The sequence below is a fragment of the Pongo abelii genome, chromosome 15, assembly GCF_028885655.2.
Source record: "Pongo abelii isolate AG06213 chromosome 15, NHGRI_mPonAbe1-v2.0_pri, whole genome shotgun sequence".
Taxonomy (NCBI): Eukaryota; Metazoa; Chordata; class Mammalia; order Primates; family Hominidae; genus Pongo; species Pongo abelii.
This window is the reverse complement of record NC_072000.2, coordinates 29,891,255-29,963,343: the sequence shown is the minus strand read 5'-3', so window position 1 is coordinate 29,963,343 and position 72,089 is coordinate 29,891,255. Positions and strand designations below refer to the sequence as shown.

Sequence of the window (72,089 nt, the reverse complement as noted above, 5' to 3'; positions counted from 1 at the left end):
CACACAGACATAAACAATTTAGGATTCATATGATAGAGGCTATAACTATTATAATTCTGTTTCACTGATGTTGACTTTTTTTTTTTTAATTTGCTTTCTTTCTCAAATAAAAGATAGAGGAATGCTTCCTCTAACCTCCTGGGCTTTTACTTTCTCAAATATCAGTTGTATTTTGGTTGTTTTTTGTTTGGTGTTTTTGTTTTTTTAAGAGACCAAGTCTCATTGTCACCCAGGCTGGAGTGCAGTGGCAGGATCACTGCTCACTGAGCCTCAACTTCCCGGACTCAAGCGGTTCTCCTACCTCAGCCTCCTGAGTAGCTGGGACCACAAGAGTGTGCCACCAAGCTCAGCTAATTTTATTTTTTTCATTTTTTGTAGAGACAGGGTCTCACTATTTTGCCCAGGCTAGTTTTGAACTCCTGAGCTCAAGCAATTCTCTCATCTCAGCCTCCCAAAGTGCTGGGATTACAGGCATGAGCCACTGTGCCTGGCTTGGCTGTTTGAATAGGAACAAATACATCTGAATGAGCCCTATCTTATCTGATGTTGACTTTAAAGTACTAAGCATTATTGTCATCATAGTAATTATCATCACCATCATCACTGTTGTCATTACTCTCTGCAAATCTCACTTTATTTTCCACGATGTTTAGAAAGCTATTGTGCAAATTAGAGAAAGTGAGGGCTTTTTTTTCTCGAAACATAATTCTGTTTTGGGGGTCTAAGGGTCCACGGAAGACTGAGTGGGAAATCAAGTGATCATATTCTTTTGATTTTGTGCTGGAACTACCCTCAAGCTGCTATTATACAAACGAGGAAAAATGACCTTGTCTCGAACAAGTCATGTCACATTATCTCACTCTTTTTAAAATTTTCTCTTTTTTTTTTTTAACTTTTACATTAAGTATAAGGGTATCTGTGAAGGTTTGTTACGTGAGTAAACCTGTGTTGTAGGAGTTTGTTGTGCAGATTATTTCATCAACCAGGTACTAAGCCTAGTACCCCATTAGCTGTTTTTCCTGACCTCTCTCTTCTCCCACCCTCCACCCTCTGATAGGCCCTAATGTGTCTTGTTCCCCTCTATGTGTCCATGAATATGCCACTCCTGAGACTAAACTCAGATGTTTTCCTAAGAACCTGAACGTGACACTCTACAACTCTTTCCATTAAGGAAAAAGTAACAAAAATGAGGTTTGTCTGTATTAGATTTCACATATAAAAGTCCTTCGTGATCTACTAAGAGGATGAGAAAATTAAGAAGAAAGAATAAAAATAACAAAAAGGTTTTCAACATATATCTTTCTTCACCTTGCCTTCCAATTGTTCCAACCATATTTTAAAGTAGGACTGTCTTTGGGAACACACCAAATTTAAACTTCATCTGATTCTGTATTTCACCAAGGCCAGTGTTGGTTGAGCTTTTTCAAAATTATCTCAAAAATCACTGTGGACATTCATATCCCAAGTTGCTGATCTGGCTTTCAGTCTTGATCATTTTACCAAGGCCTCCACTACTGAAAAAGTGATTGCCTGAGTGACATGATTTCAGGGGCTCCATGAAAATCAGCTGTTCCAATTATATCTTAGCCCCTGCTAACCTATGAGTGATACGGTATAGAGATTCACTTCTTTAATAAGATTTTTATCCTTATCAAAATATAGACCTCTAGCTAGTGCAATAGGGTGAGAATAAGAAATAAAGGCATACATGATTTAAAAATGAAATGCAACTTCCTTTCTTTGCTTTCATCAGTCTACCAAGGATTACCATCTTTAAATGCTACCAGTTATTTAATTGCAATGTGGATGTGTTTGTTTCCCCAACTAGAGAGCAAAATTCTTAAGGATAGAGAATGTTTTTCATTGTACCAACTCCTGACCCTTTCTTTTCTTAACTCCCCTTTTCCTCATTGACCAGGAAGTGTACCTAACACTATACATTGAATCAAGTGTAGTGGAATTCAGTCCTGATTCCTTTCAGCCCTGATGCACACCCAGTATCTCTGTAACAAAGAATGTGAAATGGCCTAAAACTTGCTTTGGAGATTCATAGCAAAAGAGGTGATCTGGTATACCTCATTGTTATAAGTCAGCTCTTGGTGCCAGCATATAGCTCTTCTCTCCAATACTTGATTCACGCTAGTGAGAGCTCTCTTTTTTAAACTACTAAATTATTGGTTTGTTCCTGAGTCATAATCTATTCTAAGAAGTTCTGAGTACTTTTAAGTTATCCACATTTTCTTGTACACTGCTTTTAAGATTTCACTGATAGAGGAATATTGGGCTGTGTGTCTTCTGAGTGTGCTCACAGATACCTTGTCTAAATAGTTATAATAGCATAACCTCAATTTCACGTGTTGCTGCTTTGGCAAATATAAGTTGCCTTTAAATACAGGTGCGGGTATCTTTTCCAAGAAAAATGCACTAGTGAAGAATATAAAATAATACAGTTTTAAAATACCAATGCAGACATTAATTTGGAACTCCCTTTAGGATAAACAGGGGCATAATATTTTCAAATGAATATTATTAGTATCTGGAAAAACAAAATTGAAGGTCCACTTATTCGACTTCACTGGTCATACTTTTTTATGTCTGTTATTTTTAGCATTTATTTCCATCATTCCCATTTAACATTGATCTGAGCTATCTGAGCCTTTCTTTTCACATGGTAAAGAAAACTTAAAATAACCAACTTCACTCTTGCTGTCAGAGTGAGGTTCTTACTAATTGGGATCATCTAAACTTTTAACAATCTACTTGGGGAAAATTTAATTGATAATTAAGAGCAATTCAGATCATCACTCCAAAGAACTTTTTAAAAATACATGAAAAGGAAGTATGATTCTTTGCTTGGATTAAAAGAAAGAGAAAGAGATTTTTTTTTTAAATTAAGTACACAATTAGCTAGAAAGACAGTCTTGATTGCTTAAATCAAAGCAGACTGTGTTGCTGAGATGAATAAAATCTACCATATGAAGTCCTCTTTCATGGATAAATTAGCTTATACATACAATATCTGCCACCTCACCTACAGGAGCAACATTACATGTGGTTATTATTACCCATCCAAATACATAATACAAAAACCAAAGACTATCCTCTTGCAGAAAGGCCAATTAGATCTCTCTTGTTTTTCAGTGGTAAATACATAACCCATAACAAGATACTCCAGGAGAAAAATAAATGATCTCTTTATAGGCTTAAAGTATCCTTTAAGCTCATAAATTATGTGTAAAATATTATGACTTTATGTTCATTTTTTTGAAAGAATGTTCAAAGCTTTCACCAAATTCACTAAGGAGTTGATGATTACAAATGTCAAGGAAACACCTCCCTCTTTGCACAGGAAAACTTGATGCTTACATCATGTAGGCCAGAACTCAGCGTCTGGGACCTGCCAAAGTCCCTCTCCCCCAAGCTATTGCCTGTCAAACTTTACACATCACTGGATTTTTTTTAATCAGCAGGCCTAGAATAGAACCTGAGATTCTTCATTCCAAGAAGTTCCTGGGGAACTGCTGGCCCATGGACCACACTTTGAGTAGCAAAGTTTGTGCATCATGTCACATAAGCCCTTATTTAATCACAGGCTAATCAAAAACAAATAGTTTTGGGTACCCATTTTTGCACCATAATGTTGGGTATTATGAGAAAAGAGAAGACACATAATCTCTGCATGAAAATTTTCACAATCTAAGTGCAAATTTTAGCTTAATGAACATAAATAAGCAAATTATATTAGATTGGATATAATTATGGATAAAATGTCAAGGTATAAATTGTATGTTCTGAAGAGTGTGAGTTAAATGAAAGGAAGGCTTAATTGTCAGAGAAAAGAATTAGTTGGGGGAGGTAGGATTTGAGCTTGAACTTGGTGGCACATGGGACTTAGGGTTAGAAAAACAACAGTTTGAGAAAAACCACACACCCAGATCTCAGCACTAGACATGTATATAGTACAGTGAGGAAAGTAGCCTAATGGGAGCAGAATTGGTTTGGGGATAGCGTACAATATAAAGATAGCAAAGAGGAAGATCTTAAGCTTTTAGGACTAACTGTAATTATGTACATTATTTCTCCCATAAAAGTTGAACTGCATTGCATAGTTTCTAGTTAGTTTTACACATTCAGTTCATGTTGGAAAGATTAAGGCAGTTTTTCACTTTTATGCATGTGCTGGCAATGGCACATCTGAAAGAGCAAGGGTAAAGCATTAACAATGAATTTGTAATGGGCATGATTACACTCCTGTTGTCAACTGCAGTAATTTACTTCATTGCTTTGCTTTATTTCACTCACACTATATTCTAATATGTTTCAAAACATTTAAGAGAAATAAATTAGTGAATTTTGCAACATTAAATTGCCCAGAACTTTCTTATCACAGGATTAAAAAATAATTGGAGGGTCTTATAAAAATTCTGATAAGAATGTGTTACATTCAATAATTTTTTTTAAATAAATGAGTGTGGTATGAGGAGTAAAGAGGTCTTGGTTCCAGGCTCAGATTTCCCACGAACTGGGTCGTAGGTCTCTCAGCTATAGAATAAACAGGCTGAATTGGTCGTCCTTGAGATCCTTTAAAATTCTAAAACCATGTGATGATATCACTTAAAGGCATTTACTATATTTTAAAGCATCATTGACCAGCAACTGTTATTATCAAGAAATAGACACCAGAGAGTCTGCTGAGTATAAAGGTCACATTTCTATTTCAGGGTCAAGTCATCACAACAGTGTAGTCCAGGAGAAGGTCCATGATAGAGAGATTCTAAGCAGAGTTTCCAAAAATAGTGGGCTCCCTATTTCCACTTGAAATATGAAAACACACAAAGGTCATGCCTACACTTCACATAAATGCTGATTGCTCTCTCAGGGAGTCAAAATCCTGCAAGGGTCTAGGTTACCTTGCTCACTGTGTGTGTATTTGTATGTACATGGATTATGTTAAGCCCAAATCTCACCCTTCTGTCTGTGTATGTTTGAGTGTGTCCCCTACTCAAAACTAGGAGCCAGAAATGTCTCTCCAGTCCATAAACTGCCTCAGACATTTCCCTAGGTAACTCTCCTTAAACACAAACTCATCACCAATGATGACACATCACTTTGTGAGGATCTGTGGGAATGACAAGTAGTACATATTTTGGTGATTGTGAAGAGATGTGATTAGGAGCATAAAGCCTTGTTGTTTTTCACTGGTGAGCCTGTAAAACCAGGGAACAGCATGGGCCCAGTGGGTTCTAAGGCAAAATAATGGAGAAATCCAAAACACGTAAGAATGTATCAAAATGTGGGGAAATCCTGGACCTGAAAGTTAAGGATACCCACTTCACAGTATTATCAGCCTCACACTTATGTGTGTCTCCAAATGGAAAGTTTGTAGGGAATCAAGAGTCTTGGCACAGATGTGAAGAATAAATACAAATACATTTGTGGCTAAGGAACACACAGGACTGGCAAGAGCCTAGTTCTGCAGCCTGTGGGAAGAAGGAATTTTTTTTTTTTAGAAGAATCTCTGCTGTTCTATTAATTAACTTTTGTTAGGATTGGTGTTGTATTCATTTCAGTTCAGGAGAAAGGAATGTACGCATGGGTGGCTTGTGTTTTGTGATCTGTTTACCATTTTTATTGCTATTTGAAAGAACATCATGCAAAACGGAACTATAAAAATCAAGATCCAAGGGGGATGGATCTGTTGCCCTGAGATTCTGCCCAACATAGTCCAGCACCTGGACACAAGCCGATTGACGTCAGCTGCAATATTTGACTTCACTAGGAGCTTGCCCAGCAAGAAAAAATAAAAAAAAAACAACTGTCAAATAAGCCCTAGAATTTACTCAGAACTCGGTCAGAGAAGTGTTCTCCGGGAAAGAGTGGGAAAAAAGCTATTTCTCCTCTTCCTCTGCATCCCACAGAGATCATCTGAGCCTGGAGCCTGCTTTGATGTCAGTAAGATCTTGGCAACCTGATCAGTTTCATGGGGAGCAGAATAAGACAAGCAAGAAGCATAGAGAGGAGCCCCTGCCAACTATAAAAATTTCTAAAACTTAACCAAAACACACACAGAGATTCAATACACAACACTCATATATACACTTTGCAGATGAGAAATGAGATCAATATAGTATCAATAACTTTGCCTCTTGCAATGCACAAATTCCATCAGAAGATATAGCAGAGTGCAGAGTTGGAAATGAATCCATTCTGCTTAACTAGAAGACAAAAAAAAAAAATTCGTCTTCAGATAGCCAAAGTGAAAAAGGAGTAAGGACGAGAGATATTGTAAACCCATTAATAATGCATTGCTTGCTTTCATTCCTGCTTAATATTTCTTAAAACTATGCATTGTATGATGTTAAGGTTATGTACAGTTATAATGGCAGCTAATGTGGTTCCCATTTACTGAGTAAGAAAGCATTTGGTAAAGCTGCTGACTGATCACATGCCATTCAGTCCAGCATTTTACAATCCAGGGTAGTTCAAGAGCAGTGTACAAGTCATAGAAATGACTGTGACCTCACCATCCACAGAGACTTCCTGGATTCCACAGGAGTGGTCCAGCCTTAAGTTTCAACATTAATCCAGGTCTTGCTTAGAGCAACCTCAGAAGCCTTGGCTTATTAAGTAGAAATTATGAATATCCCATTGTACCTCTTCCTTTCAGCTAGTCCCCCTGTACCTCCACTCTATCTCTACCACAAAAGACACAGCCACCCACATGGTGCAGTGACATGAAGAAATTGTTGCAAATATAAGTTGGCAAAGAGGCAGGGGGATATTGTAGAGGGTGTTAAATGTCAGGTAAAGAAAAGCAAACTTTACCCTGGAGAAAATGATTTTTGATTGAAAGCAGTGGAAAGTGGTATGTTAGAAGGATTAACAAGAAATCTATATTGAAGACTGATTCAAAAGGAGGAGGAATGGAGAGACCAGTTTGGAGTCAATTTTCATAGAATGATGGGTGAGGTGATGAGGATCTGCAGGAGGTAAAAGCAGTGAGAATGGGAATGAGGCCAATGTTCAAAGGGTATTTGTATAAAGACTTACTGGTGGTAGTGACAGCTAACATGTGTGTGGCACTTATTATACTTATAAATACTTTATGCATGTTACACAGATTTAAGTCTTGTATCTTTGGGGGTGAGTACTTAGGAGAAAATAGAAGCACAGAGGGCTTACAAAACTTGCCAAGATCACAGTTAGCAGCAGAACTAAGAGAGGAACTCAGGCAGTCTGTGTCCATAGTCCCTGTGTTTACCTAGCACATAACATATACTGTATTGCTCTTCATGGTAAATAGTCATCCCAATATGATCCTGTAAGCTTTTATGTGGTGCATAACTGCATAAAACAAGGCAGTTGTCAATTATTCACAAAGGACAGTGTGAGAAGGAACAATACTTTGTCCTTACTATTGTAAAGCACGTGGCCCCAGTTAATGTAGTCCTACATCAGTGCCTCGGAAAGAATGCAGCCTGGGTGCTGGCAGGACATGCACTCCTTGACTTTCCCATGTAATGGAGAAGCCAATGCTCGAAGAGAATTACTGATTTTCCAGAAGAGCCACCTCTCCAATAATTTGAAATACCACTTCAAAGACATTTCCTGACTGTATCTCATGTAGATGATAGAAAGGAAATATCCACCAAAAGCTAATTAAGCAGTTTATTTGGGATATGGCAAATTCTATACTACTAGAATAAAATTATAATTGTGTACCTCTAAATAATCTATTTCTAGTCTAGTAAGTATTTGCATCCTCAAAGTTCAACTATTGACTTGATAAATTAATTTCCATTTTATTTCTCGTACAAATAAACAAAATAAAGCAACACAAAACAAAAGCCTGTCTCCATCTTTTGATAAGAGACTCTGGACTTACTGTGGTTTGCTGAGTATCTGGTAAGTTTGTAAGAAAGGCAGAAGAGTCTTGGCATGGAATCACCAAAAACCCAAGTTCATTTATTTGGGCATTCTATGATATTGGTGGATTTATTTATTTATTTATTTTTATTTTTGTCTTAACCTAGTTGGGGCTTACTTGCAACCAAAAGTACTCATTAATTCAGCTTTTATTAATTTGCATCACCCTGTTGACACGGCCTAGATTTGAAGCACAGAATCCTACACACACCATTCTCTAGCAGGTTAACAAGAACAAGGCTCCGTGCCTCAGTGCATTATTGGGCTAAAGCACCATCCCTAGTGTAAAAGTTCAGAACCTGACAACAGAGTTGTTCACAGCCAGCCATTACATGGTTAAGCCACCAGTGGGTGTGGTCTAAGAGCAGAGTTCATTATAAAGGAAATGAAGTCATTCTTGTTTAATGAAGAGGCACACCAGGAACACAAAGTTGTCCAGCTCTGGGACTCATGAAAGGCGGAGGGACACTAACGAGTCAGAAAAGAGCAGTTCAGGCTTATTACTGCTCAAATCGTATCTGTATAGTCTCCGTCCTGAAGGAGCATTTAACCCAGTTGAATTGGGGCAGAAAGGAACTTTTAAGAGTCATCTAGCCCTTTCCCCAGACTGCAGGCAGAACTACCTATTCCTTTATGTAGAGAAACTCTTTTCACCTTAGCACTGAACAAGATCACTTCCATATAAGAAGAGAGAAAAATGGCAGATAGGTATATGTATATAGATGTCGGTATGTAGGCATCGAGATATGATTACCCCCTACCTGTTCCAGAATGAGTTTAAGGTGGCTCACACGGATTTATAAAATTCTAGCAGAATGATGTCATGTTTACCTTCCTGGAGTCTGGAGTTAAACTACATGGGTTCACATTTCAGCTCTACACTGGCTTTGGATCTTGGAAAGTGTAAACCAAAAATAAAATTCTAAGTCCCCCAACCAACTGGATGGACCACTCCTCTTAGCCAAGAGCCTTCCAAAGTCAACCTGAAACACTAGTGCAGGCCCTGACGGGAAGGGGGCCACTGACATGCCTCATTATACTCACCTCCCTTTGGAATTCAACCTGGTTAGCCACCACTGACCAGCACTAACATAAACAAAGCAGACTCTTTGTAGCAAGAAGATACCAAATTCCAACATGATTCTAGTGTAGCATCACATGACAGATGGCAGGCCCTGAAAAATATCAAAGTATTTTACCTCAAAATATACTTCTTTGACATATTTTGAAATGGCCAAGCAAAGCTGTCTCTTGTGGAGAAAATCTACATTCTGTAGAGAATCTCCTTCCTTTACCAGGTCTTTTTCCTGATCCAGTAGAGAATTAACTGAGTCTGGCACCTTTTTAAGTTTGATAAGAAACATTTACAACCTATTATCTCTGAAGCCTGCTACCGGGAGGCTTTATCTGCATAATAAGAGCTTTGGTTTCCACAACCTATTATCTTAACCCATGTACTCCCTTCTGTTGATTCCAGGTCTTAAGAGAAACTCTTTCAACCAATTACCAATCAGAAAATCTTTGAATTCACTTATGACCTAGAAGACCCCCAACCCTTCCTGCCCTGGCTTTCCTGACCAAACCAATGTACATCTTACATGTATTGATTGATGTATTATGTCTCCGTAAAATGTATAAAACCAAGCTGTAGCCCAACCACCTTGGTCACATGTTCTCATGATCTCCTGGGGATGTGTCACAGGCCATGTTCACTCTTATTTGGCTCAGAATAAATCTCTTCAAATATTTTACAGAGTTTGACTCTTCATCAACAGCAACTTAACATCTCTGTGCATGTTTCCTCATCAGTATAACAAGGATAATAATAGTCCTTATCATAAATAAGTAGTACTGACACTTAATAGTAATTATTATAGTAATTATGACATACAGATTTCCTGATTTTAATTAAGATAACACACATAAAGCACAATTGCAGTGATTGGTACCTAGATTCTGTTTTTCACAGGTTTTCTGTTATTGAGAGAACATATTTAAAGAAATCTCAATTTCTCCACTAACAGATCAAGGAAATACTAAAATGTGCTTTTTATCCCCTAATATGTAACAAATAGATAATTATTATGAGTATTTTATAAGAATTATTAATAAATTATGTGTTATATAAAGAGCTCTTAGCAGGTATTCTGGCAAGTAATAAGCACAAAATAAGTAAAAGTTGTTATTATTTTATTTAATATTATTATAACAAAATGGCACAACTTAAAACCATGGAGGAAAAACAAAGAATAATATGGATGGAGATAATAAAATAAGCTGGAAAGTTTGCTTAAATGTATTTATAATATATACACACACGTATCACAAAATTGGATCTAAGTTTTCCAGGCATCACTACAAAATGGGAAGCCTTTCAATTACACAATCACTATGTCCAGTCAACAAATACCAATCACTGTAGAAGGTAGAACTATCGAGTTTACTAAGACCTGGAATTCATTCCTCCCATGGGTCCTCATAAAGAGTAGAATGTGTACAGTAGAAAACAATCTCAATAGCATCCTTGCAGTAGGGATTGCTATGAGACCAATTTCTTATGCAGTGTGATAGCACCGCATCAAAGTATAATTTAGTTAAAACATTCTATGGAGGTGGGGGTGGTGGCAACTGCACGTGCTCCAGTACCTAGCTCTTTCCAGATCATGTTTGATCAGAAAGAAAAACTGGATAATCTGGAGGAATGAATAACTTTTTCATAATGAACTTCACATTCTACAAGCAGTTCTTCCTAAGTAATGTCTTTCTCTGAATTTTTGATAAATATTGAGCAATAAGGTTAAATAAACAAATAAGTACATGATAGACACAGACAGATGAGAAAGAGACAGAAAGAGAATGACAACATTTTACATCCCATTGCATACAGTTTCCCTTATTGGCTATTTCTAATCCCCAGCAACTTGTTATCAAGAGCAAAGTCTAACTTGAATTCCTTTACTAGAGTATAAAAGCCCATTGCATACTACACTATTCATAGAGAAGATGGAAAATATCCGGTCAATGTTATCTATAAAGTGAAGTATTATGTACTTGAAGATAGCTTAAATATTTCCTTCTGGTCATTTTGATACATATGGTGAATATGTTGCTGTTGCTTGGATACATCCAGCAAGCTATTGTTTATCACAAATACAGTGGATTTTGAAAGATGAACTCATCCTATTAAATGTGATTCATGCAGATTACTGAGATAAAATATTTGCCCAGTTATTTGAGAGTAAAGGCCCCAGCAACTCCTGCCTATCCAGATAGAGTAATGAGCACTTTATTTGAGGCATAGGACTTGCACTGAGAAGCAAAGCTCTAAAGAGTTGTAGCAAATATATATCTGTAAGAAGAGCTAGAAATAATTCTTCTTAAGCAAATATAACTGAGCATGTTAAACTCTGCTAAGCTTAGTTCAAGCTTGCTTAACAGTATTTACCTTGAGGCTGGATGTATTAAATTCTGAGATGCAGTTCAAGTCAACAATTCGAATTCTAGAAGATCATGCTTGAAATTTATATTCTTTCTTTATATCATAATTTTAAAATTATTTTAACTGTTCTGCATATTTCTAATAACCTCTAGCTGAAAAAGTGATAAACCTTGAGTTTTTATCTTGCTGGAAAAGACAAAGTGTGATCTCAATATGCCTATCAACTTGCTGTGTAATAAGGCAAGATTGGGTGGATCTTTTCAATTTTAGAAAAATGAGCCTAATTTCCATGAGACAATTTGAGGCACTGTTTAACAAGCTTTTACCTGTCAGACAAGAGTGCAGGGGAAAAATTGCTATTTTTGGCTTCCCTCATGTAGATGACAGGAAGGAACATGCTTAACATGTTCGCTGTCTCATGGTACTGGAGTTTGTGTAGATGTTCCAATGCAGATCAGAAGGTGACAGTGGTTCTGCTCCAAAACAAAAAGAGGGCATAAGGAGCATTTCAGGAAATAAGCCTCTAATGGTTTACCTACAGAGAGCAAAATAGTCTTTCTTTCAGCATGGAAAAAGATAATTCTGGTGATTTCTTATGCTCACACCCACTCTTCCAAGTGGTCCGGAATGCACAGATTTACTTCAGGTGCAAACTCGGGTGGGAAAGGGCTGGAGATACTGTCCCAGAAACCAGTTTTGTTTGGCTGTTTTGAAGACCAGGACAGAGTTACTGGGATTTCCTGAGCATGAGAATATATATATATATGGGGGGGGGGATAAGGGGGGGTTACATGTAGAAAGTGTTTTTGTGTTTGTGTATTTTTAATTTTTTCTTTTGTCTTTATAAGTGTGTGATTATTATGCAACTCATTTAGCAGGTCATAAAACCATTTCTTCATTAAACAAAGCTTTCTGCCTTTTATTAAAATCTGAGTTCTTTGTGGGTGTTTGTGATCTATGCTGTGGAAGGTATAAACATGGAATACACAAGCAGCCTTCAAGTCATTAAAAACAGGGCATGGCACAGAGACTCCCAAGTGTTCAAGTCACATTTGAAGTTATAGTCATGCCATCCAAAGGTGTCGTTGAAGTTTCTTTCTGCCTATATCCTTACTTCCCTGGAATTATGACTCTAGGTAGTTATAAAAAATGAATGTGTAATTTTTTCTCTAAATCTCCATTATTGTGACTATGTAAAATTTCATGATTATTTTCCAAGAAAAATGGGTAAACATACAAAGAGAAAACCAAAGGGTTTCCAGTATAATCCTCATTGGAAATATTTAATTTCATCAGGTAAGTAAATTCTACCCAACTTGAGGAAATGGCCAATTATAGATGAATATAAAGAAATTGGATCTGATTAGAGAAGCTGAATCCAAGAATAGTGAATTTAGCGGTAACAGATATTTAATAAACACTTCCTATTCCAATTGTCCATTGCTGCTTAGCAAACAAACCGTCTATATACTTAGTAACTTAAAGCATCAACATTTTATTATTTTACACAATTCTGAGGTTTGGGTGAGCCATTCTGCTGATCATACCTGGGATCACTCACATTGCTACAATCATCCAACAGCTTGGCTGGGGATGGAGGTCCCAGATGACATCCCTCACAAGTCTCTCAGTTGGCCCCTGGCTGTTGCTGGGGCACCCAATTGTCCTCCAAGTGGCCATCCATTCTCCAATGGGGTAAACTGGGCCACCTTGACATCTGGTATCATCTCAGAGTTCCAAGATAATGAACAAGGAAGCAGCAAGGCTTGTTAAGACCTAGATTTCAGAATTTGTACATCATCATTTCTGCCACTTTCAGGTCAACAAAACTCACATGTCCAGCCCAAATTTAATAGGTGGGAAAATGATAACATCCTTGATGAGAGGAGTGACAACAAACATTGCAAAGGGCATGATTTATTAGCAACCATTATTCTATCAATCTATCATATTTTGGGGTTATTTGAATGAAACAAAATAGCGTTGTATAAAACACTTTCTTTGATTTAGAAAATCTTTCATTGTACTCACGTAAGAAGTAGAATAAAAATCTTGACAGATGAGAGTCTACCAAAGTTATGTAGATTATAATTTCCCAAAGAACAGTGCTTTCTGCTTCCAGAATGTGGCCGTTAATAGGTCTCCTATATGCACATTACTTGACACTTAGAATAAGCTCAATGAATTTTTCTTGAATGAATGAAAGAAGAAATAATGACATATAATCCAATTTCAAATACAAAAAGTTGAACGAGATGCAAATTTGAACTGCAAGTTTTAATTCTTCACCATCAGCATGAATTATACTTTTAGCACATCTGTGAGTTCTCTTGTTTAGCTCCTTGCTTTTAAATATTTGATACTGATTGAACATTTCCTCCCAGAAAAGTAAGTGATAAGTGCAGACTTTTTCTCTGCATATAAAGAACCACTTTAGGAGTAATTGTAGATTCCCATTAACTTATGATTAACCCATATAAAGTTAACATACTTTCTCTGTGTTAAAAATAATGGCTTAAAGTTGATTCCAAAATCCCAACTTCCTGCCACATAAACAAAACAGAACAAAAAAAACCTTGTTGAAATTGTAATAATCATTTTAAAAATTTCATTTTTTAGTTATTCACAAGAGAACTAGAGAAAGGCACATTCTTTTGAAAATTATTGTATTAATAGAGAAAAATACAGACAGCTAAGTAGTAGAGGTGAGGCTTGTTAGTGATATCCATATCTATATGGATATATATGTGTCTGTATATGTACATATATGCATGTGCATGTGTGTATGTGCTGGCTCCCCAGTATCTAAACACTTCTCATTTTTGAGATATCCTCAGTGAAGCTAGGTGAGAGAAAAGCAGTTATGTTTGCTCTTCACCCCCTGGGCAGCTAAGAAATGCAACTTTCACCTATCTAGGTCTTTAAATCTTGAGGTAGTGATGCAAAAATACATGGACAATTCAGAAAATATTTATAACAAATGGCTAACTTCCTATAAGTGAATTAGGGAAATGGAACGTGGCCAGGAATCATAGAACCTGAGTAGCGTTCTCTACCTGGACAGCTATCATGCTCAGAGATTAGTTCATCCCCTGATGCTCAGACTCCCTTAGTTCCCACTCATTATTGGAGCCTGGTTTTTCAGGGGTCAAGTCTGTGAACCACCTACTAACCTTCTAGGAAATTGTTTCTCCTCATTAATTTTGTTGCTTACTGCTGCTTGAAATTGAGAACTGGCTGATACAGGGAATCGCATATTTTTATGTTTCCTTCATTTATTTATGCCCTACAAACTGATTTAAAAGTGAATCAAATGGATAGATTGAATGAGCATCTGAAATTCTACTTATCTAATCTTGAAATCTTTATCTCAAGAATTAATAGGATATAATATATTTCTTGAAGGATTAAATAGATTTTTCCAAAGGATATCTGTTGGCCAGTTTAGGCCATGTTATAAAAAGGACATGCTGGATTCATATGTATGTTTGGAGACTTGGAGGCACGAAGCACTAACATATCGTTTTTGATGGGACCATTTGCAATGAGGTCCAAACTTAGTACCTGTGCGACCTTGACCCAGCCACTTCCCATCTCCGTGCTTTATTTTTCTCATCTGAAACTCTATAGCCAAGGGTTGCATGAGAATTAAATAAATTAATATTTGCAAAGCACATATGCTTAGCACATTATTGTCCCTACATGTGTTTGCTGAGTAACTAAAATGCAAAAGTAAATCCTGTAGAACTGTATAATATTTTATATAATTGTGTCTAATCTCAAAAAATGTTTTACATAACAACAACGAATTCTCCCTATTTCATAGGTATAAAAATTAGGCATTAAAGTAGGATAAAGTCCATGCTCAAGCACTATGGAGTATACATTTATCCATTCATTTATTCATTCACTCCCATAGAAGGGGCCTGTTAAGTGCCAAGCACTGTGCTGGACACTGTGCCTGGCATGGTAGGCAAATTTAGAATCACTGTCTTCTAGGACATTTCAGTTAGAACCACTTAAGTGTCCTTACCCTCAAAGAGTTAAGGTAATTTAAAAAATCATAAATGAGATATCTGTTCTACTATGCCCATTTAAATAAAGCAGGGATTGGCCAATATTTAGCTGGTAAAGAACCAGATAAGTATTTTTGGCTTTGTGCCATATGGTATTTCTCTGTTACAACTATTCTACTCTGCAATAGCAGCATCTAAGCAGCCATAGACAATACACAAATGACAAACAAAGACAGGCAACAGGCTATACTTGACTCATGGGCCAGAGTACACCAATTCTTGGTCTAAAGGCTTATGATTACCGTCTGTATAAGGGAGTTGCTCCTGAATCCCAGGAGGAGTATGATCAGTATCCACTTTGATTTATGAACACTCTTATCCACAAACCTTAGTCAATGACCTAGAACGGTCACAAAAAAAGAAGAAAGGACAAAGAAGATGAAACCTATGGACACCCTTCCAAGGTTTCTACATCACATACCAAGTGGGAGAAACTTCAGATTCTGAGCTTCACATTTCAGTATGTTGGTAATCATGATTAATTCCTTTTGTATTCATTGTAGGACCATTAATCATGATTAATTAGTTTGGTATGAATGCAAATATAACATTTAATTTCTTCCAAATTTCAAGGGGAGCCTACTTCAATGAACAATTGAACAAAAATGAGTTGTGGACAGAAGAGAACAGAAAGTTTGCAATGCCAGCCATAAAGTGCAAGAGGAAACAGTATAATCTGGCACTGCTTGACTGCTATATTAGTAAGTGATGGGTTGAGTAAGACATAAATACAGTGTATATGTCTCTTAGTTACACCTCACAGTGAGTGAATATTTATAGGAATACATGAAACTCCGGAGCTAGGGAATGACACATCTCCGGTTTAGGCAAAATTGTTACTGGTCCTCTACTCCTCACCTCTCATTCACATTCTGAAATTTCTGACAGGGTGACATTTCTCAATCACAGCAGAGAAAAATTCTCAGTTGAAATCACTAATGTCTGAAGTTGTTTCTTTATAATGCTTTTATTCTACGAGGTTAAAACATTAAAACAACAGCCTGTCATCTTCCCTTTCTCTAACATGCATACATTCATGTCTTGCCAAAGTATCAATTAGTGGAAAAATAATATTATTAATTGGTTTGTGTTTTTCATCTCTAGTCCCAACTCAATGTTTCAGTTTTTAAAAAATGTCCCTTTATTCTAGGTGATATCATAAATTATATTTAAAATTACTGTATAACATAGGTTAAGGGAAGAAAGATAGGAAATGTGTGCAAACTAATTCCATTACATTATCCCTAACCAACCACATTCTCTTGCTAACTTTAAATGTAAATGTTAGTTCATTTATTCTCATTTTCTGCTATCATTGATGACATTTTAAGGCCAGGTCTACTGAAAGTTTGGAAAAGGAAAAGTGGAAGGCCTGGACTATTTTACCACAGAACAAACAAATGCAACCAAGTAAGAAGGCAATTGTATTTTCTTCCTTCCTTTCCTTCCATCCATCCTTCCTCCCTTCCTCCTCACTCTCCTTCCTCCCCTTCTATCTTTCCTTCCTTTTTTGCTTCCTTCTTACTTTCCTTTCTCTCTGTCCCTTTCTTTCTTTCATCAACTTACATCCCCTGCAACATAATAGCTGAGCTATGACCCACTATTTGTATTCCAAGACCATCATGCTAATTTAGGCTATTGTACTTCTATATGACCCAGCTCAAGCGGAGACTCCTTTAATTTCTCTAGTTGAGTCTGTTGTTCATTTGAACCCCATGGTATTTTTCTCTTCTCTTCATATACTATCTACCATGTTGGATTGTGATTGATATCTACACATTTACCTCCACTTACAGCCTGTGAGCTCTGTGAGGACAGTGTCTATTTCTCATTCATCTTTGTGTCTCTCTCCTAGTATTGAGCCTAGCATACAGCCTGACTCGTGGTGTGGAATGTGCCTAACACGTGTTTTTGCAGAGAATGACCTCACCTCCCAGGCACTGACTCGCCTTCCTTCCACTTACCTTCTCCTTACAATTGATCACTTCTCCACTCTAGCCCATGTAATGCAGAATAGAATAGAAAAACTTCCTCAACCAGAACATTTTTAACATGTTAATTTTCAGTTCAAAGTTTGCAGCAGTTTAATATTTCATATAATTAGAAAGCCTAGATTGTTCAGCTTTTCAGAATATATCACTTAGCCTCATCAACATCATTTCTCTTACTTCTCTAACAGTAAAGAGCATGTATATTCTTTCCCTGAGATGATTGATTTCTCCACTTTTGCACTTCAGCTTTTCCTTACAGCTCTTAGCTATTTCCTGTGAAAAACAAAACAACACACTGACTTCCACAAGGGTTGAACTAGTTTACAGTCCCACCAACAGTGTAAAAGTGTTCCTATTTCTCCACATCCTCTCCAGCACCTGTTGTTTCCTGACTTTTGAATGATTGCCATTCTAACTGGTGTGAGATGGTATCTCATTGTGGTTTTGATTTGCATTTCTCTGATGGCCAGTGATGGTGAGCATTTTTTCATGTGTTTTTTGGCTGCATAAATGTCTTCTTTTGAGAAGTGTCTGTTCATGTCCTTCGCCCACTTTTTGATGGGGTTGTTTGTTTTTTTCTTGTAAATTTGTTTGAGTTCATTGTAGATTCTGGATATTAGCCCTTTGTCAGATGAGTAGGTTGCGAAAATTTTCTCCCATTTTGTAGGTTGCCTGTTCACTCTGATGGTAGTTTCCTTTGCTGTGCAGAAGCTCTTTAGTTGAATTAGATCCCATTTGTCAATTTTGGCTTTTGTTGCCATTGCTTTTGGAGTTTTAGACATGAAGTCCTTGCCCATGCCTATGTCCTGAATGGTATTGCCGATTCCTCAGGGATCTAGAACTAGAAATTCCATTTGACCCAGCCATCTCATTACTGGGTATATACCCAAAGGACTATAAATCATGCTGCTATAAAGACACATGCACACGTATGTTTATTGCGGCATTATTCACAATAGCAAAGACTTGGAACCAACCCAAATGTCCAACAATGATAGACTGGATTAAGATAATGTGGCACATATACACCATGGAATACTATGCAGCCATAAAAAATGATGAGTTCACGTCCTTTGTAGGGACATGGATGAAATTGGAAATCATCATTCTCAGTAAACTATCGCAAGAACAAAAAACCAAACACCGCATATTCTCACTCATAGGTGGGAATTGAACAATGACAACACATGGACACAGGAAGGGGAACATCACACTTTGGGGACTGTTGTGGGGTGGGGGGAAGGGGGAGGGATAGCATTGGGAGATATACCTAATGCTAGATGACGAGTTGGTGGGTGCAGCGCACCAGCATGGCACATGTATACATATGTAACTTACCTGCACGTTGCGCACATGTACCATAGAGCCTAAAGTATAATAATAATAATAAAAAAAAAAAAAAGAAAAATTATGGTACATATATACCATGGAACACTATGCAGCCATAAAAAAGAACAAGATCATGTCTTCTGTGAGAACATGGATGGCGCTGGAAGCTGTTATCCTTAGCAAACTAACACAAGAACAGAAAATCAAATACTGAATGTTCTCACTTATAAGTGGAACCTAAATGATAAGAACTTATAAATGTAAAGAAGGAAACAACAGATACTGGGGTTTACTTGAGACAGGAGGATGGGAGGAGGGAGAGTAGCAGAAAAGACAACAATTTGGTACTGGGTTTAATACCTGGGTTATAAAATAATATGTACAATAAACCCTCATGATATATGTTTACGTATGTAACAAACCTTCACATGTACCCCCAAACCTAAAATAAAACTTAAAAAAAGAAAAAAAAAAAAAAAAAAAAAAAAAAAGAAAAACAAAACAACAACCCACTACCGACAACAATAAAACTACTTAAACTTTCTATACTGGAACTTTGCCTTTGTTTGTTTCTTATCTAACCAAAAGAACTCCTTCAGTTGTCTTTCTCTGCTCTTTTTTACTTTCCATGTTTGAATGTGCTTTATATGTGCTCTTAAGTCCATTGTATAGATGTCTTTTGCTTCATTGTCTCTATCACATATTAGAAGAGTAAAGAGGAAACACTGGTTTTTTGTCTTTCTGTTATTGTTTTGGACAAGCATTGAGGGACAGTATCTCTCTTCTTCATTCTTAGCCATTTGGTTTCTGTGGCATTCTCACCTCTAATTTTAGATGTCAGCCTTGATTGGCCCATTTCCTCTAACCAAGGGACTGGTTCAAGGATGGGAATGTAATTGTATCAGATTCTACCACTTAATAGAAGATATTTCTAGGAAAGAGGAGCTTCCTCTTCTCTGGAAGCTAAAAATCAGTCTTTCTTTTCTGGTTGGCATGTTGAAGATGTGCCATTCAGAACCACCGGGGAAGCACTGTGGCATCCTGCTGGGAGAGAAAGAGCTGCTTTGCCACAATGTGGAACCTGAGGATAAACCTCCTTTAAGAAACATAAGTGTAGATAGACTAAGAAATTATGCCTTTGCACTATCATTTAAACTGCTGGAGCAAGCTTCCAGTGAAGCCAACCTCAGGCTTTTTCAGTTATGAGAGACAATCAATTCCCTCTATTGTTTACATCAACTTGCATTGGGTTTGCTGCCACTGGAAACTACAAGTTTTCTCACTGGTGTATAAACCATGGACTGAATCAACATAAACCTGTATTTGAATTCCAACTACGTTACATTACATCACAACCCAGACAGTCATACAAACTTTCTCTGTCTTGTTATTTCCATCTAAAAAATGGAGATAACATCCGCTTCTCATGTATGTGCGAGTATATATGTATATATGTGTATGTGTATATATATATATGATGTGTATGTGTGCACATATATGATGTGTACTTGTGCATATATATATATATATATGTTGGTATTCTATGCCACATGTCTGGAAAGAGTTGTGATTCACCAGAGGTAGGTGGCGAGTAGCTATTTGCAAAGCTGAATTATGAATCTCTGATTTAATAAATCTTTCTAGAGCTACAGAGTTTTATTTCCATTTGACAAAGATCTGTGGAGCTCTTACCAAGTTGTGACAAGCAGCCATTTTTCTCCACTTCGATGAGCTCATACTGTTGCTAGGCTGTGTCTTGTAAATCAGGAGAAATCATCATATAAATTCTTCTGGAGGGGGAGTTGGATATGTCAGCTAATCTCTGCCACATTAATTTCCAGTGGATCATTTTATACAAATTATATTACTTCCTCCCTGGGGTGGGAGGTGGGGGCAGAATCGATGGGGAGGAAGACAGGTGGACAGAAGAAAGGCTAATAGAAAGCTATACTATGTTTTCTTGACTTTCACATATAGGGAAGGAATGGAAGGAAACATCTTACTATGACATGGGGCATAGAAATATTTAAATTGCGGACACTCAAGACTTTTATCTAAAATTCAAGAGACCCAACCTTGATTTCTAGATCTTACTGGGAATGTAGCAAACACAAGCATAATCCTCCTATTTCCAAACAGAGAGAAATCTAGTCACTGTTTTTCTGGTGATGGACAAACACCATTGAGTAGAAAGCACTATCAGAAGTGCTAAGGGGCAGATGGCTGATTGCACAATCATCTAGAACCAGGACCTGCTAATATTTACCATCCTGAGCTGTGAATGAGGACAAGGTGCTGGGGACATAACTCCAGGTTTATCTGATGGCTTGTCAGCAAATGCTGTAACATTTTCATCACCCAGGCTGACAAGTTGTGCCGAATCAGGAAATAACTTGTTTTGAGGCATGCAGATGTCTCTGTGTGTCTTGTAAACAATCTGGGGGGTGGGGGGAATTGAACAACAAAGGGCAGCTTTGCAGATCACAGCCCAGGATGATTGCTTGACAGGTCTGTGCCAACTCTGCTGGCGATCAAATAAAAACGAGCCGTTCCCCTTCTCTGAGGACTCCGTATTTTTAAAGGGGGATAATAAATGCAAAGCTGTGCAAAGCCTGGCTGGGGGAAATGTGAAATCCATCTCCTATCATTTGCATAACATAATCAGCAGTGCTCTGCTAATCAGGCTGGGGGAGGCAGTTGGAACATGTGTTTCATAGAGAGGTCCTGGAGCACGCCCCAAAGTGCACGCTGCGCCTTCCTGAGCTCTAACCCCTGGGTGACTGACACACTCTCCCCTCCCCCAGGACTGAAGACCACTAAAGCTGGCATCCCATTCTCACTGGTTTTTCCACGAGAAGGGAGAACCATATCACAGTAACATCTGCCTGCATTACCTGCATCTGTCTTTTAAAAGAAACTGGAATTTGCCCAGCTTATAGCTGTGTGCATGGGGACATGACTGAGTAGGAGCAGTCCATACCATTTCTTCCTTTGTGCTTGAATGACCCATATTTCAGGGATGCAGCCCTGGCCATTTCGGAAGGTGTCTGGAGACCGAGTAATTCATATCATTGTAATTCTACAGCACAAAGTGCCACTGGGTCCACTTTGTATTAATGTTTCCATGGCAATCCGATACTTGACATTTTATTTAAACTATTAATCTAGCATGGCTCACCAGCCAGTGTGAGGAAAGTTGAACCCCAAGATTTCACTTCTGGAATCAATATTAAACCAATAGGTAAGGTGCATAATTAACTTTCACGGTTTTAAAAATCCAGCTACAACGGGTGCTAAACACATTACAAAATATAGGCTCACTCCAATTGCTCCCTTTGGGGCCTCCTTTTGTTACTTACATTCAAAAGAGATTGCAAGGGCTGGGCTTCTGAAGCTCTGCCCCCTCCCCCGCCCCTGTCCAGGCCCTCCACACCAGCCCTGCCACGTACACTGCAATTCTAGAGTCAATTCAAACTGCATATGATTAAAAGATGGAAATATTCCCCATGGACATTGGGCAATTTATTTGTGAAAAAGATTTAATGAAGAATTTCAAAGCAGACAGTGCCCTACAAAGAAAGCTCATTTGTGAATCTCTATGTTCTCTTTGCTGCCCTGAGCTCATCTGAGGGAAGGAGGAGGAATCAGTGCCCTGAAGCTATTGCCAAGTGTATCGGATGTGAGTTTCTCAAGATAGAAATATTCTCAGGCAGCTAAAGGCATTAGAACAAGCTGTTTTTAGATGGTCATCCTCCAGTCAGGGCCTCCGCAAGCCAAATTGGGAGAGAGGCTCTTTGCCGTCAGTGTCCCTATCACTCTAGTTTCTGGTCCTCAATGGTGTCCTCTGACCCTGGGTATCCAAAGGTAAATTCGCACAGGCTCCCTCTGTGAAGGTCATTGCTTCTTTCAATGTCACAAAAGGACCTTGTTTCATTTACCTGTCCTTTAGTATATGGATCTCAGCTGATACAAACCCCCACACTCACATGATAATAGACAATAAAGGATAATAAAATCCGTTTCCTGGGCCATTTAATCTTCAGGGTAGGAAGCATCTGAATTCAACTACTCCCTGACTCCCTAGCTGTCTGACCTTGGGCAAATTATTTAAACTCCTTGGGCCTCAGGCATCTCACGTGTAATTTGGAAGAAATAAATTATCACTCATAGGGTTTGGTTTTGCATGTGGATTAAATAATATTATGAATGTAAAGCTCTTTAAGTACATTTTAAAATACTGGTTATTGTTTATAGTAGGAGAAACCCAATTACACATTTTAATTCAAATAACCTTTTAAGGGGAATCTGATGGGACCCTTCAATGAGCAAGAGAGGACTGGTTAGGGGATGCCTTTCAGAACACTTAAAATTGCATCAAAGAAGTGCTATCCTCAATTTAATGTAATCCCAATCAAAATCCCTGCAGAATTTTTGTAGAAATTGACAAGCTGACTCCAGAATTGATATGGAAATGCAAACCACCTGTAATAATCAAAGCAGTCTTGGAAAAAAAGAGCAAAGTCAAAGGACTTAAATTGTCTGATTTTAAGATTTACTATAAAGCTACATTAGTCAAGAATAGTACTGACATAAGGATCAACATACAAATCAAAGGAACGCCACAGAGAGCCTAGAAATCAAACCACACTTAGTCATTTGATTTTTGATGAAGATGCTAAAATAAGGCATTTGGGAAAGAAAAGTCTTTTTAACAAATGTTGCTGGAAAAATTAGATACCCATATAAAACAAAACAAATAAACAAAAACCTCCATGCCTACCTTATACCATATACAAAAATTAATTCAAGGTGGAGTGTATCTAAAGATAAGATCTTTTAGAGAAAAATATAGAAGACTATCTTCAGGAATTGGGGATATGGAAGGTTTCTTAGGTCATAGGAAGCAATAACCACAAGAAGTTGATTAATTTGACTACAACAAAATTAAAAACTTCTGTTCATCAAAAAGCTCACTTAGGAAAATGAGAGATAAGCCACAGACTGGGGAAAAATATTTGCAAAACATATCTGACAGAGGACTCCATACTGCATATACAGAGTATATAAGGAAATCAGGCTGAGTGTGGTGGTTCACACCTATAATTCCAACACTTTGGGAGGTCAAGGTGTGAGGATTGCTTGAGGCCAGCAGTTTGAGATCAGCCTGGGCAACACAGTGAGACCCTGTCTCTACAAAAAATTTAAAAATTTGCTGAGTGTGGTGGTGCATCTGTAGTCCCAGATACTTGGCAGGCTGAAGCTGGAGGAGGATGGCTGGAGCCCAGGGGTTTGAGGTTACCAGGAGCTATGTTTGCCACTGCACTCCAGCCTGGGCAACAGAAGAAAAGAGAAATCACACAACTCAATAATAAAAACACCAACAACTCAATAGAAACAAAGAAAATATTTGAACAAACATTTTGCAAAATAAAACATACCAAGTGGCCAATAAGCACATTAAAAAGTACTTAACATCATTAGTCATCAGGGAAATGCAAATTAAAGCCACAACGAGATACCACTTTAACATCCATGAATATGGCTAAAATTAAAAAGATCGATAACACTAAGTGTTAGCAAGATTGTAAAGGAACTCATACATTGTTGATGGGAAAATAAAATTGTGCAATCACTTTGGAAAAATTTTTGGAAGTTTCTGATAAAACTAAGCATATGCCTTATAACTGAATATTACTTATAACTCATGATTCCATTCTTAGGTATTCATGCAGAAGAAATGAAAACTATCTTCACAAAAATTCTTGTTTATGAGTGATCATGGAAGCTTTATTCATAATAGCTCAAAAGTGGGGATAAAGTAGACATCTGTCAAAAGAAGAATGAATAAACAAACTATAGTATATTCGCACATGAAATACTACTCAGCAGTAAAAATAAATTTAATAGCTAATATATGCAGCAACACAAATGAATCTCAGAAACATTATATTTATGTGAAAGAAGCCATAAACAAAAGAATATATACTGCATGATTCCATTCATATGAAATTCTAGAGTAAGTAAAGCTAATTTCTGGTAGAAAAAAATTATAATGGTTGGAGTTGAAGATCAACTATTAAAGGGCATAGATGCTGTTCTGATCTGGATAGAAATTTGGGTTACAAAGCTGTGTGCATTCAGTAAAAATTAGTGAAAATTTTCTTTATGCACAAATTTATGCATTTCATTATATGTAAACTATAAACCAAAAGAAAAAATTTAACAAATACTAAATTCTAGTTAATAATATGCACACTGTCTGCAATTTGCTTTGAAAGGCACCCCAAATCAGGCAGATTAAAATATAGAAAGAAGGATGGATAGATAAGACAGATATGTGATAAAGTAAACATAATAAAATGCTAATGGCTGAATTTGAAGGGTGTTCATATAAAATTATTTCATGAGTATGTTCGAAGTTTTTCAAAATAAAATGTATGGGAAAAGTGTTACTCACTGCCTTTATTTACTTGCAATTACTCAAAGAACTCTCACAAGGCAGTTTCCACATTGCATTCTTTAGCCTTTTGGTTGATTATATTCTATTTATTCATTTGTTTAACAAATAATTTTGGGGGCATCAGCTATAGAGTGGGTATTGGAATGGGCACTGGAGATCCAGTAGTGAATAAGATCATTACTTTGCCAAAAGGAACTTACATTCTAGTAGGTACCAATATATAATGAGCAAATAGACTGGTTACCAATGGTGATTTGTGTCATAAAAGAATCAGTCACGGCTGAAACTGAAGGTGTAGAAGGGACCACCTATTCTAGGTAGGGCAGTCACAAAGAGCCAGGCATGTAAGCTGAGGCTGTTGGTAGAGCTCAGGGAAGAGCAACCCAAGGTGAAGACACAGGTGTGTACAATTCTGGGCATACCTCAACAACGGAAAGACTAGTGAGGCTGGCCCGGGAGTGGGGAACCAATCTGGCAGATACAGGATCAGGTGGGCCTTGTAAGTCATGGCAAGGTGTATTCTAAGTGCAATGGAAAGCACTGGAGACGTTTAAACCAAAGTGTGACATGATCAGATTTATATTTTAAAATCAGTGTCCCTGCTGTGAGGAGAATGCCCTGAAAGGAATGTGAAGCTGGGTGCAGTGGCTCATGCCTATAATGCCAAAACTTTGGGAGGCCGAGGCGGCTGGATCACCTGAGGTCAGGAGTTCGAGACCAGCCTGGCCAATGTGGTGAAATCCCATCTCTTCTAAAAATACAAACAATTAGCCAGGGGTGGTGGTGCACGCCTGTAATCCCAGCTACTTGGGAGGCTGAGGCAGGAGAATTGCTTGAACTTGGGAGGCGGAGGTGGCAGTGAGCTGAGGTTCATGCCATTGCACTCCAGCCTGAGCAACAAGAGCAAAACTCAGTCTAAAAAAACAAAAAGGAATGCGAGGGTTCAATGAGTTAAAGAGACCAGTGCCAGATGACAAATGACAGCAGCCCTGGCCAAGGTGGCGAGAGTGGGCATGGCAGGAAGTGGATTGATTAACATTGTGTTATATTTGGGGCTGAATATGACTTTTTGGGTTCTAGTTGTCCAACGATATACAGGTAGGTAAGTAGGTAGACAGATATAGATATAAATATATAAATATAGATTATATACAGATATAGATCTACATGCAGTTTCTGACTAAATGTCATATTGTGCCCTGAAGTCAGGAGGGAAAGGAGTTTTTTAAAAGTTCTTCAGTCTCGGGAAGGCAGACAGGGCAGTGCAGGTGAAGCATTTTTTCACTCATCTTCCAAGCCAGCAGTGCAGGTGGTTTTTGCCATCTTATTATGTTAGTGGACTGCATGTTAAGATCTTTCAAAAATTAGTTTTAAAAAACAGAGTCCTGCTTGTTCAAATGGGCTAAATTAAGTGGAGATTTAAAAATCAGAACATCATACTGTACATGGTAAATACAGACCGTTTTATCTGTCAATTAAAAAAATTTAAAAATCATCAGTATTATTATCAGTGAAGCTGTGTTGAAGATCATTGCTGTTGGAGAAAATAGAAGTCTGTTTTGGTTTGTTTTTTAACTAATCCTCCAGATTGCTTGTCAGTCTGTATTAATCAAAATCACCAGATACTACTCAGCACTGCTCCACTTTGCTCACGTAGAAGCAGTCATAGCATTTCATCTTAAAAAAATTATAAAATAAAAACATCTTGGCAATCTGGCTTACACATCTGTCACTGCACTGTTTGCCAGGGCTAATTTGGCTCATTTGGTTAAGTTAGTTGGCCAGGGAGCATCCCTATATTGCTCACACTTTACCTTCTACCCTGGGAAGCTTTCTATTCTGAGGACGATCTTCTCTGATGGAGAAGCTTGCATAGCTGTTCTTCTCTTCGAGACCTCTAAACATTATTTCAAAAACTGGTTTTGTTATGGTTAGAACCAAAAGCTAACTAATGTTTATACACAAAGAACAGTTCTGTTTACCCTTCTACTGTGAGGTGTATTCACATTTGGTTGAAGTGAAAAAGCTCTGTCTTAATTGGATATATCAGAAAAGGAAGACATTAAACCGGCTAGATATGCGAACTTGTTTTCATTAGGTAATTGCCATCGGAGGTCTTAATGAAGGTAGAATAACCTTTCCTCAAACAAGCAAATTATAATTCTTAATACGACATGCAAATAAAAATCTAATTCATGGTTGTACATACTGGGCCTTTATGGCTCACTATTCTTTTCTGTGGGCCCAATATATTTCTATGAAAAGAACTACTTCATAGCTCAAGGACTATGGCCTCCCTCTGTGGAAAGAAGCTGGCTACTGAATCCTGCTTTCCACCTAGGAGGACACTATTACCTCTCCCCGGGAAGGATCTGTGCTGCTGAGTTGTTGCTCTGATGAAATACAACGGATGTACTACAAAACATCAGAAGTTTACCTGGTCTCATTTGCAACTAGAGTACTCATGCAGGGTGGTTTCGCTGGGGACTGAGGGGAAGTGGTTCACACAGGGTTGGACTAAAGTCTTCGGTTTCCTTCTTCCTTGTGGTCCAGGTGAGGTAGCAAAGGCCATTCCTCCTCCATTGTGCTGTGTTCAAGAAAACTGCAGAGTTAAGAAAGAACAAGGATCATCAATCAGGACTTCTGGGACTTTCATTTTTAACCGGAGTTGAAAACACAGGGGCTTGGAGACCTTTCTGGTAACCCTTTAAACTGAAGTCAAAGGGTTCAAAAAGAAAAGGAAAGTCTATGAAATATATACTGAAGGCAGAAACCACAGTGAGAGAGGGAAGTAATATGTGATTTGGGATAGATGCCTTTGACATATTCATTGATCTCAGTGACTTGCAGAGTGCTGATAGCACTCTGGCCTCAGGGTGAGGCGCCTTGCCAGCTTCCAGATCAAAGGAGTGCCTAGGTGCTGAATCCCTGGCGTACTCCCAAGCAAAAGTGCCTGGAGCCACATTTGCTAATTACAGGTTGTGTTCTGCTGTTTCCAAACAGGGTGAAAGTGACAGAAGTTTAACTGTGAATAATTACACACTTGAATAAGTATGTGATTAGCACTATTTGTTGTGGTTGGGACTGGAGTGATGGGACAAGAATGGAGTGATTGCATTATTTACAGCTTAATTGTAGACAAGTAATTACTTATGTAAGCTGATGGTGTGGGGTCACAGAGGACCTGCAGAAGAATGTAGATGATCTGAAATTCAACTTCTCAAGCCAGTCACTGTGCCTCCCCCATCCCTTTTGAGCTTGATAAAGAGAACCAACTATGCATTTCTTGAATGAAATGCTTAGGAATGTTAAATGTCTTGTTCAGTCTAAGCAAAGGATCAGCAGAGATATTTTAAAAATCTCAGCTTCCAAAGTAATAAATCACAAATGCCACCTAGTGGTTTTTAGTATCCAGTGGCTGCATTATCTGTAGACTGTAGCTATAGCCCAGTTAAGGACAGGACTTTTCTAGTCGGGGAGTGGGTTTTTCAGTTAGGAAAATTGAGATGAATGGACCAGGACTCAAAGTCCTTCAGCCTGCCTCTCCCTTCACTCAGCTCTACTAGAACATCAGAGCTGAAAACTCCCCCCACCTTACACCATTGTAACTTCCAGTGGTGCAGTAGAAATTTGACTGCAAATCACTGTGCGGTTTTTATTTTCCCCTAAGCCACTAACATAATAAGTGACGAAGTCAACAGCTTTCATGATTTGGGAGTAGATTCATGGTTGCATTTTGCTGGCTGCCGCTTCTCATTCACAAGGTGGTTGAAAGCCACTTTTCCAATACCACATGCCTGGTTTCAAGTGTTCAGGTCTAGATTTAAATCTGGAGGGATTCTGTTGTCATAGACCCTCCCAGGGAGTGTGCTATTTGAGAAATGTATTGAGAGAGGCGAGGTTGAGAGAATGAACAACCCCTCTCCCCAGCTTGTTTTTATAATTTTGCTAAAAATAAATAGACAAATCAATTTTCCTTTAACAGCTCAACACTGGACAAGTAAAATTCTTTGACTAAGATGCAGAAAATATTGCTGTAAACCTGGCAGTACAAGCTGAGAGATAAGCAGGCCTGCTGTGTTCTCTGTGTTGATGCTGCCTTTCCCAACCAATTGAAACCACTGTTTTTCTGGTTGTAACAGCAGACAAAAAAAAAAAAAAAAAAAAAGGAATGGTGATGCTCCAGTTGTTTCAGGCCACAGATTCAAGAATATTATTTGTAGGAGGTGGCTACTTTCCATTTGAAAGAGCTATGATTTCATCCGTCATGCCATTTATCATTTCCTATTTTGGGTCAATTTCCCTCTGCATTTGGAGCCCTCAGCAGAGTATCCATGCCACTTCTTTGTGGGACATTCTCCTGCTGATGACCACTCCTACCCTACCCAGGACAACGTCTTCACTCCCAGGATTGTCCTCACTCTCCTGGATACTATCACCTCTCAAGACATATCTAATTAGATTAAGCACTTTCTTTTCACAAGGATACCACTTACTGGTATGATATCAATATCATACCAAGGAAGGAGTCTCGTTCCTTCTCTAATTTGGGGACATCATCCTTGGATAGTGTATTAATCACACTTTTATTTTCTGTATTTCTGAGGCTTTGACTCCTGGGACCTAGTGGATCCTGGAGAGATTGACCCTCCTAGGGCAAGCCAATTTCTAGACATAGCAAAAAACTCACTCCTTAGCCGCCTTTCATATGCAAACTAACCAATCTAGGACCCAGCAGCCCACTGCCTACTCTATCAGGCTTTTATGCTCTTTCCACTATTTTCCTCCTCTAATCATCCCAGAACCAACAAGAACACTGGAGAAGTCCCTGTGCTCCAGAGCCCATGCAAATTATTCAGGCTAGCAATCCTAAACCAGCTTACCCTGCTCGGCCCATTCCTTTCTAGGGAAACCACAGTCGAGGCTTGTGCCCATACTTGGCCCTCATTTCCTTTGCCTCCTGACTGACCCTGGTGCTTCCCAGTGTGACTGTGGGTGGCATGATGTGCCCCACCCCCCATAGGAACTTGGAGTAATAATCTTTTCAATGGAAGTAGTCCTCTGATCTGTTAGCCTCACTGTCCCTGAAAAATAATACAATCTATTTTTTAAAGCAGATAGCCTTTGTCTAAACCTAGCCATGCTTCTCCAGAATGCTTATTCCGGGATATCAGTTCCTCTTTCTTCCTTAGAGCTCTCATCCCAAATGCCCACTAAACAAAAATATACACATCTTACAGTAGGAAAGCCTCATTTCATGAGAAAATCAATTGTGTTGGGCTGACACTTGTCAGCTTCTTCCTGGTTGTTCTCCTCGCTCTGTCACAAACCCCACCTCTGACCACCTAGGGGGATATTCCACTCTCAAGGATGGACAACTGCTCCATCCCACCTCACTCTGTCCATGGAAGGGCATATCTCTTTTCTTAGAGATGGTTGGCTGCTTCTTTCCATTCCCCCAATTCTTAAATCTCCTGCTAATTCAGAAATAACCCTTTTGGAACTATTTTTTACCTCTTTCACTTCACCTTTCAGGTTACTTTGTGATCATCTTTGTTTTGAAATATCTAAAATGGGCTGTGTATTTTGATGAAAAGAGATTGGCTTTCAGCCAAAGAGTAAAGGGCTGAAATGGAAATGCCAGTGAAATGGGAAGCTCACTGGAAGGTCGGCTTGGAGTCTGGCCTTAGCACTACCAAGGACAAAATGAGTTACTGTAGACAAGTCACAACTAATCAAAACCTTGTGTTTTCAAATGTAAACTGAGAAAACAAGTCAGAGGACATATCAAGAGTCATTAATAGAAGGGACACTGTGTACCCTTTGGGAGCAGCCCCTCCCAGGATACCCACTTTAGGATAATTCTGAAAGGGTAAAAAAGATGCATCTTTCTGCCATGAGTAAAAAGTCTCTTTCCAACATGCTCTTTGCCTTCTATGTAGTGATGTCTTCTGGCTTTCAAGTTTTAAAACCTGTATGCCCTTGATCCTACTCCTTCTTCCACTATTGCACCTTCTTGGAAATCTGAGAGACATTCATGTCCCAGGAGTGACCAGCATGAAGAGAGCTGAAACCCAGCCCCATTGCAGAGCTGGCTCCCAAGGATCTATCTTGGGTTAGTAGTCTCCAATTATCCCAGTACCTTAGGGAGCTCATTTTGGATTTTGTATCCTCTGTAGGACAGGTGACTGTGTCATTCAAATAAGGGCTGGTTTAGGTCATACTTTCCATGTAAGCAAGTGAACAGCACTCTGATCTCTTCTTCCCTCCCAAATCTTCTCCATTAGCATTTTTCTATGATACAAACACTGGCTCAATTTTACACATTTATGACACTGGTAAGGAAATTTGATTCTTACCAAAATGCTTTCCCACAGAGCTGTGCTTTCTAAAACAATCGAAAAGGTATGCTTTGACTGAGCACAGACATGTTGCAGCTTGCCGGACACCAGCTTAGCCTTAGCTATTGTTCAAAAATTCAATGAATAAAGCAGAGTGTTTTTACCTTCTCCTCTTTTCTTTTCTAGCTATACAAATAGTGGAGAAATAAGTCTCCTGTCCTAAAGGAACTAAGCCTACTGCATTTTTACAATTAATATGTGTTAGTTATTTTATGGAAAGGGGGCAATGAGAGGCTTTACGTTGTCTTTGACTTTCATTTCACAGCCATCAGTGTAAAAGGTTCTATCCCTCACCAGTTGAGCAGCCAGCCACTAAACATGCCAATCAGAAGAGAATGTTAAATTGCTGGCGACTGCAATGGCATAAGCTATGTTTAATCATTTGCTTTGAATCTGTTTAAGACGATAATACCCTAGCCTATAAGAGAATCAATATGTTGCATTAAAACAGGATTTGATGTCACATAATACAATATTTAAAAGCACAATGGAAGAGATTCTCAGAACAATTCAGCCCTGAGTAGAAACAGATAATGACTGCTGTGATTTCCACTCCCCTGTTTTTAAAGGAGAAGTGATTTTTTTTGAAAGACATATTTTTAAGAATGTTCTCTTCTATCAAAACTTGTAAACTATATGAAGCCATTGAGCCCAAATGCCTTTAGATTAGTCTTTAAAGAAGCACATAATATGCCTAGGAGGCAGGGCAGTGTAATCAAAATTCCCATTTTAATGAAGTAGCAGCTCAAAATGTCATGAGGTACCATGCCAAAGCAACAAGTGAATGTCCCAGGTTACTTGTTGAAGGGAATTATCACTCTTCCTTACTCATTTTCTGCCTCCAATAAAAACAGCAGGGTCTCTGGCTTGGAACCAGGCTGAAAGGAATAGCAGCAGTTCTTGAGAGGATGACAAGAAAGAGGAGTAGAGTGGAGGCTGGGCCACCTCTCCTCCCTACAGCTTTTAGGTGGTGAGTCAAAATGGCTCTGTACCAAGCAAACTGGAGATATAACTGAGCTCACTGAGGGAGTTTCCAAGAGATGCATCCTCCAAGACCTCCTTATGTGCTTAGGTGATAGTGCCAAGTGTTTGGGTTTAGTAAAAAAAGGACTTTACTGGGATTCGGGCTTGGCCACTAATTTGCTGACTTTAAGGTTTCAGCTCTTCTAAAATTGTATGCAAAGCCATTTCCTATTCCACAAGGACTGCCTGGGAGTTAGTGAATCAATGACTCAGATGTGCTTTGAGCTCCTTGGCAACATTCTAATATCCCAAAGTGTTGCTCTATGTGAAAGATTTCCTGACTCCAGTTGGTTCACCAGCAGTTACATCTAATGCCAATCTCATTGAGCTGGGACAGGTAGAAGACTGGGATTTCCTTTGTTCAACCACCCCATGACCTAAGGCAGTCTGGCACAAAACAGTTTTGTGGATGGATGAGCATCTGTTCTTATTTACAAGGATGCCACTGAGTACTGCCACGTTCATTTCCTACCTCCTGGGAGTTTTGTGAGGTTTATCATGATTATTCCAGCAGTGCACCAGTGAAGACAAGAGATTTGGAAGTATAAAACATATTTAGTGTTTGCTGGTGACTAACACATGCTTTCAATTTGCCACTTTAAATCTGTGATTTTCTTCATCACTGAATTCATGTTGAATGTGCTTAGAAGGTGAAAGTTGGTGAGGCAAAGCATTTTGAAATTGTTCTGGTGATTTTGTTTTTTCTTTGAAGCTCACGTTGTTCAACTTATAGGTGGACACAAAGCTTGCATATCCTATTAACAGAGGCACACCTATGTTGTGGCTCTTCTCAGGATGTTGTCTTGTTGCTGACCTCTCCCCTCTCTCCTTTCATCTCCCTTTCCCAGGATAATTTCCTCTGTCTGTATCCATGGCTTCTGCTGAGCTTCAGATCAGAATGTATGCCATTATGTTCCACAGCTGCCAATCAAAGGGTAAACTTTATTTTCATCCTAAAGTTTATATTTTTCCATATAACTCTGAAGTTTTGGAGTTACACTAGAGCCTTCTCTCCTTCTCATTCCCAACGTCCACTTAATTATCACATTCTGATATTCTATCTACTTACCATCATATACATCAATTTCCTCCTTTCTATCTATACTTGCACTATTGTCTGGAATATTGTGAAAGCCTCCTGACACTGCTACAGACTCAGTCTCACTTCCTTCCAATCCCTTAATTTGCTGTCAGAATGATCTTTATAATACAAAAATCTAATTGTACTTAAAATCCTTTAATAGTTCACATTGTTTTAAAAACAGAGCCATGATTTTTCATGTTTCTGTCCTTGGGTAAATTGTTATCTATTTCTAGAATGACTTTCCAGCCACTTTCACTTAAAAAAATAAGTTTAACTATTATGTGTCCTTTAAATGTTAATTCAGGTATTCCCTAAAAAATCAGAAAGTTTTCTCGGAAGCCCCTGATCTAGATTAAATGCCTCTTCCTCTGAGCTTTCCAAATACCCTGTGCATGCCTAAATCACAGCAAATACCACACACTGTTGTTTTACAGTTTTTGGCTTACCTGTGTCCTCTCCCTCCATCACTCTAAGGACTCCCAAAGTCCTGGTATTTTTCTTTTGTAATCTATTTCTGAAGCTCAATAACAGCCACAATCAATTAAACCAATAAGAAACTTAGATATTGAGTGGGCAACCTTTCTTTCACCTTGGTGGAAAGTATGTTTTGCCTGTGCAAAGAATGACAAGGCCCACTTAACGTTATAAAGGCAGGGCTATAGGTTTCTGATTTCACGTTCTAGAGGACTGAGTGAATATATCATCAGAAAGATTCCTTTGAATCTAGACAAAACAGATCTAGTCATCTAAGTCAAGAAGTGGATTAGCATTGTTCCTAAAAACACAAAACGGAAGAATGGTTGGAAGTCCAAATAAAGTGTGGCTGAGAGAGGAATGCTTACTCAGTATTCCATTAGCTTTCCTACATTCCCAGCACTTTTACATTAGATCTGACCATGTAACCAGCACTGGCTAATAAAATATGACCAATGTCATTTTCAGGATAAGGTGGTGAAAAGTCCATGTATGAGTCTTTCTGTCTTCTGATGCCAGGGCCATTGAGGAGACAGTGCTGTACATGGTGTGCATCTGTAAGAAAGTAAAATTCTATCTATTTGAGCGACAGTATAAAAGAGTCTTGTATAGAATGGTGTGAGTAAAACTAAAATGTTTTTCATTAAACTTCTGAGATTTTAGAGGTTGTTCGTTATTGCAGCATAATCTAGATTTTCCTAAGACAGAGAGGATTTAGAAAAAGAATAAAATGTAAATGTCCTTTTAAAATTGGACAACAGTAACTTGATGCAGATAAGTTGATGTCGTCTTTCTCCAAGGATATTTAGATCTAAATTCTTCTAAGAAATAGTATTGAGAGATAATTATCCATAAATCTCTCACATGTCTGCATGACTTGTGAGCAGAGGTACACACTGCCTTTTTCTGAACTATACTTTCAAGGATGTTTGTATAGAGAACATCATTGGAAAATAGAAGTAGTATCCCTTTTTGGAGCAAAGAGCAAGGTTGCTTTCAACCTTGGAAGAGAACTTTAGTTTCTGTCTCCAGCTGCATGTTGGAGTTGACAAGAGTTGAAGTTGAAGTTGGAGTTGAAGATGACAAGAGAGTGTAAAGAGCTCAATACTCCCTATCAGAAACCACCTCTCCCTGCAGCCAGTTGGAATGCCAAGTGTCCCACTAGAATTCAAGGAAAGGAGGGCTTTCCAGATAAAGTATAGGAAATTCTAAAGATAGGGCATTGAAGTCAGCTACAAATGTGTTTCCCTTCTAGCCTGGATCATTTCCTTACAAAGAAAAGAAATTTGCAGTTTAACTAGACTCACATTTCATTAAGGCCATACAAAATGAAAAAAAAAAAAGATGAGCAATTAATCTATAGTTGCAATTAATTAGGAAAATTAATCCAGATAATTGAGATCATAATATAGATTTAAAAAATTTGAAATACCTGCTATGAATGTCTCTGTTGATCATGTTAATTGAATATCTTCCTTGGGCATAGGAAAACAGCATGTTGCCTGGCAAGAGTAATGCCATCTTGAAACAAAATCACGATGATGACTAATGTTTGACTCCTGGATAGGTTTTCTGCAGCAAGGTCTTTAAATAATGCCTATAGCACAGATAACCCCTCATAAAGAAACAATACCCTTGACACAGATAACCCCTCATAAAGATGTTTATCTTTATCATCCCTAGTGATCATGTTTCAGCAAAACAGTTTGAGACATAACCAGCTACACATGTCTTTACCCTAAAAGCTTGCTATACAAGGAATATTTCTGGAGAGTGGGTGCAGGGATCCACCCTCTGCAGCCACTTGAGACATTGCTTCAGTTCATTAGTCCCTATTAAATATTTTCTTTCTCAGAAAACTGGATTTGTCAGCCTCTTTCTTTGGCCCCTCAGCTTCCTCAGCCTTAAGAGGTAGAGTTGCATATACCTGCTCATCCCAGTAAAATGAGTGTCCTTCACTTTCTACACTTTCAACCCTGAATGAAACAGCAAATACTTGGGTGCTTATGAGTTGTCAGTTAAACACAGAAGGTAAACAATATTTCAGTACTTTCTTTTTTTTTTTTTTTTTTTGAGTCAGAGTCTCTCGCTCTGTCGCCCAGGCTGGAGTGCAGTGGCGCGATCTCAGCTCACTGCAAGCTCCGCTTCCTGAGTTCACTCCATTCTCCCGCCTCAGCCTCCCCAGTAGCTGGGACTACAGGCACCCGCCACCGCTCCCGGCTAATTTTTTGTATTTTTAGTAGAGACGGGGTTTCACCATGTTAGCCAGGATGGTCTCGATCTCCTGACCTCGTGATCCACCTGCCTCGGCCTCCCAAAGTGCTGGGAATCTCAGTATTTTCTTATAATTGATGATAGCTCAGAAAAGGTGGTTGCATATCTTATTTCTTTTCCATTTTCAAAATATAAATGTTTGCTTATAATATGTGTGGAATATCAAAGTAATGATGCCTACTGAGGTAACACCTTTTATTCCTAATGCAGTTTTGCATGGATTTATTCCAAAAGTGGGGTGATTCAAATGTGCTGTGCATTGTATGAAGAATGCAAACTGGATAATACTTTTGCAGTTGAGGATCAAGTGTTGGTGCCATGTTTCTATTCGTGATACTCATTGAAGCCAATCTATCACCATCTGGCTTCAGTCTGTCTTATTCAGGTTGTCTGGATTGTTTAGAGTTAAAGAGGGCTTCTAGCCACGGCCGTGATAGTATGAAGATAAACACAAGTGATTTTTAAAGGGATAGAGCCCAAGACCTTGGTCTCTTCAGCACTGGTTTATTTAATACAAAGAAAGTCTCCTAGGCATAAGGATAGGACTTCCAGTGACCCTAAATTTTAGATACCTCCAGGAAAGTATTATCTAAATATTAAATTTAAGGTAATATTCTAGAGTACTCATCAGTACTGCTCTCTGATTATTTCCAGCTCTGGACTTCCTAAATACAGAGTTTATTTCACCTCCTGGCTCCCTTGTGGATGTAGGGGCCATGGGACTAGTTCTGGACGATGCATCGTAAAGGAAAATGATATGTGTCAACTTAGGTCTGAATATTTAATTGATTGCCCAAGACCTCCAAGTCTTGCTGTGTTCTTTGGCATACTACACAGTGATGTTTGCAGTGGGAACTACTCTGTTAGCCTGGGTGACTAAATGATAATGATATGCAAAGCCTCGTTGTTGATCTGTGATAGGTATGTAGCTTGAGAAAGAAGTCAACCTTTGTTGTTGATCATAGTGTTGCTTGTTAACTTAGCATGACCTAGCCTGTTCTCACTAATGTATTTTCAATGACCCAAAGTCACACTGGCAGTTATACAGTTGAAATGTCACAACTCCTTCATAGTGTTATTATGGTAAAAATTTCTGATTGATCCTTGCACTCTTTCCTGTCAACTTCAGTCAAATCCTTCTATTTGAGCAGAGGAAATACTTTTGTTTTCATGGAACCCTGAGAATACTTGACATGAAAGAGATTCTTAGGGAAATACTTAATGGAAAAATAGAGGGGATTCCATTTCTGGAATGTCCACCCTTTCCTTCTGATAATAACAGAAAAGGAAATAATAAGATTGGGACAATGACAGTAGCAACCCAATTGGATATTCACCTGGTAAGATTTGAGATTGACCCTGGTTTTTGGTTTATTGGGTAAACTGAGCAAACTCATACTACAATATTTGCTTTTACATATGCTAAATATAAAGGAAATATAAATCTTTGAAGATAGAAAAAATGTTAAAAGTACACAAGCTAAAGAATGTTTATTTTCAAAACCATTAACCATTTAGTAAAAGGGAATTTAAGGGAGCAAATGGATCATAACATTTTAGAGTTATAAAGAATATTACATGTTATTCAGGCCACTCTCCTGACATCATACGTGAGGAAATTAAAGCCCCCAAAGGTTAACTGAATTGCTGTGAGTCCAAATGGTTATTTGATGGGACAACTGGTTTAAATTCATTGTTTCTAAACAATGCAACCAAGAAACCATTTATTGGGTATGGCTTACCATGCTTCATTCTGCAAGACACTTAACACACTGAACACAACTGATTAGACCAGGGTTGCTTCTTCAGTTGAAGACTATGAATGGACTAGATGAGAATTTATGAAGACATTGGCTTGGGGTATTTTGCTCAGTGGATCCATCAATTCCTACAAAAACAAAGCAACAAATAAAAACAAAACCTAACTGAACCAGTTAGATCCTTTTGGAAGAGTTTGAGTACAAGAAATACTTAAGGTTACTAAATGGTAGTTGGAAAAAGTAGAAAGAGAGAGATATTGGAGTCAGAGGAGCTGAGTTATGAGAAAAAAAGACTTACAGACTGCTGTTCCATTCTGAATCAGAATTCTACTCTTTATTCACTCTGGTTTTCTAAAGCTAGACTGCTTCCTGAGCTACATTTTGCCATGTATTCCTGTAAGATTAACTCATTGTTTTTGATAATCTGACTTTTAAAAAAATGTTATCCTGAAATAATTAAACAAGCCCAAGTTTCCTCTGCTGGAAGTATGTGATAACTTCCCTATCTTGCTCCCACAAACAAAACACCAACTACAGCACATAGCATACACTCATAGGGATCCTTTTCAAATTCCTTTTCAAATAATCTAACTGGGGTGGGGAGTATTTGTGTAGGAAAACAGAATACTAGATATAGACACTCTGCAATTCTGACTTTTGCACATAATTCAAGGCTATCTGTGCCTTGAAATTAAGATAAAGACCATTGTTATTGCTGTTAGTGGTTCCTCCTAAAGCCTCTTTCTCACAATAATTGCTCACATACAGTACTTACTGTGTTCCAGGACTGTTTCCCATACTTGAACTATAGTAGCTCATTTAATCCAGGGTAAACCTATGAGATAGCTGTTGCTATTGACATTTCTATCTCAGTGTTTACATTTGAGGACACAAATACCCAGAGAGATACCTTGCCTAAGGTCATATATCTGGGAAGTGGTGGATCCCAGGTAGTCTGACTACAGAGTCCAACATCTAATCTCTTTGCTGTAGTGTTATAGTGACTTAAATTACCAGTGCATCCTCTATTTTTCTCCTACTAAGGAGAAATTGTTAATGCTGTTAAACAGTCCACCATTATAATCATCATATAACTAACAGATTCATTTCCAATCATAAATTTGATCATTAAACTATTGATCATGGTCAATAACTTTTCATTTACAAAGATCCTTTTTTTTTGTTTTTTTTTGAGACAAAGTCACTCTGGGGTGCAGTGGTGTGATAGCTCACAGCCACCTCTACTTCTTGGATTCAAAGGTTCTCATGCCTCAGCCACCTGAGTAGGTGGGATTACAGACATGTGCCACCACACTTGGCTAATTTTTGTATTTTTAGTAGAGACAGCGTTTTGCCATGTTGGCCAGGCCAGTCTCGAACTCCTGAGCTCAAGTGATCTGCCCGCCCCGGCCTCCCGAAGTGCTGGAATTATAGGCATGAGCCACCACACCTGGCCCAATGATCCCTTTTAACATTCATGTTTCCTGATAAATGACTTGGAGTGGAGAAGGGTGGGATATGCATCCTCAGCTGACAATGAAGAACACAGAGTTTACTATTTATATTATACTACAGGCCAAGAAATCCAAAGCCAAACATGGAAATTAGAAATACCTCTTTGGTTTTTCTCAAGATCCCAGGAGTTTATAAATAAGTATGATAAACAAAACATTCCCCTTTGGTCTCTGTGATTGACTGGTGTCTACATGTCGCATGAAGGCATTGCTTTCCTTCTGTATGTCTTCATGGTTAAATGACTTAACTCTAACAGCTCTCACTAGAGTCCTTGCTTGATTGACCCATGATCCATGATCCATGATCCATCCAGTTTGCAATAACACATGCTTCTCTTTTCCCTGCCTACTGATTAGCACCCAGCTAACTTCTCTACCTTGGAGGATCAGGTGAAAGAAAACACCAGATGGGAAGAAAAGTGGAGAGAATGATTGAGCCTGGAACCTCAGCATGGCATTATCCACATGGGCTGTTTTATCAGTACGCCTTTTTGTAACCCCAGATAAGGGAAAACCATAGCCAGAAAAAGATGACAACAGGGAAATTCAACCACTGCAGGCATTTATTCTTATCTTTTGTTTTTATAAAGAATGACAAATAATCTGAGCATATAAAAATCATCGCTTTGCATGAAACCCAAATTTACAGTTGGTGTGTATGCATTTTCTGTTCTACAGCCACTAATGTATTGATGCCCTATGTTACCACTCACTTCGAAGCCTAGGGTAGGTGGCTGGGAGGGGAATGAGAGGAACAGAGGGGAGAGGGCGAGAACTTCAACAGACTTTTGAGATTAGTAGTCTAATGCTCCCTCCTGTTTCCTCCTTCTCCTAATAAGCAAAGCGAGGCCCCAGGAGGTTAACTGACTTGCACAAGGTCAGATGAGCTCAACTGTCTTCTAAACTCCACGCGGAACTTTTTTCATTTCCAGCTTTAAATTATTTATTCAGTTTTTTGTCATTTTCACTTCATTGAAATGAACTCTCTCTTCTTGCTATTATATCCTGGAAGCTATTTATCCAACCTGATTTAATTGCATTTTCATGCAATTGTATTACATTTTGCAATCGCTATTACATTTCATATTCTCTGTGTTTTTATGCCCTAGTGCCAACTGTTAGCATCTTCTGTGTCCTGCTTTATTATTGAATTACCCCAGGTGTTTCTTAAGCCAGATTTACTTATATTGTAACACGGAGTTAAAAATAGTGACACAGACAGAATGTTTCAAATCTTATCTTAGGGTCTATAAAGGGGAAGAAGTTGAAAGCTAAGGGTTGTTATTGTAACTATTTCAGTACTTGCCACATTAGAGCTGTAATAAATTCAAGTCTTTGGTCTCTGTGTTTCCAAATTTCCCTCCTGTCCCCTCTCTTTCTCATAGGTCCATTTGGAGAAGCCAGTCTCTCCTGGAACCACCCGCCTTCTGAAATTAGCTTTAGGAAGTCATTGCAAACATCTAACATTAAGTAAATGAACCCCAATTTAAAAAGGATTTACACAAATTAGATAGAAAAGCTCAGGGGAAACCAAAGCAATCCTCATAGGTCAAAAAGCCTGAGGAAATTCTTACAAACATTTCCTTGTTTTCTCAGTGGGCATATTGCTAAATACAAACTGAGGCGAAGTTTGAGAGCTTGTTAGGGCAGATGGAAATTTTGAGACATAAAAAAAAATCTTCAAAAGTAAAGAAAAATTTATTATAGCAAAAGTCAATAAAATATGTGGCCAAGTAAATGCCTTTTTTTTTTTTTAATAGCGCAGTAGCATAATAGCACTTGCCAATTATGGAAGAGAAATTTTGATGCCTCCTCAGGCTTGGGCTTTATTTAGATGGACTCCAATCCAATCCACTGTCAGATGAATTATATGCACCATAGACTTCAAAGGCTTTATGCTCAATGGGAATGTCCAGGATAAAGTGCTGTGAGAAATAAATGATTGTATTGCAGTGCAGGATGCCAAGCTGCAGTGATCACTTTTCAGTCACTGGAAAAATGTGGTGTGCAAATGGATGTCACGCTGTGATAAGGGGGAGTCCAGAAATATAGTGGCAACACAGTGAGCAAACTTAATGAAGGCAGATCCTTCACTTTCCTTGGCCAGCTATGCTCTGTAGGTGGTGATTTCACGGATGGACACAGTTGTGTCTGTTATGTGTAAGCACAGAAGCCCACAATGCTCCTTTCTTACATTAGATATGACAGAGTTAAAATCACAGCAAAAATTTAAAAAGATTGGCTGAAAGTAAAATTTGCTCTTGATATTTGCTTTAGCAGTTTTCCACGACTCCTGAATAGGGCAGGTTATCTAAGGAATCTAGGATTACCTGTGACTGTTTTGTGTGGCAGCAAATTCTCCTCTAATGTCTTCTCTTGAGAGAAGAAATGTTGACAGGGACTGCCAGATAAAGGATAAAAGCTGAACAGTCACAGCTTTCTTTACACTGCCCAGTTCTCAAACTGTAACCTGCGTTAGAATTATCTGAAAGGCTCCCTGAAGTAGATTGCCAGGACCCATACCCCACCCTAAGTTTCTGATTCTGTTGCAGAAACACCAGAGGATAAGTCTAGGTCCTCTAGGTCTGGCTGCTCACTACACAGAAAGCCAATGACTGAGATGACCAGTATTGCCAAGAAAGAAGGCTTTAATTGGGTGCTGCAGCAGAAGCGATGGGAGCTCTGTCTCAAATTCATCTCCCTAACCAACTAAAACTGGGGTTTATATAGGAGGGAAGGAATGTAGCAACGTGTAAGAAAACAGGAACTAGGGAGGAACAAGGAAACAATCATAATGAATCAGGGGTCTGACATCTTATTGTCTGGATGCCATGATCTGGTGAAATTCAGTTCTTTGATCCTTTTTTTGGTGAAGCTTCAGAGACCTTTCTTGAGGAAGGAGCTTAGATAAACAAATGTAAGTTTCAGGCTTTAAGACCAGAAGGGTCAATTTCTATGTTTATCCAAAAAACAAAACCAAAAATCTGTCTATGGGACTATTGAGTTGGTTTGAATTCCATAGGTCTAGAGTGGGCTCTAGTTGTCAGGTGATGTTCATGTTGCTGGCCAGAGGGGGGCGGGGCACACTTGAAGCACACCCATCTATGATCTGTGCTCATCCAGTCTGGATGTTTTTACGTGTGTTGCAAACACTATTCCACTTTAAGCAAGCCAAATCATCTCTTTCCATTTGCCCAACGTTAAATGTTTTGTTGATGCCAAAGCACATGATGAAAAATGCTAAATTATAGATATTGCTATCGGGCTGGGACTTGGGTCTCTAAATCTCCCCACTTCAAGAGAAGGTTGGAAGGAAATAAAATTATGATGGTTGATGAAGGGATTTTATGAAAGAGGCCCTTCCTTTTGGGCAGGACTACTGTCATTGTAGTATTACATATTGGACTCAGCAAAAGAAGGATCATGTTCCTTCTTTCCCCAACTATTCTCCACTAACCTGGCCTTTAACATATACAAATAGTCCGTGATGTTAAATCAATATGTCCTCGGAGATACTGACTTAAAATAATTATCTGGGGGAAAGACCTTCACCAGTAAAGGTCTGTGTCCTTTTGTGGGACTTGAAGGTAGCAACTTAGTAACTTCCCAATGATGGAATGCAGTTTCAGGACAGAAATTAAGTCTAACTGAGGTAGGAGATCAGCAGGACTTATTTTCTGGTCACTACTCTGCTGACCAAAACAGGATCTGATCCAGATAGGATAAAGCGAAGAAACCAGCAGGAACCAGCAGATGGTGATGAAGTTTATCTCTACCTGCCCTCATTGCTCATTAGCATGAGACACTCCCACCAGTGCTGTGACAGTTTACAAATGCCACAGCGACTACCCAGAAGTTACCACCCATTTCCATGGCAATGACCCAGAAGTTACCACCCCTTTCCATAAAAATGACCTAGAAGTTACCATCCCTTTCCAAGATAGTGCTAAATAACCAATCCCTCAATTTGCATTGACCTGTTCCTTAATTTGCATGTAATTGAAAGTAGGTTTACTAGAGTATAAATGCGATTGCCAAGAACCCATATGTTGCTGACTCTGGGCGCACTGCCTATGAGTTAGCCCTGCTCTGCAAGGAGCAGTACTGTTGAATAAAAACTTGCTGCCTAGCACCACCGGCTTGCCCTTGAATTTTTTCCTGGGTAAATCCGAGAACCCTCCTGGGCTAGGCCCCAGATTTCAGGCTTTCCTGTCCTGCACCATAATAAGTCAGCTGTTTAGGAATAGGCAATGGAGTCTCATTTTAAAGTATAGCAAAGTGGTTCATAGAAAATAATGGAGATATGAAAAATAGATACTCAATCCTACTCTATAATTCAAGAAATTGAATTTGGAGCAACAGGTTTCTTTCTGTCTATCAGACAGACTTTCTATCTATCAGATTGGCAAAAATTAACCCATTTAATTCACTATTGACCAGGTTATGCTGAGTGAGGTTCCCTTCCACACTGTTGCATGGGAGTGTGTGTTGGGACAATATTTTATATTTTATTTATTCTTTTTGAGATGGAGTCTCACTCTGTCAACTATGCTAGAGTGCAGTGGCATGATCTAGGCTCACTGCAACCTCTGCCTCCCAGTTTCAAGCAATTATCCTGCCTCAGCCTCCTGAGTAGCTGGGATTACAGGTGCATGCCACCACACCAGCTAATTTTTGTATTTTTAGTAGAGATGGGGTTTCGCCATGTTGGCCAGGCTGGCCTCAAACCCCTGACCTCAGGTGATCTGCCCACCTTGGTCTCTCAAAGTACTGGGATTACAGGTGTGAGCCACCATGCCCAGCCTGGAACAATATTTTAGAAGTCATATGAGTAATAATTATTAATAATTATCAAACTTAGAATGCACATGCTCTTTGATGGTCATGGAATGTAACTTCCATGAATTTATTTTGTGGAGATAATTGCAAAATTATCTACAAGGATGCCTATTGAAGTGCTATTTAGAGTCATAATTAGGGATTGATTAACTTCATGTTAAAGCTACATGACATGCACCAATTAAAAAAAAGGTATCTCTTTACTTGATGGTTGTCCTTTTTTATTTGGAAGCCCAACATTGAACCTATGACTATATTTGAAGATTCCGGCCTTAGTTGTCAGGCCCACATTTACTATAGAGGGAGAAAATTCTGGAAACTCACTTTTAAAGCTTCCCTTTACTGTGACATGGGCATAGGTCTTAGACTTTTCCACTCAGAATGAACTGCCACAAACTTTAAATCGGAAGCTTGTGATGTGAAGTATCAAGGGCTGCACAAAATCCATTCCCATCAGGGTGGTGACAGAGGTGGCAGCTTGTTCTTCCTTCAGGGGTAGCAGGGGCAATGTTTCTGGCAGCAGCATCCTGGGTCAGTGACTGTCATGTCAATTGAGGAAGTAGCAGCAGTGGCCACACCCAGAGGTGGTGCCTTTAGCAGAGCAGCTCAAGAATGAAGTTTGGGAGTAGTTCCCATTGTGAGGTCTCCAGCTGTTGTTCTCACGCCATCTCATTCAGAAAGCTCCCCAGGTACTTTACATAAATGCCATTATGCCTCAGTCAGCTAGATTTCTGTTGCTTACAACTGGCAACCTTGCCTGGTGCAATCTTTATGTATACGTAGTGCAAAATCTCGAAGATACAGTTCATGAAAAGCAAGATGCAGAATAATGAGAATAGTATAATCACACATGGGACAAAAGAGGATATGTCTTTGTATATGATTACACATTTCAAGATAGAAGGGTATACAAAAAATTGTTAATAATGTTTTTTACTTTTCATATTGAACAAATCTGTATTATGGTATTGTGTTTTTTATTGCTACATAGAAATGTGTTGTATAGTTTAATAAAACATTAAAATAAATAATATAAAGTGGTACCCAGTGTCCTGACTTGACCAGAGAATTCTAAGATATTTTATTCCTAGGTTTTTAATTCTCTGGAGCTCCTATTACTTTCATATGAACTGAGTTTTCTTTGGAAGACCTGGTGGACATTAACCACAGCTGGACCACGGTGATGCCCACCTGTGCTGAACAGCTTTGCTATGGCATGTCTCCTGGTATCGACAGAGAAAAACTCACTGCAGGGTAACTTCCTACCCTTAAAGTACCACAGGGCCAGCATTGAACAGTAACACAGGCTCAGCTGTCTTCCCTACAAGGTGGGGTCTCCCCTCAACAAGCGAGACTCACCTTCACTGGTCCCAGTCTGGCTGGAAAATATGACCTCAATGTCATGGAAAGAGCAATGCTCTCCTGTGTGGCTTCCTAGACCTGCCACATATCCATATTTGGAGCGGATGGAAATACAATTATTTGGACAACTTCAGGACAGATGAGTGAATTCTGTACCTAGAAAATAAAACACACGTAACAAATCGAGATTAGCAGGTCATATGCTCTGCGAAGGCTACAGCGAAAGATTCTTTCCCCTTGTCTGTGCTGTGAGACAATTCACAGAGGGCAAAGGGCATCGGCTTCACAGGCAGACCACCTTGAGTCTGAGCCCTTGCTCTGCCTCATCTGGGTTAATGGATCTCAGAACTTCAATTGTAAAAAAGGAAAAATAATACCTAGTTCATAGGGTTGTCATGAAATTTAGAGATGATACATGTAAATTCCCTAACACAGATCTAGAACGTGGTGGGAGCTCAATGAAGAATAGTCCTTACTCCCAATGCTATCCCTGAGATATCTCTCAAGTTCTCATGAGAGTTAATAGGGAAATGGGCTCTGGAGGATAACATTTTCGTTACAGAACACATATACTCTGTAATATAAGAATTTGTGTTTACAGACATGACAGATAACTTTTGGAAGCTTGAAATACAGGGGAATTGTGTGATCTCAATTTCCCACACCATTGCTCTTAAAACTATCTCAGTGTTCTCCCAAATATGATGGATGGATTTCTGAAAATTTTGAAATTTTGAAACATTTATGCTTGACAATACTGCAAATTATGTTTTCCCCAAATCGTGGTCAAATAATTTTTTTGTCAATCCTAGTGTGAAATGGCACAGAAAATCATAAATGTCTTTTTTTCTCCAAACTGTCTACCTCTGAAATATATTCTATTTTTCAAGCTTTAATAAAGCTTTTATTGAACCTATTAATAAAGTGTTATTAATAATTTGGTTTCCATTCTTATAAGTATCATAATCTTGCAAGCTGGTTTAGGGTAGATGAAATCTCATCTTATGGTTCCAAATGATGTGCCCAGCATGGGAAACAGCATTTTGCCTTATTAAACAACCACCTTCTAGAGTGGAAGTTACAATAGGTCATCGTGGTGCTATATAAACCTGTCATCTTTAGAATTTGTAGATTAGAATCGGGATGTAGAGCCATATATTTAAATTTAAATTTAGGCACGAATCAATTCAGATGTTAGTTTTGAATTCTGAATGGAGTCTCTGTGGATGTGGCTGTGTGTGCCGTGAGTGGCGGTAGAATCCTGTTAGAAGGGTGTTAAATAGTTTTCACAGCTTCATAAGGAGTGTCACTGCTCTAGGGCTCTAGCATGTAACCAAGTTGAATAATTGATGTCTTATTATGACTTACAGAAAGTCTTTTCTAACTCTTAAATTGCCTTATTGAGAATATGTGTCACAAGTTCCAAAGCAACCAGAACCCAGAAAGTCTCTGTTTTTTACAACATTGAATCTTTTATTAAAAAAAATTATATATGTAATATCATTTCATTAAAATTCAAAATGTTAACAAAGGTATAGAGTTAAAATATATCTCCCTGTCTTCTACCTGTCTTCTAGTTTCTGTTGGAATTCACCCCTCTACGTATAAACCCAAATTACATTTGCATATAAAAACAAACATACATTCATATTTTTATTTTTCTTTCATTTTAACAGAACAGGTAGCACATTTTACATACTCTTCTAAACCTTGATTTTTTCACTTAATATACCTTGAGAGTTTTAAAATAACATTATATAAATCATATGCTTCTTGTGTTAGTTCAGGTTCTCTGACAAGTGGAGGCCAAGATAGTATCCAACATGTAAGAATTATAGTATGAAATGTCTGTAAGGGAAAATACTAAGTGACTATGAGAGGCTGGAAGCCTTGTCAGACCACAGTGCAAATCTGACTCTGAGCGAAAGAGAAGGGAGGAAGGCTGAGTGGTGCTTAGTTTTGTGGGGCTATGATGGAATACTCGAGACTGTAATTTATAATAAACAGGAATGCCTTGGCTCACAGTTCTGGAAGTGGGAAGTCCAACATCAAGGCATTCAACCAGTTTGGTGTCTGGTGAAGGACTGGTGAACTCTGCATTTTCTGCATGGAAGACACATTGTTCCTCACATGGCAGAGCGGGGGAAGAGCCAAGAGAGAGCTCACTCCTGAAAGCCCTTTGGTTAAGGCATTAAACCATGTATGAGGGCAGAACCCTAATGACCTAGACACGTCTTACTAGGCCCCACTTACCGACATCAGCACACTGGGGCTTAAACTTTAAGGTGAGTTTTAGAGGGAACAAACATTAAACTATACCGAGTGGATGTATCTTAGACTATAATCCAGTTTGACAAGACTGTCATGGAGCCCTCAGCTGAGCCACCTGTCAGAGAAATCCCTCATCTCTCAGGAATGGGTGTGCCTCAGTGTTCCTGCCACGTTCATTGGCTGGGAGCAACCTAAGGAAGCATACACTCCTAGGAAAGTCCTAAATGGATTTCCGAACACAGCAGCTGTGGGCCTCTGTCAGTTGCATCCCCTGTAGTTAAAGGTCTGCAAGTCATTTTTATATCAGAAAGCCTATGTTTTTTTCAGAGATTTTTTTCCATTGACACTGTGTTAGGCCATCCTTTCATTGCTATAGAGAATTATATGAGACTAGATAATTTATAAGAAAATAAGTTTAATTGGCTCACCGTTCTCCAGGCTGTACAGGAAGCATAGAGGCATCTTTTTCTGGGGAGGCTCAGGAAGCTTCCAATCATGGTGGAAGGCAAATGGGGAGCACACACATCACATGGCAGCAGGTGCAAGAGAGGAGAGGGCGCCACACAGTTTTAAACAGTCAAATCTCACGAGAACTCACTCACTCTGGTGAGGGCAGCACCAAGAGGATGGTGCTAGACCACTCATGAGAAACCAACCCTATAATCTGGTTGCCTCCCACCAGGCTCCACCTCCAATACTGGAGGTTACAATTCAACATGAAATTTGGGTGGCCACATATCCAAACTGTACCAGGAACCTTGTTGTCCAGAACCCGGGCATATGATCTTCCTTACTTGGAAAGGAGTCTGAGAAATTGTGGAACTGAGCACGCTGTTTGGGGCTCAGCATTTGGTGTCACAAAAAAAGCTGGGGTACCATTAGCAAAAAATACCAGGGCAATTGGTGTCCGTGACTGCAACACACTTAATTAAAGTTTGTTAAATAAATTAACAAAGGTTTTAAGAGCTGACATTAGAGCTCTACAACATCTTCCAGGCTCCTCCTCGGAATAAGATGCACACTCACCATTAACCACCTCAGTTTGCATATGTCCTCCAATGAAAGAGAGAGGGACAAGAACAAACAACAACACATACCTCCTCCACTCCTATCTAAACGACTGTTCTAAAATTTTAGCTTTCCGAAAGCATTTTCACACCTCATCATCACTCAATGTCTACATTGCTAGATTTCTACATTGGAGACTTTTCATTATTATTTACAGGAATCTAGTCTTCCTTGTTTGCACTTACAAATCAATAAATTTAGGCTATATATACATACATATATATAAATATATATATATGTAGAGAGAGAGAGAGAGAGAGAAAGGGCCTACGCTTCAGTGCACTGGCATGATTACAGCTCACTGCAGCCTCAACCTCCCTAGATCAAGTAATCCTCCCACCTCAGCTTCCCAAGTAGCTGAGGCCACAGGTATGCACCACCATTCCCGGCTTTTTTTTTTTTAATTTTTTTGTGGAGATGGAGGCTCCCTATTTTGCCCAGGCTGGCCTTAAACTCCTGAGCTCAAGTGATCCTCCTGTCTCGGCATTCCAAAGTGCTTGGATTACAGGCCTGAGCCACTGCACCCGACTGATATTCTTTGAATCAATAGAATAGGATAGACTTGAGTCCAAACTCCCCAGATTAGCCTCCAGAGCCCTCAAACCTCATTCTCCTCACTTCCCTGCTTGAAGACTCTGCCACATTTGCTTCTTCTTTTTCCTTGGGCTTTTGCATGTGGTGTCTCCACGCTAGAAATGGGCTTCACATGCAGGGGACGTTTGTATATTTAAGGTCTCAGTGAGTCAAATGTCACCTTCATGACAGAGCGTCTCTGACCACCTCATTTAAATTGATACGCGTCATGCACAAACGTGTTACACTATCCCCTTAGTTATTTTCTTCATAGTTTGTTTTTTACACTCTAAAAAATTATTTTGTGTGTTTCCTTTTCTAACTTCACAAAATCTTTCTACCTTTCCCCCTCCCTCTTTTGTTGAATTATGTATCCCAGTAATTAGACTAGTGCCTCAAAGAGACTTAGTAAAATTGTTTTGGAGAAAAGAATGGATAGTTATCCTATTTTATGGAAAACTGACATTCGGAGAGACTATGACTGGCCCAAGTTTCTGCATCTAGCAAGTGGCAAAGTCTTAGTTAATCTCAGGCAGTGGGATATGGTGTTAAGAGCAGGATATGGTATTAAGAGCATGAACTTCAAGATAAGACTCCCAAGATTGGATTCCCAGCTCTGCCATGTACTCATTGCATATCTTTGAATAAGTTAGCTTCTTTAACCTCAGTTTCCTTAACCTTAAAATAGGAATAAGAATATTAACACTCACTCATTAGGATGTTACAGTTCTTAAATGTCAACATGTAGCCTAGTGCTCAACATGTAGTGACTTCTCAGTATAACTACGAACGGGTGTTATTGAGCATTCTGTCTCTGCAGGCCAGATGTCTTCAAGATGCTACAGCTCCTACAGTTTGGGAGCTGTGTGTTTTCCTGCTGCTGGTGGTAATAAAAGTAGGAATGAGGTGTTACCTTGTGAAGGAGACAGAAGCAGAAAAGGACCAACAAGTATAAGTTCGTTAGTTGCTGGGTCCCATCGGGCGAAGAACTGAGTTTCATTCTGTTGTGAGCTCTGGATATTCAGATGCCTCTGCCTGGTATTTTTTAACCTCTACAACACATAATGCACAAGGCTGGCCCAGGTTTGGGGTGGTTCCACCTTGAATGGGCCTGCAATAATCAGTCAGCTCTGTTTGAGCCCAGGCCACTTCCCAGGTGAGAGCATTCCTGCGCAGGCAAGTTGGATATTTTCAAGCGCTTCTAGAAATGAGATTCCATCTCTTCCTTGAATAACATCAGAAACTCATAGCAAGATACAATAAATTCCAGCAAGATGCCTTTGATTTCTCTATCACCTGCCTGGATTTTGTAGATCGGGCTAACATTCTGAAGGTCTCTGGGTGACTTAATGATACGATTCAGTTTTAATAGGTAGTTTCTAATCTGGCTATCAGGTACTAGTGTTACTGAAACAGTGCAGTGTTTGCAACTCTTCCCTTGTGTTTGGCATCAATTCTGAGAAGCATCTGCGGGTCAGTGACATTGATTTCTATGAATTGTTTTATTCTTGTCAGAATCGATCCATCAGCCAGTGGCCACCTCATCTTTGGACGCGACTTCATCTTGTCTCCCTCATCTCACTTCTCTCTAGCCCCTCCGGCCTGTCAGGAAAAATCAGGTTACCTTGGAGACAGGACACTTAGAAAATGTATGTAACCACTACACCTCATTCAGTTATTAGATACGTGATTCTCTATGTTTAGTTTAAAAATCCTTAGAAAGGGTCGTAATGGATTTAAAAAAGGAGAAATTCTGTTTTTAGACATGGAGACACTATGTCTAAAAATGTTTATTAAATATTTTCCCCATTTAACAAATAGGATAAACAATTGTTTGGTTGCTCCAAGAAGCCATTTTAGTTCAGAGAAGAAATAAATAGATGAAAGAACTCCTCAAGTTTGCTTTCTGCCCATAGAGCTCAAGAAAGTGAGTTAATACTGGGACAGAAGCCTATACAAGTTTTGGCTTTTTTATTCCACTACTTTAATAAATACCATACGCCACAGTTTTTCTCTTTTTCTAGAGATAAAAGGTAAATGGGGTTTTTTTTTTTGGTAATTTTAAATTTTTAAAAGCCTTTCTTTTACCATTTTAGCATTTTTGTGTAGAAATACACATATAGGGTTTTCATACGTATGTATTAAACACGCGTATACATTTACCCTATTGGTGGACATGACACTGTTATTCTCATGAGCTTTTCTCTTCGTTCTCTTCCTTAAAGGGTGACTTTTTCTTCTACCACTTGTGTATTAGCAACTGACCAGTGGCCATTTTCTAGAATAAGAGACTTTTCAAAGTCAAATGCTTATAGAACCATAAATATCAGACCATGGCAGCATTCCAAGAATTTTCTGGAATGATGAAAGGAGGGTCAAGCTTCCAGCTACATACAGGGTTGTTTATACAGCCCAGGGAATGCCTAAGTTAACTCTGCTTCTGCAAGGGGATTGACCCTGCAGGCTGTAAACTATTAACCACAGTGTTCCTTGAACCACAAGGAATAAGCACAGATCTCATTAGGGAGCTTTGTGCTTTAATTCTAGTCATTGAGTCTGCAATTGACCCTACTGCGTATTCCATTCAGTACTTCAATGTAAGGTCCTTAACAACTAAGGGTGAAGGCCTGAACCATGATCCCCTAAATAAGTAACTTGGGCTTAAATGCAGAGCCATGGGAACTTCCTCACCTACCTTTTTAATGGATACTTTGATGGAAACTGAAGCCCTACAATTTTCTCCATAGTCTGGATCTTTCTCTATGCCAAAGGCATTTAATCTCCTTTCAAAATTACTTTTACCGAGATGAAGAAAAAAAGCTATATGAGAAGGAAGAATTCAATTCCATCCAGCGAGTTAAGGTAGTACATTTTCTGCAGACTATCTATTGTTTCTCACTGCTTTAAGGAAGAGAGAGAGGGCTTTACTATTCATGGCAGACTCAGTAAATACCCAGCAGGCACAACACTGGGCATTTTACATATTTCCTTCTGCTTATTCTTCACAGAACACTTTCAGTTAAATTTTAATCTATCCATTTTATTGATGGGTATATAGAGTCCTAAAATAGTTAACTTGTCCAAGTTGAAAGAAGCTAGAATTAAATAAATTTACCTGAGCACACTGCCAAGCTTCTTCTGCTAAACCACACTGCCTGCCACAATTAGCATGCAGATGGTTTGTCTCCAAGACCATGCTCATTTTCTTCCTCTTCGCCTCTCCCATCTCCAACTCTTTTCTCCTCTCTCTTTGGCCCTTTTTTCTTCTTTCTTTGTCTCTATTTTGTTTAGCACATATTTCAAGCCTACTAAAATATTAGGAAATAATATATAAGATATCCATGTACTGCCCAAAACCAGAGTTCATAAATGTTAACATTTTGTCATGTTTCCTTTAGATTTTAAAAACATAATCAAAACATTATATATTTGATTAAAGGTGCCCCCATTTCATTCCTCTCTCATCTTCCAACAAGTGAATATTATCCTGAATTTAGTATACACTGCATTATTTTTTTAAGACAGAATTTCCCTCTCGTTGCCCAGGCTGGAGTGCAATGGTGCGCGATCTCGGCTCACTGCAACCTCCGACTTCTTGGTTCAAGTGATTCTCCTGCCTCCGCCTCCCGAGTAGCTGGGATTACAGGCATGCGCCACCACACCCAGCTAATTTTTTTGTATTTTTAGTAGAGACGGGGTTTCACCATGTTGGCCAGGATGGTCTCGATCTCCTGACTTCGTGATCTGCCCGCCTTGGTCTCCCAAAGTGCTGGGATTACAGGTGTGAGCCACTGCGCCCAGCCACTGTATTCTTATAGTCCCTATTTATATCATCACAACATATGTATTTATTCAAAAACAACATATATTTTTGCAATATTTATTATTATTCTGGGAGATTTAAAATTTTACATGGTGATGTTACATAGCAGGTATTTTTCACATCTTAAAAATACATGCTATTATTTAAAGATTTTTTAATGTAAATGTAGTTCTAGTTTATTTATAGATGTACAATGATTATGTATAGGATACATAAATATTTGATTATATAATTATAAAGCAATTTATTTATACATTCTCCTACTAATAGACACTTAGATTATGCACAGAATTTTCCTATTAAAAATGGTACATGGTCAACACATTTTGCATGATTCCTTGTGCCCATGTCCAAGTTCCTCTAAGGTTGATAATTGAAAGTGGATTTGCTGGATGATAGGGAATGGATATCTTTAACTTTACCAGATATTGCCAAATAGCCTTACAAAGGGGTAGAAGTTTATACACCTCTACTAGCAATGCATGAGAATTCTCATGTGCCCATATTCTTGCAAACCATTACTACTATTAGACTTCTTTTTTTTTTTTTTTGTCAGAGTCTCGCTCTGTTGCCCAGGCTGGAGTGCAGTGGTGTATCTCGGCTCACTGCAAGCTCTGCCTCCCGGGTTCACGCCATCCTTCTGCCTCAGCCTCCCGAGTAGCTGGGACTACAGGTGCACACCACCACTTCCGACTAATTTTTTCTATTTTTAGTAGAGACGGGGGTTTCACCATGTTCTCCAGGATGGTCTCGATCTCCTGACCTTGTGATCTGCCCGCCTTGGCCTCCCAAAGTGCTGGGATTACGGGCGTGAGCCACCGTGCCCAGCCTATCAGACTTCTTAATTACTCCTAATCTTCAGGGTATAAAATAGAATCTCACGTATTTAAATCTGTGTTTCTTTGAGTACAAACAGAGTTAAAATATTTTCATAAATATGATGGCTTTCCTCATATACCTGTTCATATACTTTGTGGGTTCCTTTTCTTTTGTACTATTTTTATTTTTCTTGTGATTTGTAGGAGTTAAATATTTTGGATATCAATTTTTCATAAAGAATACATAATGGAAATGTGTCCTCTTCTGTTCCTTGTACATTTAATTTGTTTATGGTGTCCTTTGTTATACAGAAATTTTACATTTGAAAATAGTCAATCTTACCAAAACCTTGTTTTGGGTTTGTGTGTGTGTGTGTGTGCATGTTGGTTTTGCTTAAAAAGTAATTCTCAGTTTTTCTTTCCTTATATAGGCCATTAATCCATCTAGAATTAATTTTCTTGTATGACGAAATGAGGTTGTAACTTTATCTTTTTTTCACATGATTAGCCCTTAGTTCCAGCATGATTCATTGAAAAATTAGTCCTTTACCCAGTAATTTGTACTGCCTCTTTTCTCTTAGGTAAAGAAGACTGCTGCTCTGCACAATTCCAAGCGGCACCTTTCACATCATTTTCAAGGTGAATGGCACAATTCTGGAGCACAAAGAATATAATGTAAATGGCATCCCTTGGAACTATGCAATGTGGCAGCCCTGTATAAATTTCTAATGTATGCGTTTGTGTATTTGTTTTCCAAGGCTGTCAAAAAAAATTACCACAAACTATGTGAGTTACAACAACAAAAATTGTCTTACAGTTCTGGAGGTGAGAAGGTCTAAATTCAGGTGTTGGCAGAGCCTTGCTTTATCCGAAGCTCTGGTCATGCTGGCCATCTTGACATTCTTGGCTTGCAGATGCATCACTGTAGTGTCTGCCTCCATCATCACGTGCCATTTTCCTGTGTGTCTCCATGTCTTCATATGGCCTTCTGATAAGAATACCAGTCTTTGAATTAGGGCCCACCCTAATTTAGTATGACTTAACTATTAATATTTACATCTGCTCGCTATTTCTGAACAAGGTTATATTCTCTGGTTCTGAGTGGGCATGAATTTGGCTGGGGGTAGGGGGCACTGTTCATCCCAGTAGAGTTTGTTTGTGGGTAGTTTGTCTCTGTATCATTGGCTTATTTGTTCACATCTGTGCCAATGCAAACTTATCTTCATTACTAAGACTTTATGATAAGTCTTTACATATGGTAGAAGAGTCCTCAACTGTCTCGTATCTTATTTTTCTTTAAACTTTTCTTGGCTTTTCTGTGCCCTTCAGGAAATGTAGAATTCCTTTTTGGAATTTTGTTTGGATTTTTTGTTAATGTTGAGGTTAATTTGGAAAATATTGACCTCTTCATGATATTGTGTGTGAAGAACTTTACTTATTTATCTTTTCAACCTTAAACATAAGTTTCTAATTTTCTCCATACATGTTTTTCACCTTATTTGTTAATATTTTTCTCTATATAGCTGATTATTTTTGTTTCTCTCATGAACAAATACTTGTTATTGTTTCTTTCCTATCTGATTGTTGCTGGCATTCAGAAACACAGTTGTTCTTTGTATAATTATCTTGTATCTAGTACATTGTTGAATTTTCTTATTATTTCTAATATTTATTTCTAGAGTATCTCTGATTTTCTATATTGAAAGTCATTTTGTCTGTAAAGAATAATTTCACTTTTCTTTTTGAATCCTGATATATCATTTCATTTTTTTTCTTATCTTTTTGCATTGGCTGGGACCTCCAGGGAAGTTTTGCACAGAGGCAATGACAGTGCACATTATTTTATTCCCTAACACACATTTTTACAATAATATTTTACTGCCCAGAGATTTTGTGTTGCCATAGTAATGATTCATAATCAAGTCTATATGTTGTTTATCTCTGTTTCTGCCTTCTCCAGTCCTTGACTATCCTCAACTTACAGAATTCCGTTATATCTATTTCTCTGCAACCAAGTCCAGATATATATTATAATGCCATTCCCAGAACTTGGTGAGCTGGAAATTAAATTGTCCCAAGCCTGCGATATAAGCCTCTGATCCTTGGTCTTTTCCTCTAAAACCCTCTGTTTTTTGAGAAACAAACTGCTAAAAACTGATCCTTGCCTGAGTCCTCTCATTCTGGCCCAGTGTCCTATTAATCTTTGCCAATTCTTCCACTTTAGGGGATGGACTAAGCATACAGACCCACTTCAAACCAGAATTATCTCTTGCTATGTGGATGCTACTACCTATACTGCCCATATTGCTACACGTTTCCCCAGTGACTAGACTAGCAATTATTAGCCATATATTTTTTTTATCTCTAACATACCAGAGGGCTAAAAACAGTGAATCACTATGACAATAAATAGCTACTGATGAATAGCTACTGGCAGGGAGGTGGGTGTACCAAAATCTCTGGAGGACTAAGAATAGCTAGAAAAATGCCCCCAGTATCCCCAGGCAATTCCAGCATGCCACCTTCTTCTTCCCTTATTTAAGAATCACTGACCTTGAGAAACATATTTTCTAGTTTTACTCACTGAGTCTTAGTCCTTCAGTAACAAAACCCACTTGAATAGAGCCATAGTTCTCTGTGCCTCCTTAGATGTCAGGATTAAATGATTGTAGATCATTTCCCTCTCCAACTAAACCAAGTTTATTCCTGTTATAGCCCATCTCCTCTAGGTGCTTTCAAGGCATCACAAGTCTGTAAGGGAGCTTTTGCAGTTGTTGGCAATAGTTAGAGAAATCATTTAAAAAGTCATCATTTATAAAGAAACACACTAAAATGATAATCTATAATTACAAATGCTGCACTAAAAAATCATTAAGTAATAAACAATTATTTTGAATTGATAAGATTCTTGCTATCCTTGATCTCGCTCTTATTACTGTATTATCATATATAATGAGCAGCAGCCACTCTGAAAATCAGTTTAGTGTCTTACTTCTTTTCAATGTATACTTCTTAATCATATGTTTTCCTATGTTTCTCAGTATCAAAGCAAGTCTAACAAATCCAGTCATTAAAACCCAGATATAATATTTTGATACATTTGAGCAGTCTTGAGTACATTTACACCAAAGCAACACAGAAAAACACTCCATTATTGAGCATGTAATTGCAATTAAATAAAGCTTATTTCTTTTTAAAATAAAAATAATTAACTCAGTAGCTTTTATATTACAGCCTGAAAGCGATGTTTATTGTTTGGTCAATTTCAATTTTCTAAAAAAGATAAATCTCATTAGAATCTTAGCTAAAGAAACACACAAAGGTGAAAGAACAAAAAGAGCTGGACAAATATGACATTTTCTGACTAATATTAAGATACATGTCTCTTGGCTCATCTATAAAGGAAATTGTTAGGGTGACAACTGCAGAGGCAGAATCTTTTCCCACTTGAACACCCTCCTGGTTTTCAAGGAGATAAGCCTGAGTTTCAGAGCCAGTTCTACAACTTACCAGCAGAGTATCCCAGAGAAATGTTTTAACAGTATCTCACAGTATCTCTTTCCTTATAGACACATTGAGGATGACTGAAATTCTTAGTGGACCATCATAAAGATTAGAGATCATTTATGAAAACACCTTGGCACACAACAGGTATTCAATCAATGATATCGTCTTTCCGCCCTTGTTAAAGGAATAGAATTCAGTTGACATTTTCTTTTATTTAAAGATTTGAATCTGAATCAAATCCATCATACATGTATTGAATGCCTGCTACATTTAAGAAACTAGGCATTAAACCAGAGAGAAAAGATATGTAAAATGCTGTCCATTTCCTGATTGTTTATCCTAGTCACAGGGGACAAAGTCAAGACACGTAACAAGATAACTGACAATCCAAAAGTATAAGTGAGTGCTTAATAGATGAGTTGCACATTGTCATCCACAGTAAATATATACCAAACAAACAAATGAATGAGCTAAGAGGAGAGAGAAGGGCTTTGTCCTCAGTTGGCCCTGGGAGTTTTTTTAATGAGTTAGAATTTCAAATTGAAATCTTAAGTAAGAATTGGCTTGGATAGACAGATGTAAAGAAGAACATTCTTTTCAACAAGAGTGCAAAATTGTAAGTTCAATTCAAGAAATTGCAAGCAGATCAGTTTGGCTGAATACAACAAAACAACTGTTTTTATGGCCTATTCATAAAAAAGTGAAACACCTTTAACTACAGTCATATGCCCCAATAACAATGTTTTGGTTCACAGCAGACTACATATATGACAGTGGTCCCATAGGACTATAGTTCCATATTTTTACTGTACCTTTTCTATGTTTAGATATGTTTAGAGACACAAATACTTGCCATTGTGTCATAATTGCCTACAGTATTCTGTACAGTAACCTGCTGTGCAGGTTTGTAGCCTGGATATAGCAATAGGCTATACCACATAGCCTGTGTGTGTAGTAAGCTATATCATCTAGGTTTGTGTAAGTACGCTCTATGGTATTCGCACAATGATGAAATAGCCTAACAACACATTTCTCAGAATGTATCCCTATAGTTAAGCAACACGTGACTGTAAATGGAAGGCACATTCTCTGGAAAGCATTGTAACTACATCTGGAAAGTCACACTTTGGAAGAAATAGATATACAATTGCTTTGACCTAATACGTTATCTTTCTTTTAGAATTTTCTTTTATTTAAGTAAAAATGAATAGAAGACTAGCCAAAAACCCAGTTTGAAATCAATAATTAAACCAGTCTATGATTATATAATAATATTACAACTCGCTTTTAGCATAAATTTACAATCACTCAAAACCCAAGTACATTTATTGCCTAATTTCATCACCTTCTATCAACAAATTTCCCCCATATATTTAGAGGAGTGCCCACATTGGTCCTTCATGTTTGCTCACAGGCCAAAAAGCCTATGACTTTCACCTTGGAGGTATGCCATGTTCTTTCGCTCCTACCAAATCTGCCCTTGGCCAAAGTCATCTTCTCTCAAAAAAGCGAAAGTTCTATTTTTGCCATTTCTGATATTGCTTTCATGAGATCACCAGTGTCTATGCCAAGAATGCTTCATTATTTTCTTTCAAAATTGCCACTCCTCAAGGTGCTACACACAGCTGGATTTTTTGTGTAGATGGGAGAATGTTCCTCCACCTGAATCCAAAGGATACATTATTTCTTGGAACCAAAACAATACTGCTTGTGCTCAGCATCTGACTTTCTCAAAGCTCGGAGTTTCTCAAAGTTTCTCAAAGCAGCCCTTTCAACATGTATTCCTTTCTTTAGCTCCTGCAAGCAACTCTCAAATGATTCTGTCAAACAAAATTGAATGCTTCCAATAAATAGACAGATGGACAAATGCAAGCAACACAAAATAAACCATGTTTGTTTCACAGAATCAAACAACAGTTCAAGCATAGTGCTTTCTTTATCCATGTACAGACAAAGAACATGAGATGACCCTTGTCCTCAAGAATTTCTACCTCTTCCTTTCAGTTACCCCTAAAAGGCTTAAAATAATATGGAGTTGGCTCTGGCTTGACCTTTGTTCACCTATATTACAAACAATTCGGTTTGCTTATTTTACAGTTAGAAAAGCATTTAGTGCATGCATAACTCAGAAACTCATGCAAGGGATTTAAATAAAACAGTTTTTCCAAATGTAAAGTCTATACCTCTAAAAGAAAAGAGGTACATTTTTAAATAATTGTGGGTTTTTCCCCAGCTTCTATCTTTAAAGTTTCCCACAAGATTAGGATCAAAGTTACTACCAATGTACATCAATATATTTAGTTAAATTAGAATTTTTCTCCTATGCTCTATCTGGGTTATTTCTTTGGCTTTCAAATGTTAAATTTCAGCAAGAGTCTAGGAGATAATTGTAGAGATGATACTAAATCAAGGTGCTAAGGACCTGAAGGAGTTAATGGAGTTTCTAATATTGCTAAAATCATGGCTCTGTTGTGGTAGCATTTATTTTTAAGATACTACTCATCCAAAAAAGTTACAGAAAGGCTTCTGAAAAGTATCTGCAGCAATTTTTAAAAAAGACAAAACAAACAAAAAACAAAAAAACCAAAGAAATAATCCAGAATTCACCACTCTGTCTTCCACAGAATCTACATTAAGAAAAATGTCTGGGTATTGAAACATCCTTTGAAATATTAAAAGGGTGATATGTATTATTTGGTTAAATTGCAAATATCAGGAAGAAGAACCACTAATAAGGAAGATGCTCACTGCTCATTCTTCTTGTGACAATAAACTCAAATGAATCATTGCATGATAGCGGAAGGTAGAGCTTCAGTTTGTCATAGAAATGATCTTAATTAGACTTGCTACACCAGTGTATGTCTCATCTGAATTGCCCATGTATTATTGATAAACTTTATTGGGTTATTTTACATATCATATATTCATCTTGGTCTGATCAAGGCTCAGTTGCGTATTGCAATTTGAATTTGCCAACTATGGTTGGCTGGTTGGTTCACTGGAGTTCATCAGCCCACAGTTCTAATTCAGGATGTCATCGAGGTATGAATATATTAGGTTATTCTGCAGCCCAGAGGTTGATCCTTTATTAGCTCTTCAGTATTTGATAATTATAATGAAGATCACAAAACTGCAAGATCTAATTAAGTTTGGAACTTTCCAAAATTGACTTTCTGTGCAAAATTTCATGCTGAATGAATGTGACAATCCAGAAAATTAAAGAAATAGCCTCTTGCATGACTATATTTCATTTCCCACTTCATACATAGAAGCAGAGAATCCTGGGGCTAAAAACAGGGTTGAACAACTTCTCAAATTAAGAACAATTTTGCACATGACCAAGATTTTAATGTCTATTCCAATCCAAGAAAGTTTGTACATAATAATAATGCTTATCATGAGTATAGGCGGTTTAATTTTCCAAGTGTTTTTACCTGTGTTATCTTGCTTTATCCCCTGAGCTAGGTGGATGAGATGTTGTGATGCTACCTCGTGGAGCTGTGTGAGTTCACACACTCAACTAATAAGTTGTATGTTCAACTAGTAGTAAGTTGACTTTTTGAACCACCGTGTCTTCCTCTGAAAAATGGGGATAATAATATTTCATAAGATTCCTGTGAGGGTTAGAAATGTTCTACTTAATCTGACCTTTCTATTTTATGGTTGTAGTGATCCCCTCATCTACTGGGCCTGATTGCCTTTGAGCTAGAATTTTGCCCTAGGCAGTGTTCTTGTTTCTAAGCAAATGCGCCAAATCTATTCTGGACTGTGGGAATGAGGTAATGTGGGCATCTTAGCAACAATATTTGCTCTTAGGATTAGGAGTTGCAGCAACCAATTTAGCTGCAATTTCCTTCATGAATACAAATGCAATTGACAGAGCTAACTCATAATCACCAGATTCCATATGAACTTTGTCCAGAAAATTGACAAATGGGTACAGTTTGCCCTTTATTTCATGGGAAGATAAACCATCTCAGATGGTGCACAATATTTCTGATGGGTACACTGTAAATATGTGTATTGTACTAGGTTATTCAGTAGGCATCATCTGAACTGGTTTCCAGGTTGTACTCTGACTGCTCTCTTATCTTTCTCCCTTTCTACTGATCATATTCCAGAGGAAGGTTGGCCTGACATAAGAAGGCTGAATTTTTGCCAATGCAGTGCATTTTGAGAACTGAGGAGGACCCTCATCTGTGCTTTACTTCCACCGCCAGTCTTTATTCACTAATGTGAACTGACTCAGCAGAGACTGATTTTTTTTTTTTTTGGTAACGTCACAAATGAAAATGTCCCTGAATGGGATAACTTGTTATCATCCAAGTTTATTTTTTTCTGGACAGTTTGCCAGATCCTCTGAATGTGGAAGAAAACTAAGGAAAATTCTGGTATAGTAAGATGCAGAGCAGGTAGATTTTCACTGGGCAGAGCGGCGGCACACAGGAGGGTCTTGAGTTCATTAAAGAACCTTAGTCAGGTGCTGGCTAGCACAGCTGCTGGTGGGTGGAGGATTCTGGTATTCAAAGCAAAGGTGGGACAGCACAAACATGCTGATGTCTATAGCTGTGATTTCCCAGGGCCACTCTTGCCGTTGAGCCTTTATTTTATTTTTTTGAGACAGGATTTTGCCGTTGCCCAGGCCGAAGCGCAGTGGTGTGATCTTCACTCACTGCAACCTCCACTTCCCAGGCTTGAACAATCCTCCCACCTCCGCCTCCCGAGCAGCTGGGACTACAGGCGCATGCCACCACTCCTGGCTAATTTTAGTATTGTTTTGTAGAGACGGGATTTCACCATGTTGCCTAGACTGGTCTTGAACGCCTGGATTCAAGCAATCCACCCACCTCGGTCTCCCAAAGTGCTGGGAATACAGGAGTAAGCCACCAAGCCAGGCCTTAGCCTTTTCTCAACACCCTCCCTACCTTGAGGGAACCCAGAGTCCTTTCCACTCACCTTCTCACTCCATGTACTGACTACACTCTGGCCCAGGTCACTGCCAATTCTTATTTTGGACTCTTGGCAAGAACATACATAGCCCAAAATGTGGGGAGTTATGGCCTGTTCTGAGTCCCCTACTTCCAAGTACCCCAAAGCATTTATTTTATTATTGTTATTCTGGGAGGATTGCGGAGAAGAGAAATTAAATGCTTCCCCTTAGCCTTCATATTTTCCTCTCTGCTCTATTTTCCTCTCTGCTTTGGGACTTCCCAACTTTCACATTGCAACAAATATCAGCAGAGCCCTCATTTAGATCTGAGCTACAGAATCACAAGCCATATACATTAAAGTATCCACTAGGACCAGAGATTAGTGCATACATTTCTAATTTTTGTAACTTTCATTTCATAAGAGCCTTTATTAAAAATCAAATATATATTAAGGATAGTTAGAACTGTTATCACCTAAACTTTTAATAGGTAATTAGCAGAAAATGGGAATAACATAAAATAGAATGTGGTTAGAAATAAATCAATTTTTAAAAAAGGAGAAAATAAACTTACAGTAATGGCAAAAGTGCTCACTTCCCAATTTTGACTCCCTGACAAAACTTTGTCTATCTTCCACCAAAACATAGAGCCTATGAAGGCAAAGCTTGGCTTTGTCACTGATGTCTCTCTACTGTCTAAGTAGTTTATATACACAATAAGTACTTAGTCAACATTTGTTGAATGAATGGCTAAGTGAACATCAGGTTAAAGGAAGTAATGTACGGTTGCAGAATAAAGGTTCCATTGACATAGTTCTGAATACTCGAAGAAGATTTCTTTTTGTGACCAAGACAGTTAGAATACTAGGCTTTAATTTTATTATCTTTAATTACTACCAACTAAATCATCGAATTTTAAGCTCAGTAACATTGTTTTCCTTTTTATCGAACCACAATTGAATAAATAAGAAAGGAACTGGCAGGCAAAAACAGGAGAAACAGTAGTGAATTATGAGGTAAGTGGGAAGTACTACATTAATGCTATAAAAGTCTGACCAAACATTTTGTTTAGAGAATACACACATACAAAAAGAATAGAAGGACATAGGAAGAAAAGTACAGTAAATTCTTTTAAACCTATATTTTAAACCATTGCTTCTCTCATGCTTTGGGTCCACTTTTGTTCAACAGGCATCCAAGAAAGGCTTATTGACTGCTTAATTTGATTTCCATTCTCATCCAAAATCAACAATTTTAATTTCTATGATGCCTTAATTTAAAATATATTAAAATATAGTCACCATGTCATGCAATAGATCACCAAAACCTATATCCTCTGTCTAACTCCAACTATACACTTTGACACCAACATCTCCCCTGTCTCCCACTTTCTCCCACCCCAGCACCCTCTGGTAACCACCATTCTACTCTATACATTTATGAATCTGACTTTTGTAGATTCTACATATAAGTGAGATAATGCAGTGTTTGTCTTTCTGTGCCTAACTTATTTTACTTAGCATATTGTTCTTTAGGTTTATCTATGTTGTTGCAAATGACAGAATTTCCTTCTTTTTAAAAGTCTGAATAGTATTCCGTGGTGGGCATTTATACCACGTTTTCTCAATCCATTCATCCGTTATTGATGGATGCTTAGGTTGCTTCCATATCTAGGCTATGGTGACTATAGTTGACCCATTTTTTAAAGTAGGCAAGTAATCTAGATATTTCTCCAAAGAAGATATAAAATGACCAGCCAGCACATGAAAAGATGTTCAATATCATTAGCCTTCATAAAAATGTAAATCAAAAACACAATGAGATATCACTTCACACATACTGGGATGGCTAGAATAAAAAAGACAGAAAACAAGCATTGGTGAAGATGTAGAAAAACTGGAATTCTCACACTCCACTGGTGGGAATATAAAATAGTGCAGGTACTTTGGAAGACAGTTTGGCAATTTCTCCAACAGTTAAACATAAAGTTTACCATATGATCCAGCAATTTTATTCCTAGGTATACACCCAAGAGAAATGAAAACCTGTCTACTCTTCAAACAGAAACTTTTACATCAATCTCCATTGCAACATTATTCTTAATGGTCAAAAGGTGGAAACAACTCAAATGCCCATTAACTGATGAATGGATAAATAAAATGTGGTATATTCAAACAATTAAATATTTTTCAGCAGTAAAAAGAAATATACTGATATATGCTACAGCATGAATGAATCTTGCAAACACACTAAGTAAAAGAAGACAATCATAAGCACAACATATTGTGTGATTTCATTTACATCAAATGCTAAGAATAGACAAATCTATAGGGACTAAGTAGATTAGTGGTTTCCTAGAGCTGGGGAAATGGGGTGATTGGGAGGTGAAAAAGAGCAAACAATTGATATATGCAACAGTGTAGATGAATTTAACAGACATAATGTTGAGTGAAAGAAGCCAGACACCAAATAGTACATACTGTATGATTCCATTTGTACTAAGTTCAAGAACAGGTGAAACCATTCAGTGGCAATAAAGTTTAGTATTTGTGACCTTTGGGGATATTGCCTGGGAGTAGGTATAAGGCAGCCTTTTGAGCTATTAGAAATTTTCTATTATCTTCATCTCAAAGGTGGGTGCCTGAGTGACTGTGAGTATGTGTGAGTGTATATATGTAAAAAATTCATTCAGTGGTACACTGAATACTTGTTCAATATACTATGTGAATCAAACCACAATAAAGAAGTTTTAATAGATTAAAAATGTATATTTAAAAATTGTTAAGAGTAGACTTTAAATGTTCTCACTACAAAAAAAAAAAAGTATGTGAGGATATGTTATTAGCTTGATGTAATCATTCCACAATGTATACATATATCAAAACCTTACACTGTACCCAGAAATGTATAGAATTCTTATCAATTAAAAATAAAAGAAAAAATATGAATTAAAATAAACATTTATTTTTTCCCTATGCCCATGTAATTGAGACTCACTTCCACTCATTAGAAATTAGAACTGATAGGCAAATTACCAAGTCTTCAAAAGTCTTCCCACTTTTCACTTCTCATACTCTTTCACTGCCCTAGTCATTCATTCCTCCATTCAATTATTTATCAATGGAATAACTGTCGAGTGCCCATCATATGCCAGATACTGTGCTAAACACTGTTGATGCAAATATGAATACCTTCAGGGTGTCACATATGAGAACATAAAAGAGTATACTAGGAATCATGTTGCCAAGAAACAGGGGAGTGCATGGAATTTTGGGGTCATAGAAATCAGAGTTTAAACACTTTTCTACCATTTATTACCTGGGTAACCTTGAGTTTGTTAAGTTTTTGTTTTGTTTTTGATAAGATAACAGATTTTATAATCTAGCACAATGTTTGCTTGGCCTTAGACTGTGCCCCACAAATGATGATGAATGTGGGTGTTGTGATGATGCTCCAATAGAGGCATGCATGGGTGCAGGGGAAGCTTAGGGGAGAGAGGCCTCATTCTGACTTAGGGAGGCTTTGCTAAGAAGATACTTGAACTGGTGTTTTACAGGATATGTTCTTAGGCATTTAAAGTAGAGAATATTCATGTCTAAGGCCTTGGTAGTGTGAAGGAATGTGGAGTGATTTAGAAGAGGCCAGGAATTGAATAGGGCAAGGCCAAGAATGCTTGGTGGGGTGGGGAAGATAGAAGAGCTGGAAGAATGAAAACAGTCAGATTATGAAGGGCCCATTAGGCCCATTAGGCCCAAGATGTATGTGTTGCCTAGGAGATGGCAAAGTAGCATTGAGAGGTTTTGGAACAAGTTAACATGGTTAAATTTTGATTTAAGAAAACGCCCTCCCTGCACTGTAGGAGATTGGTTGAAACAATGTAAGGCAGGAGACGCAATTAAGTATAATCATCTTGAAAAACTTTTGATTGCACCACATCAGAATAAAACTCTTGACTCAACATAGCCCAAAACATGTTTGCTTGTTATGAATTATGAACATGTATTGTACTAATATACTATATATACCGTAAAACCATAAAAAAATTAGAAAAGGATGCCATGAATTTGAAAAAAAACAATATTTTTCTGTTATGCTACTTTTTACTATAATTAACTAGAATTTCAAGGCATAATACACACTTTGGGAAGATATGGGTATAAATCTTTATTTCGAAGGGTCTTTATGATTTCAAAACTTTCTGAAGCTTTGTCAGATATTATTAGATTTTCATTGTTTGTACTTCATAATGTGGCTAACAACAAACTTGCTCTATACATAGGATGATTTGTGCTTCCATTTGCTAAGGTTTGCTTGCGCTTGCATTTTCAGGATTATCCTTAGTTTACGTTTTTTGTCTTGGTTTTTTTTTTTTTATTTTGTTTTGTTTTGTTTTTTGCAGTTATCCTTTTAAGACCTGAGTCACCCAGTGAGAGCTGATTTTGTTAAAATGAAATAATTTAATGTGGAAATCTACTCACTAAGTACTGTGATGCTTAGGAAAAATTGAATGTAAATAAAGATGTGGTATAATAGCAGTCCTCCATATTGTAAAACACTCACTCTTTCTGAAAGATTCCTTTGACAACCTGACATGATATTTGAACATCTGAAGTGCAGACTAAGAAAAGGTACAAGATAAATTTGTATATTACATAAAAGTATAGCTAAATTGTTTTCTAACTTTAAGGTAAAAATAACTGTAAATCGACAATGTAGTGTTTCTTCCCATACCCCAGGGATTCATCATAGAAACTCCTGGAGTTCACACACCTAGTTTTGAGGTCATTGCCCTAGAGGATACTAGAACCAAGCAGTAGAATGGGAGCAGTGAAGAAAAATGTAAAAGGTAGAATCAAGTGGATGTCATGCCAAAAGACATATTCTTTTAATGATTCCTGTTGAATCAATTAAGTTTTCTTCGCTAAAAATTTATCCTATTATAACTTTCATTTTTATCCACATATTAAATCTGAAGTACTGCAGAGTATAGCTGTCATTTCAGGTTCTTTTAATATTCTTATTTGTTTTTACTTATATTACCAAAATGTTATACCATGACATGCATTATGATACATAAACAATGAAAATCCAATTATATCTGACCAAAAGTCAGAAACTAACTTTTGTAGCACTATTTTAAATTAAAATATAAAGAATCTAATTAAACACAGGAAAGATATTTTTAAAACTTTTGTGTTTGCTTTCCAAATATCTAGAAAAGTCTAAATTATCTGTTAAAACATCTTGGAAATGTATGCAAGATATCATGAGAGAATCTAAATCTGTTCTGACTGGTACTCATTCTACTGAAACTATTTCCAAAAATTGAGGAGGAGTGACACCTCCCTGACTCATTTTACAAAGCCAGCATCACTTAATACCAAAACCCGGTGAAGACACAACACAAAAAAGAAAACTACAGGCCCATGTCGCTGCTAAAGATAGACACAAAAATACTCAAGAAAATACTAGCAAACCAAATCCAGCAGTACAGTGAAAAGTTAACTCACTGCAGTCAAGTAGGCTTCATTCTGGGATGCAAGGTTGGTTCAGCATATACAAATCAATAAATGTGATTCACCACATAAACAATTAAAATGAAAATGATATGATTATCTCAATACACATGAAAAAAGACTTCAATAAGATACAACATCCCTTCATGATAAGAACCCTTAACAAACTAGGCATTGAAGGAACATACCTCAAAATAATAAGACCCATCTATCACAACCCCACAGCCAACATCATAATGAATGGACAAAAGCAGGAGCCATTCTCCTTAAGAGCTGGAACAAGACAAGGGTGCCCACTCTCACAGCTCCGATTTAACATAGGGAAGTCCTTGCCAGAACAATCAGGCAAGAGAAAGAAGTAAAAGGCATTCAAATAGGAAATGAGGAAGTCAAACTATCTCTTTTCACTGACAATACATTTCTACACTTAGAAAACACTAAAGACTGCCAAAAGGCTCCTGGAACTGATAAATGACTAGTAAATTTTTGGGATACTAAGTCAATGTACAAAATCAGTAGCATTTCTATACACCAATAATGTTCAAGCTGATAGCCAAATCAAAAATGCAATCCCACTTACAGTAGCCCCCCCCAATATAAAATATCTAGGAATATATCTAACCAAGGATGTAACAGTTCTTTTCAAGGAGAACTACAAAACATTGCTGAAATAAATAATCTATGACAAAAACAAATGCAAAAACATTCCATGCTCATGGATTGGAGGAATCAATATTAGTAAAATGGCCACATTGCCCAAGGCAATATACAGATTCAATACTATTCCTGTCAAATAACTACCAATATCATTTTTCACAGAATTAGAAAAACCTATTCTAAAATCTATATGGAACCAAAAAAGAGCCTGGATCGCCAAAGCAATCCTAAGCAAAAAGAACAAAACTGGAGGCATCACATTATTTGACTTTAAACTATAATATAAGGCTACTGTAACCAAAACAGCATGATACCAGTATAAAAACAGACATATGGACCAACAGAACAGAATAGAGGACCCAGAAATAAAGCCACACATGTACAGCCATCTGATCTTCAACAAAGTCAACAAACATAAGCAATGGGGAAAAGATTCCCTAGTCAATAAATGGTACTGGGAATGCTGGTTAGCTATAAACAGAAGAAGGAAACTAGACTGGCTGTGGTGGCTTGTGCCTATAATCCCAGAACTTTTGGAGGGTGAGGCAGGCAGATCACTTGAGGTCAGGAGTTTGAGACCAGCCTGGCAAACATAGTGAAACACTGTCTGTACTAAAAATACAAGAATTAGCTAGGTGTGGTAGTGTGCACCTGTAGTCCCAGCTACTTGGGAGACTGAGACAGGAGAATCACTGGAACCTTGGAGGTGGAGTTTGCAGTGAGCTTAGATTGTGCCACTGCACTCCAGCCTGGGCAACAGAGTGAGACTCTGTCTCAAAAAAAAAAAAAAAAGAAGAAGAATGAAACCAGACCCCTACCATTCACCATATACAAAAATTAACTCAAGATGGATTAAAGATTTAAATATAAGATCTTAAACTATAAGAATCCTAGAGAAAAATCTTGGAAACACCATTCTAGACATGGGCCTTGGGAAAAAAATTATGAGTAAGTTCTGAAAAGCAATTGCAACAAAAACAAAAATTGACAAATGGGACCTAATTAAACTGAAGAGCTTCTGCACAGTAAAAATAAACCATCAACAGACAACCTACAGAATGGGAGAAAATATCCACAAACTCTGCGTCTTACAAAAATCCAAATTCCAGAATCTATAAGGAACTTAATCAATTCAACAAGCAAAAAACAAATAACCCCATTAAGAAATGGGCAAAAGACATGAACAGACACTTCTCAAAAGAAGATGTACAAATGACCAACAAACATAAAAAAATGCTCAACATCATTAATTATCAGAGAAATGCAGATCAACACTACAATGGGATACCATCTCACACCAGTAAGAATGGTTGTTAAAAAGTAAAGAACAACAGATACTTGTGAGGATGCAGAGGAAAGGGAATGCTTACGCACTGTTGTTGTGAATGTAAACTATTTCAGCCACTGTGGAAAGCAGCATGGAGATTTCTCAAAGAACTTAAAACAGAACTACCATTTGACCCAGAAATTCTGCATTTCACATCTCTATCTTTAAATACATAAATTAGTACTGTCTAATATTTTTATCTAAGTCTCTCTGTCTCTTTCCTTTACCCTCCTTTCACCCCATAATTATCCTGAACATGTAATATATTATTCCAATGTTTTTACACCTTGCTCATTAACCTTGTATAACAAATACTATTATTTAAAAAATGTGTGTGTGTGTACAGCATTATGTTATATATTTTAATTGGCAATTTGCATTTTCCAACTCAATATCATGATGGAAAGATTTAATTTATTTACCGTTCTATGTAGTATTCCATTGTATGAATAAGCTACACTGCATTGCCTAATTGAGGGCATCTTGGGTATTTACTCTTTTTCGCTATTACAAACATTGCTACAGTAAACATCCTCTCTCTGTCTCCTTTGGCATACATTAGAGAGACTTTTAAAGTAGATATCTAAGATGTGAAATTGCTGGGTCTTAGGGTGTGTGTATCATCAGCATTATAAGATAATTTCAAATTGTTCACCAAAATGGTCATATCAATTTACATTCTCATCCGAATTTTCATATTCCAATGCCCTTATTTTCATAGTATTAATAGCCTATTTATTTCTGTGAAACTAATGGATATGGAGTGATGTTTCATTGTTTAATTTTTATTTCCTTGATTATTGTGAGGTTGAGCATTTTTAATGCTTTATTTACAAGTCAGGTTTTTTTTTCTATTTCTTTATACTTTTGCCATGTTTTTTCTATTGGGTTACTTGTCTTTTAAAAATATAGAAGCATTTTTATATTCTGGATTACAATCTTCTTTTACGTATAAGTTTTAAAAATATTTTCTACTTTGTGGCTGGTCTTTTTACTTTATTTGTCTTAAAAATGTTTCTAAATAAAAGTAATATTTATCAAGTTTTCCCTCTAGAAGCCTTGGTTTTTATACTTTCTTTTTGAGAAACCTCTACTTTCTCCCTAAATTATTGCATAAGAATTTCTTTTCTTTTCTTTTTTTTTTTTTTGAGACAGTGTTTCGCTCTTGTTGACCAGGCTGGAGTGCAGTGGCACAATCTCTTTGGCTCACTGCAACCTCCACATTCTGGTTTCAAGTGATTCTCCTGCCTCAGCCTCCTGAGTAGCTGGGATTACAGGCGCCTGCCACCACACCCGGCTAATTTTTGTGTTTTTAGTAGAGATGAGGTTTCACCACGTCGGCCAGGCTGGTCTCGAACTCCTGACCTCATGATCCACCCGCCTCAGCCTCCCAAAGTGCTAGGATTACAGGCATGAGCCACCGCGCCCGGCTCTTGCACAGGAGTCTTTAAATCGCATGGTATATTTAAAATAATCACTACTTTCTTCATAATGATGTGTTCTTACTTAACACCAAGGATTTGAAATTTAAAAAACAAATGACTGGAAAGAAGCCAGTATGAAAAGGCTACATACATACTGTATGATTTCAACCATATGCCATTCTTTACAAAACTATAATAGAGACACTAAAGACATCAGTGATTG

General features: G+C 37.9%; 1 long non-coding RNA gene across 1 annotated transcript; it reads left to right on the top strand.

Annotated features, from left to right (window-relative positions):
• The first annotated feature begins 25,521 nt into the window (after window positions 1–25,521).
• On the top strand, window positions 25,522–55,215 carry LOC129049964 (uncharacterized). The gene is made up of 6 exons (XR_008513437.2): window positions 25,522–25,621; window positions 27,775–27,920; window positions 31,164–31,336; window positions 33,494–33,580; window positions 51,380–51,513; window positions 55,087–55,215. It is a non-coding gene; the product is annotated as an uncharacterized LOC129049964 (long non-coding RNA).
• Window positions 55,216–72,089: the final 16,874 nt, after the last annotated feature.